The sequence below is a fragment of the Hordeum vulgare genome, chromosome 5H (assembly GCF_904849725.1).
Source record: "Hordeum vulgare subsp. vulgare chromosome 5H, MorexV3_pseudomolecules_assembly, whole genome shotgun sequence".
Classification (NCBI taxonomy): domain Eukaryota; kingdom Viridiplantae; phylum Streptophyta; class Magnoliopsida; order Poales; family Poaceae; genus Hordeum; species Hordeum vulgare.
Window position 1 is genome coordinate 507310243 of NC_058522.1, and position 72089 is coordinate 507382331.

At 45.3% G+C, this 72089-nt stretch overlaps 2 protein-coding genes across 9 annotated transcripts; both read left to right on the forward strand.

Moving 5' to 3' along the window:
* The first annotated feature begins 16928 nt into the window (after positions 1-16928).
* LOC123451754 (serine/threonine-protein kinase STY46-like) lies at positions 16929-24287 on the forward strand. The gene is made up of 16 exons (XM_045128285.1): positions 16929-17318; positions 17424-17538; positions 18439-18530; positions 18675-18794; positions 19010-19064; positions 19236-19346; positions 19433-19486; positions 19590-19765; positions 19846-19953; positions 20377-20450; positions 20530-20705; positions 21131-21226; positions 22897-22977; positions 23074-23127; positions 23666-23800; positions 23875-24287. Exons 1-16 carry the CDS (start codon positions 17053-17055, stop codon positions 23953-23955), a joined length of 1794 nt encoding a protein of 597 aa, XP_044984220.1. The 5' UTR covers positions 16929-17052; the 3' UTR covers positions 23956-24287.
* Positions 24288-24381: 94 nt separating this feature from the next.
* LOC123451752 (titin-like) lies at positions 24382-45031 on the forward strand. Of its 8 annotated transcripts, XM_045128276.1 has the most exons (21): positions 24382-24641; positions 25151-25399; positions 25522-25576; positions 30569-35617; positions 35726-35935; positions 36048-37286; positions 37401-37610; positions 37724-38602; positions 38715-38828; positions 38940-39224; positions 39337-39537; positions 39663-39833; positions 39906-40295; positions 40419-40565; positions 40708-41055; positions 41178-41255; positions 41398-41817; positions 41990-42190; positions 42469-43104; positions 43284-43484; positions 43766-45031. In XM_045128276.1, exons 2-21 carry the CDS (start codon positions 25241-25243, stop codon positions 44689-44691), a joined length of 11919 nt encoding a protein of 3972 aa, XP_044984211.1. In that variant the 5' UTR covers positions 24382-24641; positions 25151-25240; the 3' UTR covers positions 44692-45031. The 8 variants fall into 8 exon arrangements, with proteins under 8 accessions (XP_044984211.1, XP_044984210.1, XP_044984212.1 ...); XM_045128275.1 differs by having other exon boundaries at positions 39663-40295; XM_045128277.1 differs by having other exon boundaries at positions 39663-40295; positions 43374-43484.
* The last annotated feature ends 27058 nt before the right edge of the window (positions 45032-72089 follow it).

Here is a 72089-nt window from a genome sequence, read left to right on the forward strand (position 1 = left end):
TCACTGGGATTCCTATACGCAAGATATACTGCTAAGGTAAGGCAAGGCTAGCAGGACCTCCCGACGTGTCGACGACCCTGATAAGAGCCGCGTATCTCAGTCTCAGGACACGCCGGATGAGTCACACTACAGGTATACCAAACCTCAGGTTGCCCTGTGGTGGCCCCCTAGTCTGCCCAGTTTGGACCAACACTCATGAGGAGCACTGGCCCGGGTTGTTGATTAAAGATCCTCGGGGTAGCTACTCCCTATGCAGATTATTATTAAGTGATTAGCAAATTAACACCAATGTTGGGTCCTGCCGGACAAGCCTTAGCACTACGCGATTTATCAAGGGGGTCCCCATAACAACCCCGAACGTGTTAGGAGCGATCATTATGGAATCAAACACCGGTAACCGGTAACTAAGGCGGCAATAACGGAACAAAGCACGTGGCAAAAGGCTAGGTCTCCTATCATTTACCAAGTATATAGGTGCATTAATTAAATAACATAATTTAAGATAATGATATCAAGCTCATGTTATCACATAAGTCAAAGCACCTGCAACTAGCAACGCTAACATTAGTAGCTGAGCAAGGCCTACTTAGCCATACAAGTTATGCTGGGAAGGGATCAGTGTAATGGGCTCATGGCATTTGAAGAGGCAATTTAATTTCAGTGGTAGACAGCGAGCAATATGACAAGGAAACGAAACTAGCATAACAAGTCTAGAGATGGAATCAAGGTCATATCATCTTGCCTGTGATATCGTCAGCTTGGAATGGTTCTGGTTCGTCCTGCACGTACTCTCCTGACTCCACGTATTCGTTCTCCGATCCCGGTGCTACCCAACATAAGAATAACAGTCAATGAAAATCAGCACCACAAGATGCAACAATCACATGATGCATGAGATGAAAATTGAGCATGCACCACTATTGCTATCACTAGCACAAGCAAAATAAACTACTGCAAGTTTCTGGATAGAACTGTACACTAAGCTATTTTGACACGCATGAGGATGGCATGAACAGATGCGTCTCGTGAAAACGATGCAAAACCATATAAAGAACATTGCAAACGGAGCTGCGGATCAATGGGAATCAACGAAACGAGATATGAAGCTCTACGTAGAAGAATCAACACCACACCCACAATTGGCACAAATCTGGTATTCCCAGGTTGCCAAGACATATAACAACCCAACATGAATGGATTGGAGCAAGGAAGAACACCACAACATCAACTAAGCACACACAATGATCAAAGAGACTATACTACTCAATCTGCCATAATCTGCATCTTAGCTCTTTCTGAGCTACATGCAACATAGCTACAACCCTCTAACTATGACAAATAATATATGTGGCTGTAGCCAACCAAGAACACTACAAGCACCAGCAAGAATCACATCAAAAGGAATTAAACTCTAGAATATACAAGGCCACAAACTTTCCCAAAACCATCAGATCTCAGGGACTTTGTAAAAATTCCTGCACCTGACTTTCTGTCTTTGTTCTGAAGCTTTTTGACAGCAATCAAAACAAAACCTACTGGACTCCAAATGAGATGAAATTTTACATGGATATTCACAAACATATCAGGTCCAAAATCCTAGCACTGAACTAAGGCTAGTTCTCAACACAATGACCAGCACATCCTCATCTATAGGAGAAGAAAATGTTTCCAGAATTCCCAGACTTAGTGAAATGCCAGATTTCACTAGGCTGGACTTTTTCAGCCACATTCCCACTTTGTCTAGGCATAATTTGCATACAAATAACACCAAGTGATAAATGACACCACTATGGTGTAGAGCAAAAACCCCTACTTCTATCACACAAAAACACATGCCCTTGGGCTCCACCTATTCCATGGAAACCAAGATCAAACTTGCAACAAATCTAAATATGTCCACACCATAAAGTATCCCAATGGCAAAACTAACTTCACCACTCGATTCCTTGGGAGTTTCTACCCTAAAAACATATATAAAAATGTGGGCATCTACTTGGATCAAATGACCACAATTTAAGGGAGAGGGAACTACTCCAAATCATGCCTAGGGAATGGGCATCATTTCATGTAGTTCCTACTAAAACAACAACTACAAAGGTTGAGCTCATGTGCACAATGACAAAGTGACATGGGGGTTTGAACCCCATGTTTGTGTCATGCACATCAACTACTCAACCCCTACTACTAAGCCTCCCACACAAACAACATATCATGCCCTCTCACATATAGTCATGTGGAGGTGCAAGGCTTGCTTGCCAAGGTGGGATGCTACTCACACACACACCTAGACCACATCACCCGCAAGCACAACATGCTCAAGATCATCACCACACACTCACACATGTTAAACATAGCTTGCATCACATGGCAACCATGCACACATCATAACCCCCATAAGATGCACTTACACATGAAACTCTAGTGCATCACACACAACAAAATGCTATGCTTGCAAGCTCAAGATTATACTAGCATATGCACCTACATGCACTCCCTCTAGAGCACACACACACATCTACTTACACACACACACCCATATATGCTCTCAAATATATGCATGTTTACCTCCACATGCTATATCTACCATGCACATAACTATAACAAGGGGTAAAACCTACTGGTGTCCACATTTTTGGCAACACAACCTTGCTGCCCAAGCACCACAATTTACTAGCAAGGCAAAACAGCACAAGGCAAAAACAATAGCAAGAAAATAAAAATAGGATGCCCTGGGAATCGAACCCAGGACCTACTGGTCTACCACACCACCACACAACCACTGGCTAACACCTGTCACTCGATAGAACAGAGGGCTTATACAGGATAAGCCATCCCCTGCTGCTACTGCTGCACGAAAGAAAATAGACAGACAACAAAAGGGTTGAGGGGGGACTAGAACCCGCAACCTCACGAGAACAAACACGAGGCTCCAACCACTGCGCTACGAATCAAAGTCTGCTAACTAGGGGAACTATTTCAAGAAAACCCGTGCCTTCAGACTACTCTACACACGCACGCACGCCGGCGACAGGGAGGCGACGGTGCACTTCTCTGCTGCTGCTGCTACGCGACAGGGAGGCCGACGCCTGCTGCTGCTGCACGCCTGCTACCGGAGGTCTATCACGTACTGCTACTACTCGACGGCTACGCGGGGAGGGAGCCCTGCTACTCTGCAACGCCGAGACCACCACAACATCAACTACTCGATCTGCTGTTGCTGCTGCTCGGCAGCGACTCGCGACAGGGAAGAACGGCGTGCCCTGCTACTGCAGCTGCTATCACGAGGGGGAAGGACGCACCTCTGTGCGTAACAACCACAATGCTCGTCTACACGCACTGCACCACAACCGAGAACCTCTACTGCTCGTGATCTGTCACCACAGAGAAGTACGCGCACACGCTCTCGTCGGATTTGAGACGGAACCGAGGAGGAGAAGGAAAGGGAGGTTGCTCCTCACCTTGGGGAAGGAGGAACAGGTCCTGGGCGGAGGAGGAGGGCCCTGCCGGAGATGACGAAGAAGCTGGAGGCGTCCTGTTGCAGATCCGAAGCAGGGGAGGAAGTCCACCTAGTTCGCGGCGAAGACGTGGTCGGGGCCGTCGGTGCAGTCGTTCCCCCGGGCTCCTAGCACCGGGAATGGAGCGCGGGCACCTTCCCCGAGCCCCCGGACATGGCGGACGGCGCCGGAGACGACGACGATGGCGGGGTAGACGCGGCGAGGAGCTACTCTTCTCGGGATCCCTAACCTACAGAACCTTACCGTGGGGAAGAAGAGAATGGGATGGGGAGAAGATGGTGGCGCCGGCAGGAGGGATGGAGAGGAACCCTAGGCGATGGGGGGCACGGACGCCTAGGTTTTATGGGCCCCTCGACGTCTGTGCCAGACGGCGCTACTCTCTCTCACACACAGATACTGATGGAAGAAGGTGCGCGGGGGGGAACGGCGTCAGGCAGGAGAAGGAGGAGCGAGCTGGGCTGTCGCAGGGGAAACAGGGAGGAGAGGATGGGCCTCGGGAGGGAGAAGTGGCCCATCTGGCGCCTGGTAAGAGAAAGACTCCTGGGTTTTTTTCCATTTTAGAAACAACACCAGCAAAAATAATCTCCCACGGAAAACTATGGCAACAAAAATTAAAATAGAAATACCCCTGGTCATAAGGAATTATGACCTATTTGAAATAAGTAGAAACGAAATATTTGGAGCAATTTGATTAAATACAAAACAGCAATTTATTTACTGTTTTGGATTTATTGGAACCCTTTAAAAATAAGAAACAAAACAGCAAAACACATCTTGGCATCCTCCACAAAATACACTAATACATGGGCATTTTTAAAAGAGGGAAGGGAGAAGAGAATCTTGACCTAGGAGAAATAGAGAGGAGGGGAAGAGATGGTTTTAAAACCTAAGCATATACAATCACAAGCACACCCCACATAAACCATACACCACAAGCACATCATCACAAGGCATCACAAGGTGCAACCACAAGAGTACCACCACTACATGATATGCTTAGATCATAAGGCAACTTATTCCAGCCCACTAGGGGCTGGTTTATCTCTTCCCATAGCCCATGAGACCCCTTGGGGCGTGACACCCCTCCCGATGGTCCCCGGCACCCCTCCCGGCACTCCCGGTACACTACCGATGAGCCCGAAACTTTTCCGGTAATGCACGAAAACCTTCCGGTAACCAAATGAGGTCAACCTATATATCAATCTTCGTTTCCGGACCATTCCGGAAACCCTCGTGACGTCCGTGATCTCATCTGGGACTCCGAACAACATTCGGTAACCAACCATATAACTCAAATACGCATAAAACAACGTCGAACCTTAAGTGTGCAGACCCTGCGGGTTCGAGAACTATGTAGACATGACCCGAGAGACTCCTCGGTCAATATCCAATAGCGGTACCTGGATGCCCATATTGGATCCTACATATTCTACGAAGATCTTATCGTTTGAACCTCAGTGCCAAGGATTCATATAATCCCGTATGTCATTCCCTTTGTCCTTCGGTATGTTACTTGCCCGAGATTCGATCGTCAGTATCCGTATACCTATTTCAATCTCGTTTACTGGCAAGTCTCTTTACTCGTTCCGTAATACAAGATCCCGCAACTTACACTAAGTTACATTGCTTGCAAGGCTTGTGTGTGATGTTGTATTACCGAGTGGGCCCCGAGATACCTCTCCGTCACACGGAGTGACAAATCCCAATCTTGATCCATACTAACTCAACTAACACCTTCGGAGATACCTGTAGAGCATCTTTATAGTCACCCAGTTACGTTGCGACGTTTGATACACACAAAGCACTCCTCCGGTGTCAGTGAGTTATATGATCTCATGGTCATAGGAACAAATACTTGACACGCAGAAAACAGTAGCAACAAAATGACACGATCAACATGCTACGTCTATTAGTTTGGGTCTAGTCCATCACATGATTCTCCTAATGATGTGATCCCGTTATCAAGTGACAACACTTGCCTATGGCCAGGAAACCTTGACCATCTTTGATCAACGAGCTAGTCAACTAGAGGCTTACTAGGGACAGTGTTTTGTCTATGTATCCACACAAGTATTGTGTTTCCAATCAATACAATTATAGCATGGATAATAAACGATTATCATGAACTAAGAAATATAATAATAACTAATTTATTATTGCCTCTAGGGCATATTTCCAACATTACGTTGGGACATCTGATACACACAAGGTATTCTTCCGGTGCAAGCGAGTTATATGATCTCATGGTCATAGGAATAAATACTTGACACGTAAAAAACAATAGCAATAAAATGACACGATCAATATGTTACGTTCATAGTTTGGGTCTAGTCCATCACATGATCCTCCTAATGATGTGATCCAGTTATCAAGTGACAACACTTGCACATAGTCAGAAAACCTTGACTATCCTTGATCAACTGGCTAGCCAACTAGAGGCTTGCTAGGGACATTGTTTTGTCTATGTATCCACACGTGTATCTATGTTTTCATTCAATACAATTATAGCATGGATAATAAATGATTATCTTGTAACAGGAAATATAATAATAACTATTTTATTATTGCCTCTAGGGCATATTTCCAATAGTCTCCCACTTGCACTAGAGTCAATAATCTAGTCCTCACATCGCCATGCGATTTACATTGTAATAAATCTAACACCCATACAGTTCTGGTGTTGATCATGTTTTGCCCGTGGAAGAGGCTTAGTCAGCGGGTCTGCTACATTCAGATCCGTGTGCACTTTGCAAATATTCATGTCCTCTCCTTCGACGTAGTCACGGATGAGGTTGAAGCGTCGTTTGATGTGTGTGGTCTTTTTTTGAAACCTTGGTTCCTTTGCTAAAGCAATGGCATCAGTGTTCTCACATAACAGAGTTATTGGACTTAATGCGCTCGGCACAACTCCAAGATCCGTTATGAACTGCTTCATCCAGATACCCTCCTTAGCTGCCTCCGAGGCAGCCATGAACTCCGCTTCACAAGTAGAATCTGCTATGACGCTTTGCTTGGAACTGCACCAGCTTACCGCACCCCCATTAAGAATAAATATGTATCCGGTTTGAGACTTAGAGTCATCCAGATCAGTGTCAAAGCTTGAGTCGATGTAACCCTTTACGACGAGCTCTTCGTCACCTCCATAAACGAGAAACATTTCCTTAGTCCTTTTCAGGTACTTCATAATATTCTTGACCGTCGTCCAGTGATCCACTCCTGGATTACTCTGAAACCTGCATGCCATACTTATGGCCAAGCTGACATCTGGTCTAGTGCACAACATTGCATACATGATAGAACCTATGGTTGAAGCATAGAGGATGGAACTCATTTGGTCTCTATCTTCCGCAGTTGTTGGGCACTGAGTCTTACTCAATTTTTGTTGGGTAACGTAGCATAAATTCAAAATTTTCCTACGCCATATTCAGATCTTCCTATGGAGAGACCAGCAACGAGAGAGGGGTGAGTGCATCTTCATACCTTTGAAGATCGCTAAGCGGAAGCGTTACTAGAATGCGGTTGATGGAGTCGTACTCGCGGCGATTCAGATCGCGGTGTGATTCCGATCTAGTGCCGAACCACGGCACCTCCGCGTTCAACACACGTGCAGCCCGATGACGTCTCCCGCACCTTGATCCAGCAAGGAGGAGGGATAGGTTGGGGAAGATCTCCGGCAGCACGACGGCGTGGTGTCGATGGAGAGACGAGGTCTCCCGGCAGGGCTTCGCCAAGCACCGTGGGAGGAGGAGGAAGGAGGGGAGCAGGGCTGCGCCGAGGGGAAGAAGAAACGGTGTGCAAAACAGCCCCAAACCTCTCTCTATTTATAGGAGGAGGGGAGGGGGTGCCATACCTAGGGTTCCCACCCTAGGTGGTGCGGCAGCCCCCCCAGATGGGAGGTGCGGCGGCCAGGGCAGGGGGAGGGGTGGCGCACCCCTAGGTGGGCCTTAGGCCCACCAGTGCCTAGGGTTTCCCCCCTCTCCACCTCCTGCGCCTTGGGCCCCTTTGTGGGAGGCGCACCAGCCCACTTTGGGCTGGTTGCCCACCACCTTTTGGCCCATGCTACCTTTTGGGGCTGGTGGACCCCCGGGACCATTTCTGGTGGTCCCTCTGGTCCCGGTACGCTACCGGTGACGCCCGAAGCATTTCCAGTGTCCAAAACCATCCATCCTATATATCAATCTTTACCCCCGGACCATTCCGGAGCTCCTCATGACGTCCGGGATCTCATCCGGGACTCCGAACAACTTTCCGTAACCTCGTATAACATTTCCCTATAACCCTAGCGTCATCGAACCTTAAGTGTGTAGACCCTACGGGTTCGGGAAACATGCAGACATGACCGAGACGCTCTCCGTCCAATAACCATCAGCGGGATCTGGATACCCATGGTGGCTCCCACATGTTTCATGATGATCTCATCGGATGAACCACGATGTCAAGAATTCAATCAATCCCATATACAATTCCCTTTGTCTATCGGTATAGAACTTGCCCGAGATTCGACCATTGGTATACCTATACCTTGTTCACTCTCGTTACCGGTAAGTCTCTTTATTCGTTCCGTAGCACGCCATCTTGTGACTAACTCCTTAGTCACATTGAGTTCATGATGATGTTCTACCGAGTGGGCCCAGAGATACCTCTCCGTCACATGGAGTGGCAAATCCCGATCTCGATTCGTACCAACCCAAGAGACACTTTCAGAGGTACCCGTAGTGCACCTTTATAGTCACTCAGTTACATTGTGACGTTTGATACAACCAAAGCACTCCTGCGGTATCCGGGGGTTGCACAATCTCACGGTCGAAGGAAAAGACACTTGACATTTGAAAAGCTTTAGCATACGAACAATACTATCTAGTGCTATGCTTAGGATTGGGTCTTGTCCATCACATCATTCTCCCAATGATGTGATCCCGTTATCAATGTCATCTAATGCCCATGATCAGGAAACCATGATCATCTATTGATCAACGAGCTAGCCAACTAGAGGCTTGCTAGAGACACATTGTGATCTATTTATTCACACATGTATTACTGTTTCCTGTTAATACAATTATAGCATGAACAATAGACGATTATCATGAACAAGGAAATATGATAATAACCATTTTATTATTGCCTCTAGGGCATATTTCCAACAATTTCATACCTTGTAACACTGGCAAGAACCCTTTATTGGATTGTTCCATTTTGAACTTCTTCAAAACTTTATCAAGGTATGTGCTTTGTGAAAGTCCTATCAGGCGTCTCGGTCTATCCCTATAGATCTTAATGCCTAGAATGTAAGCAGCTTCTCCTATGTCAAAAAGCTTTTGTAACTAATCATGTAGGGGATTTTGGTCCTTCATAGAGAAACTTTTATTCAAGTAATCCTTTACGCTCTCCAAAAACTCCACATTGGTTCCAATCAGCAATATGTCATCCACATATAATATTAGAAACGCCACCGAGCTCCCACTCACTTTTTTTGTAAATACAAGATTCTCCAACCACTTGTATAAACCCAAATGCTTTGATCACCTCATCAAAATGCTTATTCCAACTCTGAGATGCTTGCACCAGTCCATAAATGGATCGCTGGAGCTTGCATACTTTGTTAGCATTCTTTGGATCGACAAAACCTTCGGGTTGCATCATATACAACTCTTCCTTTAGAAAACCATTAAGGAACGCCGTTTTGACATTCATCTGCCAGATTTCATAATAAAAAATGTAGCCATTGCTAACATGATTTGGACAAACTTAAGCATCGCTACCAGTGAGAACGTCTCATCGTAGTCAACTCCTTGAACTTGTGAAAAACCCTTTGCCACAAGTCAAGCTTTATAAACAGTCACATTACCGTCTGCGTCTGTCTTCTTCTTAAAGATCCATTTGTTCTGACTAGCCTTGCGACCTTCAGGTAATACTTCCAAAGTCCACACTTTGTTTTCATACATAGATCCTATCTCGGACTTCATGGCCTCCAGCCATTTGTTGGAATCCGGGCCCACCATTGCTTCTTCATAATTCCCAAGTTCATTGTTGTCTAACAACATGATTGATAAGACAGGATTACCGTACCACTCAGGAGTAGTACGTGATCTTGTCGACCTGCGAGGTCCGATAGGAACTTGATCCAAAGTTTCTTGATCATCATCATCAACTTCCTCCTCAACCGGCGTCGCTTCGACAGGGGTTTCCCCTTGCCCTGCAGCCATCGGAGGTTGCATACACGCGCGTGGGGATCGTTATCATTGGCCAAGACACTGCCTAGGAATCCATCCATCCCTAACCCAAGAGTACGAGCGGGTATGCTTTCTTCCTTTCCTTATTCCATGTTTGGGTTTTACAATTCATCCCTTTTGTGGGACTTCCTTCACTTTTAAAATGACACAAAGGTCTTAAAAGACACAATTACTTTTAATGAGTAATCTGATCATAAACACACAATTCATTCGGTCCCATGACGAAAATTACATAATAGGTCTGCGAAGTGATCATTGTATTGAAGATGAGAGAGAGAGATGTTGGAAATATGCCCTAGAGGCAATAATAATTAGTTATTATTATATTTCTTTGTTCATGATAATCGTTTATTATCCATGCTATAATTGTATTGATTGGAAACACAATACTTGTGTGGATACATAGACAAAACACTGTCCCTTGTAAGCCTCTAGTTGACTAGCTCGTTGATCAAAGATGGTCAAGGTTTTCTGGCCATAGGCAAGTGTTGTTACATGATAACGGGATCACATCATTAGGAGAATCATGTGATGGACTAGACCCAAACTAATAGACGTAGCATGTTGATCGTGTCATTTTGTTGCTACTGTTTTCTGCGTGTCAAGTATTTGTTCCTATGACCATGAGATCATATAACTCACTGACACCGGAGGAATGCTTTGTGTGTATCAAACGTCGCAACGTAACTGGGTGACTATAAAGATGCTCTACAGGTATCTCCGAAGGTGTTCGTTGAGTTAGTATGGATCACTGGGATTTGTCACTCCGTATGACGGAGAGGTATCTCGGGGCCCACTCGGTAATACAACATCACACACAAGCCTTGCAAGCAATGTGACTTAGTGTAAGTTGCGGGATCTTGTATTACGGAACGAGTAAAGAGACTTGCCAGTAAACGAGATTGAAATAGGTATGCGGATACTGACGATCGAATCTCAGGCAAGTAACATACCGAAGGACAAAGGGAATGACATACGGGATTATATGAATCCTTGGCACTGAGGTTCAACCGATAAAGATCTTCGGAATATGTAGGATCCAATATGGGCATCCAGGTCCCGCTATTGGATATTGACCGAGGAGTCCCTCGGGTCATGTCTACATAGTTCTTGAACCCGCAGGGTCTGCACACTTAAGGTTCGACAATGTTTTATGCGTATTTGAGTTATATGGTTGGTTACCGAATGTTGTTCGGAGTCCCGGATGGGATCACGGACGTCACGAGGGTTTCCGGAATGGTCCGGAGACGAAGATTGATATATAGGATGACCTCATTTGGTAACCGGAAAGTTTCCGGGCATTACTGGAAAAGTTTCGGGCTCATCGGTAGTGTACCCGGAGTGCCGGGAGGGGTGACGGGGACCATCGAGAGGGGTGTCACGCCCCAAGGGGTCTCATGGTCTATGGGAAGAGATAAACCAGCCCCTAGTGGGCTGTAATAAGTTCCCACTAAGGCCCATAAGGTTTGAGAAAGGAAAACACACAAGGTGGAAAGAGTTTCCAAGTGGGAAGGTGGAATCCTACTCCAAGTAGGATTGGAGTAGGACTCCTCCACCTCAATTTTCGGCCAAACCTTAAGGGTTTGAGGCTGCCTCCTCCCCTCCCTCCCTCCTATATATACTGAGGTATTAGGGCTGATTTGAGACAACTTTTCCCACGGCAGCCTGACCACATACCTCCACGGTTTTACCTCTAGATCACGTTTCTGCGGAGCTCGGGCGGAGCCCTGCTGAGATTAGATCACCATCAACCTCCGGAGCGCCGTCACGCTCCCGGAGAACTCATCTACCTCTCCGTCTCTCTTGCTGGATCAAGAAGGCCGAGATCATCGTCGAGCTGTACGTGTGCTGAACGCGGAGGTGCCGTCCGTTCGGCACTAGATCGGAGCGGATCGTGGGACGGATCGCGGGACGGTTCACGGGGCGGATCGAGGGACGTGAGGACGTTCCACTACATCAACCACGTTTCTTAACGCTTCTGCTGTGCGATCTACAAGGGTACGTAGATCGGAAATCCCCTCTCGTAGATGGACATCACCATGATAGGTCTTCGTGCGCGTAGGAAATTTTTTGTTTCCCATGCGACGTTCCCCAACAAGAGAGGTGTCCTCTACATTGAGAGAGAGAGAGAGAGAGAGCGAGCGAGAGAGAGAGAGAGAGAGGTGTCCTCTACATTATCCTAGTCGGTTGTCTATGAGGAAATCGAGTCTACGATGAATCTGGCATCTTGGATGGTACACGCCAAGTCTTCGGGAGCCTTCCATTGATATGTCATGGGACATTCAACTAAAACCTATAGATTGGTTGAAGAGGTATCAGAGACGATCGTAATCATTTGTTTGAATCATTTATATATGAAAATTCTATCCGACGGTGGTTTGGTGGGAGAGGGGTTGCAGACGAACCCCTTTTCATGACAATTTTAGTTATAAAAGAATATTAACGGTGGCAGTTTTGCCATCTCTCACAAAAACTATCATGTCGCTTTGAAGAAACCGTCACCCTCTCACAATTAAGAATATCAACGAAATCGTCCGTACATGCCAACCCCTCCTCGCGAATTTTCGATAGCTAAGGGGTCCTTTAGGCAGTCATTGGATTGTCGTTTTCAACCCTGTTACACGTGCAAAATATGCATACCATAATCCTCGTTTTTATTTTCTACAGAAAATCATACAGGATCAGTAAAATACAGTTGTAAAACTAATACGGGTGTATTAGAATACACCGATTCCAAGCAGCCCCTTATATATGCATTATAGTCTGTAGCAAAGCACAAACATTATACTAGTAGGTAGTTCCACATGCACATACTTTTTCATTGTTTTGACCATTTTCTATAATTTTAGCATGATTTGAACACTCCTAGATTTTATTTGACAATCTGATCCGTTTAGTAATGCCAAAAACCATGGCGTTTCTGTCCTATCTTGACACGTCAAACCAGCCAACATTTTTCTTCAAAACGCCAAGAGGCATGACATTTCTTCTTTGTGTAGAAACGCCATGGATGGGCATGGCGTTATTGGAAATGTCATGGTTCATGGGTTTCTACCCTGCCATGTAGGACGCTTGGCTAGGTCATGGTTCAATAGAAACACCAACCTTGCATGCGTTGTGTTGTGTAACAGAAACGTCATTGTTTGTGGCCTTGCTGAAAAATGTCAGATTGTAAAATAAAATCCGAGTAAGTTCATTTTTTGTGCTAAATTTTTCTGACAAAGTCAAGTTTGTGATTCTGGCCCGCATGCACGCTGGTCCCACGAGCACATGTCTTTCCGACATGGGACGTACGGGGAGGATGGGAGAAGAAAGAATACAGAAACGGGTAGGGATTCATTCATCAGGAACCAAATAGACCCGCGGCGCGGCGCGGCACGGTTCACGGGAGATGCGGCGCAACGCTCGTTGGTTCTCTCCTGCCCGTCGTCCTGTCCACCCACGCGCATCGAGATGGCCTTTTCCACGGCGCCGAGGTGTCGCCGCGTCAGAGGCCTCGTGTTTCCCTCCCCCGCTTTCCCGATGCGATCCCTCCTTCCACCAGCGACCCCCCGCCGCGCGGCGGTGGTTTCCGGCAAAGCAAAGCGAGGGGGGGGGGGGGGGGTCCCCGGACGTCATCGCACGGTGGTGATGGAGACGCCATGGCACTGGCACGGCGCCATCGACGGGGCCCCGTCGGCACGGGCGCCGGATCGTGGCCTCACGTGAACACAGCATATATCACGCACTATCAGCAGCGCCGGCTCACTGCTGCTGACAGTAACAGTAGCCGTAGCAAGTAGCATGGCAGGTGGTCGCTCGATCCGGCCCCTTCCCGGTTGCGTGGCTGAGAGACGGCGTGACCGGCGAATGAAGGAGGCCGGCGGCGGAGCGTGCGCCATGAGCCGGGAATCCTGGCGCGTCGCTGGCTGCCACAGTAATCTAGCTTCTCGTTGCGGTTGTGGGGTGTTCCAGTCGCTAGCTAGGATTGGTTCGACTCATCGACTCGTCTAATCCCCCGCGTATGGTCAATCGCAGGTCTTTGTTTGGTTTAGGCTAGGCTAGGCTAGCGTCAACTCCTCACCTCTCTTCCTCCAATAGGAGGACAAGGAACCTTTCTTTAGGTTTCTAAGGGTGTGTTTGGTTGGAGAACTAACTGTCATGGAATAGAATGGTTCCATTCCAGAGGAACGGGTCGGTTTCGTTCCTGTATTTGATACGAGCAAAAAAGTGGAACGAGATGGTTCCGTTCGAGTGTTTGGTTGGGAGGCATGGAATGAAAAATGGAAGGGAGAGGGCCGGCGGCGACGCAGCAGAGAGGAAGGGAGAGGGCCGGTGGCGACGCAGCAGAGAGGAAGGGAGAGGGCCGGCGGCGCGGCGCGACAGCAAAGAGGGAGGGAGAGGGCCGGCGGCGCAGCGCGGCAGAAGAGAGGGAGGGGGCCGAGGGCGCGGCGGCCCCGCGCGAGGGCGCGGGTGCGCCGCGACCCTGGCAGGCGCAGCGCGGGTGGGCGGCGGCCCCGGCGAGGGCGCGGGTGCGCGGCGGCCCCGGCAGGCGCAGCGCGGACGAGCGGCGACGAGCAGACGAGCCGTTCCGTGTGATTTCATCAATTTCGTGGTACTAGCACGTTTCGGATCTAAGTGAAATATTTCTTAAAATGTAATGAGTGGGTTCTGTTCCAGTTGATAAATCAAACGCAAGAACGAAGACTAGGAACGGGTCCGATCCGTGACATTCCAACCGATGACAGCAACCAAACACACCCTAATAGCTTAGCTAAACAGACATGGGTAGGAAGGAAGAGATGGAAGGAGATCCGCTGACCCAAGCAGATCGATCGGAATATTCTCCCCGATGCAGCAGCGTTCATCGGTTGACGGCGCGGTCGTCCTGCTCGATCGTGGTGGCTAGCGAACCAGCCAAACCCACTGAAAGCCTCTCCAACAGTAGAAGTACGCCCACCTGCGTTGCACCTGGTTCAGGTTGCGTCTCGTCGATAGGCTCAAGAGAAGAGATGGACCTTCCGGAATGCGGAGGCACTGTTCTGGAGTGCGCCTACGTAGTACTGAGGCTCAGAGCATATCCTGCTGAGAACTCGTCGATGTCCCAAAGCAAAGCATATCCGGAAATTCGATCACGGGAGGGGAGACCGAGCATGCACAGTCACTGCCAGTAGTACAAAAAAAAAACAAAACATTGCGAGCGAGGTCCACTCATAAAATAGTACCTACTCCCTCTTGCCAGTAGGAGGCACTACAACTACTGTACTAGTAGTGCTGGCGCTTTTTATTTTTTTTGCTGGCTAGGTGGGTAGATTAGCTTTGCGATGATGATGACGATGACATCCATCCAGCCATATCCAGCCATCCGATCCGTGCTGCTTCCAGTGGACGGGTTGGGATCCCGTCAGTCGGTGGGGTTGGGTGACCAGGCGCTGACAGATCCATCTTATCCGCGCTGCCAAATCCAAAAGCAGCCAGCAGCGGAGCGGCTACCGGCTGCCGCGCGTCGTCGGCGGCAGCAGCGCTGGCCTGGGAGCATATTCCCATCCCACGCCCCATCCGATCCTCCTCCACCTCCCCCCTTTGTTTACGATGAGGTTTCCGCTCGCTCCGTCGGCCCGTCGCGCCCGACCCACGATCCCGGGCTCCCCACTCGCACGAGGGGGGAGGATTCCGGACCGGGTGACGCTGCGCGGGCCCGACCTGTCCGTGGCCTGGCCGGTTTTCACACAGGGTGGTTCCGTGCGCTTCACCGGAGGTCCAGAGCACAACAGCTGAACGTGGGACCAACATGAGCACCACCACCCTGTGGTGTCTGACACGCCTGCTCGTCTGGCCAACGAGTTTGGGATGAGCCAGGAATTATAACACTTCTTTCCGTGCCCGTTTCCGCAAGGATCAGGGACGTCTCGGGCATAATCAGCCGAGGCGAAATTTGCCCCGTCACGGGCTGACGGTCTCTGCGAAACGTTAAGCCAGGAAGAAGAGATCTGCGTGAAAACTTAAAGCAGGACGGAAAAATACCCTTATTTCCACGGAACGTACTTACTCCACCGTTGGTAGCAGCTCCCCACGCGCTGCTAAGGCCATTTTTAAAACCATTCAGATTATATAATTCGGTTTTATAATCTATTATGTCTCCAGATAAGATAGATTATAGTGCAGTTTATAAAAACTAGATGGTCAGATTATTAAAAACTTATAATCTACTCTACCCCAACTAAAATCAGATTATGAATTACTAATGACCCATTACTTTTGAAAACTTGGAGATAATTACCTACTACCACCGCCATCGTCCTTCAAACATGCCCACCTAAATTATTACCTTTGCAGCTAAAAAACAGAGGACAAACATGTCATTGTACAATATAAAACCTGAATTACAGTTTATATAATCTGATCTCCAAACATGCTCACCTAGATTATTTTTATAAACCAGATTATATAATCTATCTTCATAATCCAGATCATTATAATCTATTGTGGTTCCAAACAGGGCCTAAACCGCGTGTTTAAGCGTTGCGTCCCACATTTTCATTCCGCTGTTTTTTTTGCACTATAGCAGAAGTATTCATTTTAATCACAGGCGATGATGATGCAAAGTCATACTCCTTCCTCGTCAAGACAATGTTTAGGGGTTCCGTCAGATTAAAGAAGAAGAAGAAAAAGAAAGAAGAGGACAATGTTTAGGGGGGCGGTTGCCTCATGCCTAAGCAACGAAACGACACAATAATCAAAGCTCAAACCGTCCCAACGTGGTACTACTGTCTATGGGCAGCTTGCTCCAAGTTTGCAGATATTCGTCCAAGATCCAACGAATAACCCTAACCCAATTCAGCTTCTGCTCCTACTCTATACTATAGACTAGACGTCCAAGGCAGGCACATCGAATGATTAAAATTGAATTAAATAAAAATGAGTCAGGAAAACAATATCCTACTCCCTCCTGCCACAGTGTGCTGTGCTCCACAATGGGCCGAAGTACCGATGCACCGCACCGCCCCAGACCAAAGCCGAATTGGCCACACCCAACCCCGTCCGTTTTTATTTCCCGAGCGACCGACCGAGCAGATGAATTTGACCCCCATTTCTTTTTTTTTTCTTTTTTCTCGGAAATAAAAGAAAAGGGCTCGCGCGGGGCAGCAGATAAACTCGCACGCACGTATATAAAACCACTGTGGCCACCCGCATCCACAAAATTCCCTCTCCCTCTCCCTCTTTCCATTTTCCTCCCCCCTTTTCTCCCTCTCTCTCCCGAGGGCGGCATCGATCGCGCACGATTTACCTCCCTCCTTCCGGAATCCGCGACCGAGATCGGGGCGGTAATGGCGGTGGAGGAGGTGGCCGAGAGCTGCGGCAGCCACGCGGCGGCGGGCGGAGGCGGCGGCGGAGGCGGGGCGGGGTCCTCGTCCCCGCCGGGCGCCGCGGGGTCGGGGTCGGTGGCGGGGGCGCAGTCGAGGAAGCAGCAGCAGCAGCACCACCACAAGCTGGAGGTCTACACCGAGGTGCTGGCACGCCTCCACGCCGCCGAGGAGCGCGCCCCCGGCTTCGACGACGAGCTCTGGAGCCACTTCAACCGCCTCCCCGCACGGTAACGCTCCTCCTCCCGGCGACGCGCGCCGGCAATTCGACCCATGCGTGCGGCGCGGCGGTACTGACGTTTCTCGATCTTGGCGTTTCGGGGTTTGCGCTGCAGCTACGCCATGGACGTGAACGTGGAGAGGGCGGAGGACGTGCTCACGCACAAGCGCCTCCTCGAGCTGGCCAGGGATCCCGCGCAGCGCCCGGCCTTCGCCGTGCGGGCCGTGCAGGTGAGCCGTTCGTCCCCCCGCCTCCGCGACGGCTTCTTCCACCCCCTCGTGCTCCTGCTCCTGCTAGTTTAGGAATGCGATTCGGAGCGCCACGGATGCAGCCGCTGTGGTCTGTAGATGGCTCGAAATTCGTCTGCACGGACTTGTATTATATGGCCTGACTTGTGTGCTCATCATCCCTGGTTGGCCTCGCTGGGTTGGGGGTTCAGTTTTCTGCACTTCAGATTTCCTTTTTATAATCGTTCCATCCCATCACTACTGAAGCTTAGTCAATGACACAAATTCTCGGTGGTAGCACGTCTTTTCATCGTCCAGAAAAATGGGGGCATTTTATATTTCTCTTAAACTGGATTGGTATTCTACCTAGGAATTGGCTCGCTGCCACTTAGTATTACCATTTCCGGATACAACAGTTGCTTATACTGTCAGCAGCACCAACCAATAAGAAGCCTTATGGGCATCCCATCACCGCTGTATTTGAGATTTGGTAGTTGCCACGTCAGGGGTTTTGAATGGTCTAAATGGTAACACTGCCAGGAAGTTTTTTCTTTTTGGGTATTTACTTGTGATTGATAGAGAATCAAACTGTTAAAATCTGTTGTACCATGAATATCATGTTCAAAGAGTAGATGTAGGGTGGGGTCCTAGAGCATTTTCAAAACGAGATAAAAAAAGCCTGAACGTCCCCTCTGACCGTGTAGCATATTTTGATTGATTTTAACCACTTACTTACTGACTGAAAGCTTAAGCTCTCCCATTATTAGCTGGCAGCGCTGATGCATTCTTTTATTTCCAAGTTGTGCATTTCTTCTTTTGAACTGCAAAAATATTTGCTAACTTGTAGTCAGCTGTAATACTTCTATGCTGTTCATTGTCCTTATTTGAGTCTTGATTCATTAGGTATCTCCAATTCTTGATGGGAATCAGACTGATGCTGATTCACACACTGCAGGGGAGGAAGTTGCTTCAAGGCTGTTGAATAGGCAACAAAGGTAACTGCATTTTCCCATCTGTTACTAAATATTTTTGCTGATTGGAAAATGACTATTATCTTTCTTATTGCCATGCATTGCAAAATATACCTCTACCAGTGGTTCAGTTTTCCTTCATTTCTAATATGTACAAGTTATGTTCAGCATTCACCCTCCTCCTGCCTTTGGTTCATCTACAAACCTTGACGCCCTTGCTCTTGAAGCCAGCAAGTCGCAAGGCCAAGATCAGGATAGCACATCGGATAATGTTCGATCTCTCTACAGGTAAGGCTTTGCTAGTTACCTTTGCCTCTGTTTTATCATCATACATTTTTTTTGAGCAAAGCCTCATACAATTATTCTTATTAAATAATTATGTCACTTGATAGTTAACATTATTACAGGTAGCTGAGAAATTCTAATTATTGCATTTTCGCGTTTTATAAGTGCTATTTTTTGTGCTGAGGACAATAATTTGCTTGTATTTGATTGCCATACAGACCCATGCATGAAATCACCTTCTCTACCATTGACAAACCAAAGCTTCTCAGCGAGGTAAACAAGGATCTATGTACATTTGTGGATTTTATTCGGGATATCTATCTGTATAATCCTAGATTTTTTAACAATATAATTCATCGTATCCAACTTGAATAAATACCAGTTCGCTGAATATGTGTGTTTCATCTATTTGTTTAGTGATGCCATGTTTTCTGATGCCCTCAGCTGACATGTCTGCTTGGTGAAATTGGTCTCAACATTCAAGAAGCACATGCGTTTTCGACAAATGATGGCTACTCACTCGACGTATTTGTTGTTGTTGGTTGGCATGCCGAGGTATGCCAGTACCTCATTTTGTCTTTGTACCTTTGATTTTGTGTTTTGTCGCTGTTTAACATTTAATGATCTGTTCATTTATTTAGGAAACAGTGGATTTAATAGAAGAATTAAAAAAAGAAATCATCAAGATTGAGGAGGTGAACCAGAGACAAAACATATACTTCATTGCAATTTAGTTGTTCTCCTGTTCACATGCTTGTTTTCTTCATGCTCATATTTTGCTTTGGCTTGATTGGGCAGACACAAGCATGGTCTACATCTCATTCATGGTCTTCTCCAGTTGAAAATATGCAGATCGTGGAGAACTCAACAGCCGATCATGTTGCTATACCTACAGATGGTGCTAGTGAATGGGAAATTGATATAAAACTACTCAATTTCGGCAATAAAGTAGCATCTGGATCATATGGTGATCTGTGAGTGTTCACTCCTGGCTATCATGAAAATTCATTTTGAGTTTTCGGGCAGTCATATAACTAACTCGTTCTCTTGCCAGCTTCCGGGGTACATATTGTAGTCAAGATGTAGCTATTAAAGTTCTCAAACCCGAGAGGGTAAATGTGGACATGCAGCGTGAATTTGCCCAGGAAGTTTATATTATGAGGTTTGTTACATCATATGCTCTGTTTTCCCAGTATACCTTGTAAGGCTTTTGCGCATAACCTGTGTTCCCCCCTCTGTGTATTTACGTCATCTCATTTTGTCCTGTTTCTTCTGTTATGCAATGAATATCATTCTTAAAAATGTTAAGTCTCGATCCCTCGGATGCTCCGGTCTTCACGTTTTCTCTGCTAAAATATTTACCTTTAGGATGCTAAGATGATAAAGATCTCGTGCTGCCATCTACCTGTCAACAGCTTATTCTCTCGGTTCTTTGCTTGCTTATTAGCTGATGTCTCACACTAAAAGTTATGTAACTACAACTACATGTTAGAAGTATCACCCTTATGGATCAGTTTCTTCCAGTAGTGCTTCTCTCTGTTTTCCATTTACCTTCTAAGTTTATGAAGTATACATTGGAATTCAGGAAGGTTCGTCACAAGAATGTTGTGCAATTTATTGGTGCATGCACTAAACCCCCCAGGCTATGCATAGTCACAGGTATGATTAAACAAAGGCCTATTTTCCTGTTGTGGCAGTAACAGCAAGGACTGAACCTGTATTTTCTTCACTTGTCCAGAATTTATGTCCGGTGGGAGTGTGTATGATTATCTCCATAAACATAAAGGTATCTTCAAGCTGCCGGCCTTAGTTGGAGTTGCAATGGATGTGTCAAAAGGCATGAGCTACTTGCACCAAAACAATATTATTCATCGGGATTTGAAAACCGCCAATCTTCTTATGGATGAAAACGGGGTAAGTATTGTCTAGTTTCAGTTATTCATGCATCCTTGGAAATGATGTTCCACAGATCTTAGCCCAAACTCGTAGGCATGCCTTTACCTTTTCAGATGTTCGTTACAAGAATAACAGGTGTTAAGTACCCCCCCTCCCCCCTCTTGCCCTCTCAAAAGAAGTTTTATCACAACAACAGAGATTCTCCTATAACACAATGTTTATCTATATTTTTGGCCTACCTAGCCAAATCTTGTTTCTGATTGATGAGTAGCTAGCCACTGGGAATGTTTTTGTTTTGAGGATGGCCACTGGGAATGGCGAACCTTCTTCTTGGTTGGGAGTACATGCGATGAATGTGTTACTGCAAGCCGTTTTTTCGTTTAGTGCATGATTTAGTAAGAAGAATTGGCTAAATTGCTCTAACTGATTGTTTCCTTCTACAGATGGTTAAGGTTGCTGATTTTGGCGTTGCACGTGTTAAAGTTCAGTCTGGAGTAATGACTGCAGAAACAGGGACATACCGTTGGATGGCCCCAGAGGTAATTTCTCTATCATTACTACGCTACCGTTATCACAACTTGGTTGTTATGTAATGCCAATGATAAGTACAAGCTGTTAAGAGCAGATACGTCCATTAGAGGTTGCAAGCCTGAATACCCAAGCCTGAGTTCAGATTGACAGGGTAGGAAACACCTGGCCACCAGCTTCTCATTGAAAAAGATAAAACCACAGGGTTCAACAGTTGTGAACTTGTGATCCAAAGCATTCTGGTGCACCAGTAACCTACCAATGTTTTAGTTACAACTCTTGTAATACAGCACCATTGCACCACCCCAAGGATGGCTACTTGTGGAAACAAAATAGAACTGCTATCCTCTAAAAAAACTGTTACCGGACCTATAAAAAAAACTGTTACCAGACCTACACAAGGCTGCTAGACATAATCTTCTTGGATATTTACCCATCAGATGGTAGTGTGTGGCAGTGTAGTAGCAGTTGCATTTGTTCTCATGTACTTCATCTCCAACTGCTGAAGCTTTCTTTTCTTCAGTACTACATGATTCAGGGTCTTTCTCTCATCTAGGCTCCAGTTCCCCATTGCTCTTGTCTAGTCGATTCAGTTTCAGAATTTGCCATATCGGCGTCAATGCCTTGAGAAGCTGCTGTAAGCCACCGCGAAAGCATCAATAAATTAGCACTTGATATTTTGCTAAAATGAAAATCATTCCTCATTTTCACATTAACCATAGTGTAGAAAGAATCATATTTGCATCTTCAATTTTAGTAATGACTGATCCATCATTTGGACATTGGTTCATCACTTCGAGTAGCCTCACGAATGAGACGAGGCACTGCTCAGAGTTCATTTTGATGGCCGTGCTTGACATGTGGACAGCATCATATTGCTCCATATACTTGATAGAAGCTCACCTAACATTCGGAATCGCCTCACGAATGAGATGAGGCACTGTTCCGAGTTCATTTCGATGGTCGTGCTTGACATGTGGACAACATCTTATTGCTCCATATACTTGATAGAAGCAAGGAGATTATTTTTGTTTCTTTATTTTTTTGAAACTAAAGGGAAGTTTCAATTTTAAACCTGTATTTAATTCCCCACAACAAAAAAGAATCCTGCACTTAATCTTTAGCCAGCAAATTATTATTGATCGACTGAGACAGTGTGCCATTGGGGAATACAATATTTTACAGAGTTGCATCCTCTGATTGTTTCCTCTTAACTTTTTGACTCAATAAATTCATCTACTCCCTCCGTTCCTAAATACAAGTCCTTTTAGAGATTCCACTATGGACTACATACGGCACAAAATGAATGAATATACACTCTAAAGTATGTCTATATACATCCGTATGTAGTTTATAATGAAATCTCTAAAGAGACTTATACTCCTACCGAAATATTTGCAGTTTTAGTAGGCTAAGTAGCCTACTAAAACTACAAATATTTCGGTACAGAGGGAGTATTTAGGAACGGAGGGAGTACCATTTTCTGTATGGTAGTAGTGCAGTGGTGGTGAATTTGAGAAATAGAGGTCATCAGTGTAATAATAATTTTATTGATATACTCCCTCCGTCCCAAAATAAGTGTCTCAAGTTTAGTATAATTTTATACTAAAGCTAGTACAAAGTTGAGACACTTATTTTGGGACGGAGGGAGTATGACCTTACAAATTTTTATCTGTTATAGGTTATAGAACACAAGCCCTATGACCACAAAGCCGATGTTTTTAGTTTTGGAATTTTGTTGTGGGAACTGCTCACTGGGAAGGTACTTGCACCACTCTTCTGCCACTGTTAGTTCATTATGTTAACTGCATTGTTTTAAAATGAGTTAGTAATTTGTTTATACGCCTATTACTTGCAGATTCCTTATGAGTACCTGACACCATTACAAGCAGCTGTAGGTGTGGTTCAGAAGGTAAAATTGCCTGTCATTTTTCCATGACCGTAGTTTTATTTGTTTATGTTTCAGACATGGATTCTTACTCAAACTTTCATGTCCACCACACAGTACCATGATAATAATCATTAGTATATCTTTTGGACTACTGTTATTTTCAGAGTGGATTCGTACTCAACTTATCATATCCACCACAGTACCATGATAATGATTGTACTGTATATGTTTTGGACTACTGCGCGCGGATAACGGAGCCTGTTTTGAGTTTCTCGTGTTCCATGAAATCACGGGATTTCAAGATATGATCAGTGTTAACATACTCTTAGGAAAGGTTTGCTGACGCACAAACAAAAACTGCAGAATGATATTTGGACATCAGTGCTTTGTTTACCACTTTGCCTGATCAAAGGCATTACAGTGAAACAGTAACATCCATCTAATCAGTTTTTATGAACGCTAACTGCCGATGAACACATTTACCTCCTAATGGGAAGATAAATGCAGAGATATAATTACATTATCCAATCTTATTAACGCGGCAAGCTTTGCTTGTCAGGGGTTGCGGCCTACAATACCAAAAAATGCGCATGCAAAGCTCACGGAGCTTCTTCAGAAGTGTTGGCAGCAGGACCCTGCTGAAAGGCCAGATTTCTCCGAAATATTAGAAGCTCTTAAGAAAATAGCAGAGGAGGTTTGTGACTGAGACTTCATACCGACTTACTTCAATGCATCGAGGTTTACATTCTTATCGAAGTGATGGTGCAGGTTGGAGATGAGCACGACGGAAAGCACAAGGACAAAAGCCTGGGTGGATTCTTTTCGTCTCTGAGGGGGCGAGGACACTAAGGTGGCACAGGTGTACATGATTTGCAATCCATTTGAACGGGCCGTGAACGAAGATCAGCGCCTGTTTGTCAGCATACCCAGTGCCAGTACATTGAGATGGATGCCTGCTGCAGTGAACTTGTCCGGATGGCAACTTTTCAGTTGTAGTTCCACTCATCGGCTACAGCCAATAGTTCTTTTTTGTCTGGTTATTTACTTCCGGGTTCTATTACATGTAACATAGGGAGAGAGTGCTCGTGGACTGTGTACATTATTTAATCTGATTCCTCTAACTGGCTGTAACTTGCACATGAAATAAGAAGCCTAGCTTAGGGCGTGCTGTGATTCTTTCACTTGCGAATTATCTCTTTACATCCTGTCTGCAGCTTGAATGTTAATGCATGGCTGGTTTTTCCCCAACAAAATTTCTGTCCCTCGAGAACGCCATCTCGGCATGATACTACCCTGATGTTCTTATCAGTTCGCGGCGTGTTTTTGTCTTCTGAAATGGGAAAGGCACATGCATGCCCAACTCTGCTCTGAACAAAGATGAGTTGGAGTTGTCTGCTCAATAGTGCCAATATTTCCGTTCCTTGTGATGCTCCGTACCCCGTGGCCCTAGTGATGCTAAACTTGCATCACTAGCTTACCTTTCTGCCCTCCTTTGATGAAAGGACCAAGAAATGAATAAAGTGGTGTTCTGGCAGGTGACAACGCTTAGCTTTTACTCTGTCTGCAGAGTCACTGTTTTTACCTAGTACTCCATGAATGAAGCGTACCTGTTTTACGCAGTTAGCTTGGATTAATATAAGCATTTGGTTATGGTTGTATTATCTCAAAATTGAACGTCTGCTTCTTTTTATGAACAATAACTTCTGGTGACCATGTAAAAAATAAATAAAACTAATGGTGGCATGATGTGTTGTTTGCACTCCCTGACTGTATTTGTCTGTGCAAATTCTCCCAAGGAACTAGTTTTCTAGATTTAGGATGTCACAGCAATTCCTTAAATGTCAAGTGTTAACAGGTTTTGAGGGGGAATTTGTTGTTGTAGAACATTATTAGATGGATAGATCCAAAGCCTGCCTTTTGCCTTTTCCTTTTCCCTCTGTTTCCTTCTTGCTCCTCCTCAATATTCACTCATTTTGGTCTGTTCTACTGAATCGATTCCCTTCTTTACTTTCCCACTTTAAGCATCTTCTCTTTGCTTGACCAGAGAGTCATGGAACCTATCATATTGGCCAGTGGATGAGTTAATACATATACTTCACCTCAGTTCAGCACTGGTAACCTAGGCTCGGCCACCATGGCAGGGCTTGGTACTGGAGCACCAATTGTGAAGGTGTACCATGAGAAGTCTATGATCTTACCGGACGTGTCAAGGGTGCTTGCATGCCTGTATGAGAAGGATATCGCCTTTGAGAGAGAGACATTCTCCTCTTACAAGAGCCTACTCAGACTTCAGGTTCGAGGTGTCTCTAGTTCTCGACTGTGCATGGAATTAAGTGTTCAAGAGCATAAGCAGTTTATCATTTTTGGCAAACAGTTCAATACCATCATTACATTTTCTTCATGTGCTCTCTACAGGCATCGAGCCATGTTCCAGTTCCATTCTATGATGGACCTAATAAATTCCTAGAAGGTAAGGTTTCGGATTTGTGAAATTCAATTACAATTACATTATGAGTCCTACATGTCTGGATTTCTTCAGTTAAATGATCTTACTAGTTAGCCTGTTACAAGGACATTTATTGGGCCTTAACTAGGAATCTGTATTAGAAACAAGTGAGACCCAGATAGTCTGGCAAAACTTGTATTATCTGCTAAAAACACACTAGTGTTTGTTGTCAATTTTTTTCTTGAGCCTTTCGGCATATGCAGGTTCCATTTTCACTCTCTCACGGACCCACCATACCGCATCTCCTTCATTTTGGAATGGTAGTTAATCAATGTAGTTAGTACTTCCCGTTTGTCCCTAATGACTCCCAGATAGTTTGTTCCAAAACAGCATAGTGAATTTTACGGACTTATGCCACACTCTGAAATAATTATGATCATGATTAACTTGCCATAAAAGCAGACTCCATTCCCGTTACTTGGGGATGACGTATCAGCTAAACACTACTCCCTCCGTCCTACAATATAAGACATTTTTTGCAAGCTAAAACTGCTTGAAAACGTCTTATATTGTAGGACGGAGGGAGTATTATTTTGTTTTGATGTTCCATCAGCTAAACACTACTCCCTCCGTCTCATATTAATTGACGCTCAAACGGATGTATCCAGACGTATTTCAGTGCTAGATACATCCGTTTGAGTGTCAACTAAAATGGCACGGAGTTAGTATTATTTTATTTTCATGCAATTTGTTCTTAGAAGCTAGATGACTGATTCTGTTTTTTACATTTTGTATGAATAATATTGTCCAGTGGAAAATTCTTCCATGGGAGATAAAATCCTAGGTTTGCCATAGTATTGTGTTGATTGTAAGGGAAAATAATCCTGCAATTAATAAATAAAATCTGTAGGATGAATATTGTCAGTGTTATATATTTGGTGTGTTAAATGTTAGGAAGTATTAGTATTAGTCTAGGAGTCCTCATTAGTCTATTAGTATTAGTCTAGGAGTCCTTATTAGTCTATGTTTACTTTCCTTGCACCTCAAGTCATATGTAATATATATATGCCCCTTGGGCCTTCAATATAGATAAGTTGCTTTTCTAACACGGTATTAGAGCCCTAGGTTTTTTTTCGCACGCGCAACTCGTGCTTGTTCCTCTTCCCATCACGGCCGCCGGCCTCTTTTCCCGTCACAGCCGCCGGCCCCTCCTCTCTGATCCGATCCAGCCGCCCCAGATCCCAGTGGTTTCAGGCAACGTCCCTGATCTCGCTTCTGCTGGAGGCCGACGCTACCTGCCACGATCCCGCTGCGGTGCTGGCTCCCGCTGCGGCCCAGCGGTTCCAGGCTGGACGCGACCCACCATCCTCCCGACGCGACCCGCTGTGGCCCCGATCCCGCTGCGGCCCAGCGATTCCTGGCTGGAGGCCGCCGCCTCCTCCCGACGCGATCCGCTGCGGCCCCGCTGCAGGTCGGACTCCACCAGCCGCGGTTGATTCTTGCTTCGATCCGGACTCCTCCGCTGCTTGGACTTGTTCCCGATTCGGTTTCCATCCGCTGGTCTTCTTCAAGTCGCCGGCTCTCCTGCTGCTCTCGTCCTGAGATCGACCCAGGGTCCTGCTTTCGTCGCTCCTGCTGCTGATTTCGCCAGAACCAGTGCTGCTCTCGTCCTCCCGTTGCAGCGCCCGCCAACCGCCGCCCTGATCCGTCCTAATCTCGATTGGATCCGGCTTGCTACTGCTGATTCCTAAAATAAAAAAAAATGTCTTCATCATCAGGCTACATTGTTGTTCCTCGTTGTTCGGTGATCTTCGATGGTACTAACTACATCGAGTTCACTGGCTTTATGCGCATTCACATGCGTGGCATCCGTCTCTGGGGTATTCTTTCTGGCGAGGTCTGCTGTCCGCCATGCCCGGTTCCTCCCGTGGCTCCCCCTCCACCGACCCCACCGGCTCTTCCTGCGAATGCTTCTCAGGCCGATGATGAGAAGGTTTTGGCTTATGAGGAGGCTCTTCAGACGTATCATGGTGCTCTGTCTGCTTACACCCAGTGGCTTGATGATGATGCTCGTGCTGCAGCTGTTCTCACTACTAGCGTTCTGCCTCAGTTTGCCTCTGAGTTTTTGGGCCTTCCTACTGCCTTTGAGATGTGGACTCGCCTTCGTCAGCGCTATGCGCCCTTTGGTGATGCCTTATACCTCTCCGTGGTTCGTCAGGAGCATGCTCTTCAGCAGGGTGACTCTACTGTTGATGACTTCTATGCACAAAGTTCTGCTATCTGGCGTCAGCTCGATTCTCTCCGTACCGCTGGTTGTCGTACTTGCCCCTGTTGCCAGGCTGTCCAGACCAACTTGGAGTTTCATCGCGTCTACGAGTTCCTGTCTCGACTCCGTAAGGAGTTTGAGCCTCGGCGTGCTCAGCTGTTTGCTCGTGGCCGTATTTCTCTCATGGAGGCGCTTTCTGAGATTCGTGCTGAGGAGACTCGCTTACGTGGTGCTGGTTTGCTGGAGGTTCCCTCGGTGCTCGCTGCTCGGGCTACTTTTACGCCCCCAGCTGCACTGACCCCTTCTCACTCGAGTGCTCCGCCGCTCTTGCCCACTCCTTCTGGAGGCTCAGGTCGCCCCCGTCCACATTGTGGCTACTGCAACAAAGATGGTCATATTGAGTCCCACTGCTACACGAAGCAGAACCACTTGCGCCAGGCGCAATCATCATCTACAGAGACTTCGTCATCTACCTCGACAGCTTCAGCCATCGCTTTGACTGAGCAGGACATTCTGCTACTTAAGCGTCTGCTCGCTACTTCAGGTTCTTCCTCGACGGGTACTGCTGGTATTCTGACTCAGGCTTCCCGCACTGAGCAACCATCTTCTACACAGTCAGGACCGTCTCATGCACACTCTGGTTGGCATTGGCCTTCGCCGCCATGATATTATTATTTTTCTCTTCCGCTGCCATCATCCCTAATCTAGTGCTTTCTAGTTTTCTATATTTTCCGCTGCGTCCACCAAATCCGTTCATATTTTGTGTTTTCTCATGTCATGCGAGTCCACCATACCTTAGTCCGTCAGCCTTCTTCCGGTCCTGATCCTTTCTATGCAACTTTTGTGGCCTACTTGCCCTTGTTGTTTTTCTATAGGATTTTCTGGACTTCTTTTGCATTGTCAATCTACGTCCATCGTGCCTTATCCGCCGAGCTTCTTTCGCCGACGGTCGTCGTGGACTATGATTTTCTGCACAATGCTTTATTATCTTGATGTGCCATCTTCTTTTGACAACCCATCTTCTCTTGATACTTATCTTGTATCTTAAAGTGATGAGGTGTCTACCTCTGATGTGCCATCTCTTCGTTCTCTTCTTCGGCGACTCGACAAGTTTTGAAGACTCTTCATGCTACGACGACACTCTCAAGACGCGGATTTGGATTATCATTGTTTTTCAGTATTACACTTCTTCAAATGCAATGCTATTGCATACGCTTTGCATTTGAGGGGGGGGGGGGGGGTTAGGAAGTATTAGTATTAGTCTAGGAGTCCTCATTAGTCTATTAGTATTAGTCTAGGAGTCCTTATTAGTCTATGTTTACTTTCCTTGCACCTCAAGTCATATGTAATATATATATGCCCCTTGGGCCTTCAATATAGATAAGTTGCTTTCCTGACATTAAATAACAAAATCGAGCATTAGAACACTATGTAATCCCTCCCATATATTGGACGAATCCACACTGAAAAAACCCATCAACAACTTGAGATGAAAATGTTATGTGGGGCTGGGTAAGAGCTTCCTTCCATCATAAATCATGTAAATGTTCAAGTCTGTGTATGTCAGTGCTTGTCAGGAGCTCATTTTGAAATTGCAACCTTGTAAGCTTTCCTTAAATGGCTTTTTACAGTGAACAGTAATGTTTATTGGTGAAATTTTCAGTCTTTCTTCTTTGTGTTGGGTAAGTTTAATGAATGTGTAAAGACAATGATGTTTCTTCATGTGTAGATGAACTTCGATCATATGATTATTTTAGCTGTATAGACAATGATATTTGATTAAGCTATGTTGTGCATTTATGACTAAGCTATGGTGTCCTTTTTTGACTGATTAAGCTGGAAACTGTAAGCGTTTCAGTCAAGATGGGATTTTTTTCCCCTTCAAACTTGCCAACCATGAAAATATATATGATGAATTGTGCCTGAAGAACGTTGGCTTTAGTACATGTTGCCATGCCCAGGACAGTGAGCGGGTTTTAACCAAAAGAACAAATATTTTTTCTCATGTTGTGTTTTTTTATCACGACAACAATCTCTTGTCCTAGACACGTTTGAAGGCACTCAAGCAATATATTCTAAATTATGTACCAGCATAAGTATATAAGAAAATAGAAGAGTAATTAAATGTTCCAACAGAGGTATAATTATGTAAAGATGTGATACGAAGTACATAAGCTGAAATTTGCTACTTACAATATAGTTTCTTTCGGCAGTTGATTTAATAATTGTCGTATTACTCCCTCCGACCCAAAATAACTGTCTTAACTTTGTACTAGCTCTAGTACAAAGTTGTACTAAGGTTAAGACACTTATTTTGGGACGGAGGGAGTACTATATTTCTTATTAACACTAGGCGACAATTTTGGTGTGCTAATAGGTATAGAACTGTAGTGGGCTGAATATAAAACCAGTACACTTTGACACTGAAGAAGATCATGTTGTGACCCAAGGAGCCTGGCAGTTCCTGAGAGCACATACTTTCCATTAACAGAGGGGATGCAACATGATCCAAGATGAACTGCTCCTCATACTTGTTTCTCGTAGTAGGTGGCACATAAAGGAGAACTGATGTCTATTTTATCAGTAGCAAGAAATTTTTATCTAATTTTAACTGCTCTCGGCGTTCATGCTTTATCCTAGATTTTCTTATATTCCACTCTTCTGATACTTTTCTGTGCTATTGAAAAGAAGTCTTTGTGAAAATGATTATTGGTTTATGCTTATTCAAAATTGTTTGTCTTTAATTCCAGAATCAAGAGAAATCTGCCACCATATAGCAGAGACTTATGAAGATCACGGATATCCATTTCTCCTTGGGAAGGATTCCCTTGAGAGGGCTTCCATCGAGGAATGGCTCCACCACGAAGAGCATAATTTCAACCCTCCGAGCAGATCCTTGTTCTGCCACTTGGCCTTTCCCGTTGATGAAGAAGATGATGATATAGACTTGCAGACGAGAAAGCTGGAAGATGTTCTGGAAGTTTATGAGCAAAGGCTTGGTGACAGTGAATTCCTTGCTGGCAACAAGTTCACTCTTGCCGACCTTGTACACCTGCCAAACTCCTACCACATCACAAATTCTGAAAAGTTTCTGTACCTATATGATTCAAGGAAGAATGTGCAGAGGTGGTGGCATGAAATTTCTAGCCGGGGTTCTTGGCAGAAGGTGCTGAAGGTTATGCATGAGGTGGAGCAGCAGAACAAACAGGAGGAACTTGACAAGCAGCAGCAGCACAAACAGGAGGAACTTGAGAAGCAGCAACGCCGTCAGTGGCGGAGACAGCATCCTCCAACCAGCAGACCCCAGTTCCGTCTAGACTCCTGGGAGCAACCCAGCACAAAACCTCACACGATATTTGTTCGCCCCCCTGCTAATATCATCGCAACATCTCCCACAGCTCCTCAAGCAGAGGAGCCTCATCCTACAGAAACTTCCCCTGATGAAACACCAGTCTCCTCAAGCCTAAGTATCCCTACTACTCATAAACCTTCAGATGTCCGAAGCAAACACACTACCATTTCTACTACACATGAAGAAACTCCACCAGCCTCCGTCCAAAGTACTCCTAGAATTCCTGAAAAATCTGCTACTCCTAGAATTCCTGAAAAATCTGCTATTCCTGTCGAAAGAAGAATCAACTTTTTTACCCCAGCTACCTCTCCTACCAAGCCCTCAAGAACTGGCGGTGATAAGCCCAGAATTGGAGATGCCTCACTAACTTCTGAAGCCACTGAAGTAGACCTCCCTACTAAATCCAAGCCAAGTTCGTCCAGAAAAGCACCTAATAATCTTCATGTGTTTGATTACTATGAGGCAAGCAGACATACTGATGAAGCAGAACCTTATACTGGATCCACCTCACCTAAACCTTCAGAAATGCTGGACGAGATATCTGAAACTGATAGACCCAGCAATGCCATTGATCATGCTGAAACCAGTCCAAGATCAGCTAAAGAAGATCCTGACCTACTCAGTGCATCAGGTTTATGGACCGACAACACAGCCCCCAATGCTGATACTCAGGATAAGAAATCAGTCCGATACACTGAGCTTACTCCACAAAGACCTGTTGGAAGTATTTCTAGCAGAGCTACTGACCAGAGAGTTACATACACATCTCCTGGGAAGCCCCGTCCAAGTGAAGCTCATCAGAAACTGCAGTCTGAGCAGTGGCATGCTGCTACAGCTGGTTTCAGTAACCGAAAGGGAGAAGCTGATGATTTAATGCCTCCTACTCAACAAGCAAAAGCTAGCAAAGATGTCTCATCACAAGATTCAGAACAAGCCAGCACTCGTCCTCTTGCACAAGAACCAGCGAGCATGGATGGGCAACTGGCTCAAGGACCGGAAAGGCCCCCTTATGCACGGAAGCAAGCTGAGGAAGCAAGAAGGTTCCCTGCTGACCGCACAGAAGATGCTTCTCTCCCCAAACGTGCACGAGATGACACTCAGGCTATTCCATTATATGATGATGATACCAACCAGGAAGCCAAAGAAACTGCGTCTGCACCAAGGCGAACAAGAGCTCAAGATCCATACGATACCTCTGAAGGAACATCATCTAGATCACAACATGTCAATGCTCCACATGATGCTGTTCCTCCGCCCAAGCGAGCAACATCTGAAGGCCCTTATGGACGAAAGGATGTTGTGGAAGCAAGGAGGTTCCCTGCTGACCGCAGGAAAGATGATCCTCCCCCGAAGCGTGTACAAGATGACACTAAAGCTATTCCATTATATGACGATGATGATACCAACCAGGAAGCCAGAGAAACTGCATCTGCACCAAGGCGAACAAGAGCTCAAGATCCATATGATACCTCTGAAGGAACATCATCTAGATCACAACATGTCAATGCTCCACATGATGCTGTTCCTCCGTCCAAGCGAGCAACATCTGAAGGCCCTTATGCACGAAAGGATGTTGTGGAAGCAAGGAGGTTCCCTGCTGACCGCAGGAAAGATGATCCTCCCCCGAAGCGTGTACGAGATGACACTAAAGCTATTCCATTACATGACGATGATGATACCAACCAGGAAGCCAGAGAAACTGCATCTGCACCAAGACGAACAAGAGCTCAAGATCCATATGATACATTTGAAGGAACATCATCTAGATCACAACCTGTCAATGCTCCACATGATGCTGTTCCTCCGCCCAAGCGGGCAACATCTGAAGACCTTTATGCACAAAAGGATGTTATGGAAGCAAGAAAGTTCCCTGCTGACCGCAGAAAAGATGCTCCTGTCCCGAAGCGTGTACGAGATGACACTCAAGCTATTCCATTATATGATGATGATGATGGTACCAAGCAGGAAGCCAGAGAAACTGCATCTGCACCAAGGCGAACAAGAGCTCAAGATTCATATGATACATCTGAAGGAAAGTCATCTAGATGGCAATCTGTCAATGCTCCACATGATGCTGTTTCTCCGCCCAAGCAAGCAACATCTGAAGGCCCTTATGCGCAAAAGGATGTTGTGGAAGCAAGAAAGTTCCCTGCTGACCGCAGAAAAGATGCTCCTCTCCCGAAGCATGTACAAGATGAAACTGAAGCTATTCCATTATATGATGATGATGATGATGGTAGCAACCAGGAAGCCAGAGAAACTGCATTTGCACCAAGGCAAACAAGAGCTCAAGATCCATATGATACACCTGAGGGGACATCATCTAGATCACAACCTGTCAATGCTCCACATGATGCTGTTCCTCCGCCCAAGCGAGCAACATCTGAAGGCCCTTATGCACAAAAGGATGTTGTGGAAGCAAGAAAGTTCCCTGCTGACCGCAGAAAAGATGCTCCTCTCCCGAGGCGTGTGCGAGATGATATTCAAGCTATTCCATTATATGACGATGATGATACCAACCAGGAAGCCAAGCAAGCTAAGCATGCTCATCAGAAACTGCAGTCTGAGCAGTGGCATGCTGCTACAACTGGTTTGAGTAACCTAAAGGGAGAAACTGATGATTTAATGCCTCCTACCCAACAAGCAAATCCTAGCAAAGATGTGCAACATATCTCATCACAAGATGCAGAACAAGCGAACCCTCGTCCTCTTGCACAAGAACCAGTAGGCATGGATGGACAACTGGTGCAAGGACCAGAAAGGACAGCTCAAACACCCCACACTGATCAGAGGACAGATGTTTCTTCCAGGCTTTGGCAACAAGTTGTTGATGTTCAAGGAATTGCTGAGGACAGAACATCATCTGATCATGAAGGTGCTGTAAGCCCCCCTTATGCACGCAAGGATGCTGTGGAAGCAAGAATTGTCCCTGCTGATCGCAGAAAAGATGCTTCTTTCCCAAAGCATGCACCAGATGCTAGGGATGTCTTTAGAGAGTCAAAGGTTGCTGATTCCACACCATTGCAAAAGAGATACCCTGATGCCAAAGACGCCGCCAAGAAATCAAAAGTTACCTTTGAAGAAACAAAAAATTATGATTCTCCATCATCACAAGGGCAACCTTTGGATTCTCAGAGAGCTGATGCCCCATCATGGAAGAAAGAAGCAACTGAAGATCCTCGTGCAGCTTCACTAGTCAAAAAGAGACACTCCAATGTTGAAGACACCCCCAAACAATCTAGGGATAATGATTTTAAGCCAAGGCAAATTGTGGGTCAAGATGTTCAAGGCACCTACAAAGAAACAAGGACTTGGCAAGCTGCAACCACTCCAACAGAGGGTGGTCCCAGTGTGACACCACCATCTAAAAGGAGGTCTCCAAGTGATGAAGACACCATCAAACAACCTGGGGGCACTGCTCCAGCACCTAGGCGGACAACTTCCCATGATGCTAATGTCACATTTCAAGATTCAAAGCCTGCTGATTCCATGTCATCTAGGGAGCAGCCTTTGAGATCAAGACAAGAGGTTGAAGATTCTCTTAAAGGAGACATTGTTGATGACCGAAAAGGAGCACCACCTCTGTTGGGCCAAGAACCAAGTTCCCAAGTCCAACGTGCCACAGAACTGTCACAGGAAGCAGGTCCTGATGGAGAACTGTCCACCATTGATCAATGGCGGCGCACATCTGTGCCATTACAAGGTGGTGATGTGCTGGGTGGGTCTATCATTGATCAAAAGCCAACGCCAATGAGTGAACAATCAATACCCAGTGCTCGGGGTGCCAATGAGATGGTCAAAAAAGAGCAAAGAATGGTACCACCTGCACGAACAGGAGCACAAACGCCTGATGTTCAGCGTGCTCCGTCATCATTCTCAGGAGCTGACATGGCTGAAAGAGATGGAGAGCCGGTACAAATGCAAGCACCTACCCAGCATACTCGTCCTACTTCAGTGCCTGCTAGAAGAGAAATTCCTGATGCTCGGGACACTAGTGATCAAGAGTTTACTAACAAATCTGATGCCCAAAGATGGAATGCCTTGAAAGCTAAGCATGATTTGGCCATGACCAGTGAAGATGTTCGGGATGACAGTCCATCACCTCATGATGCTACTGTTGACAACAAGACAGCATTGCCTGCTAGTGAAGCACAAGGTTCAGACACTTGGCCCGGTTCAACAGCAACCCCCGTAAATGCTCAACCTACCAGTGATGACGCACGTGTCGGAAGATTTTTACGTGATCAAGGGGCACAACCACCTGAATCAACTCAAGCACAAACCCATTTTGATGCTCCACATGACTCTGTATCAACCCCAGATGTACCTCGTGACACCTTGGACAAAACCAAATCTGCCAAACCAACTTCAACTGAAGGTATGACACCTACAGCTGCAGCGCCAACTTCGAAGGCCCAACTTGCTAAACAGAAATTAGCTCCATCAGGTGACTAGTTACTAACTATTGATTAAAATATGAACCTTCTAATTGACGAAGGGAGGATTAGGAACATGAAAATATGTCAAAGCTAATTGTCCGCTTCATGAATTTCAGATAAAAAATTAGCTCGTGCTGTGCCTGAATCAAGTAAAGAAGATACTAGTTTTTCTGCTCCTGAGAAATCACAAACAATTTTTCGTCAAGAAGCGAGACCATCTGCAGCAATCAAAAAACAAGTTCCATCCTCAGATGCCCACCATGATACCAGGAAAATCCAGCATGCCACCCTTGCTAATTTTCCCCCTGATGATTCACCAATACCAGGTAACTGGATTCTATTTCAAGTTGAAAAACCGTACACCTTCTAGCATCCTAAAGCTGCCTTTCTCAAAACTAAATATCCTGCTACTTATTGACATCTCTTCTTGCATTTTAGATCAAGATTCTATTCAGTCTGCACAACAATCTTCCTCATCTGAGACTAGCAAAGAAGAGACTACCGTTGCTGCAGGTGGACCGACATTGCCAACAACCATCGGTAAAGAAACACAAGGTTCTCGACGCCCTACCAAGGCGGAGAGAAGACCTTCTGTTTATCAGGAGGACCGTCTGGTTGCCGAAGACAGCCATGAGCAACCGCAAACCCTCCCAACTGTTGGCAAAGCAGATGGCTCTACACCAAAGCGTCAACAAGATCCTGAAGAGAAATCAAGTACTCCAGCGCCACCCCGAGCAAGAGTTCGTGAAAGTCGTCCTACTGAAGAGCCATTTAAAGGGGACATTGTTGATGACCGAAAAGGAGCACCACCTCCATTGGGCCAAGAACCAAGTTCCCAAGTCCAACGTGCCACAGAACTGTCACAGGAAGCAGGTCCTGATGGAGAACTGTCCACCATTGATCAATGGCGGCGCACATCTGTGCCATTACAGGGTGATGATGTGCTGGGTGGGTCTACCATTGATCAAAAGCCAACACCAATGAGTGCACAATCAATACCCAGTGCTCGGGGCGCCAATGAGATGGTCAAAAAAGAGCAAAGAATGGTACCACCTGCACGAACAGGAGCACAAACACCCAATATTCAGCATGCTCCGTCATCATTCTCAGGAGATGACATGGCTGAAAGAGATGGAGAGCCGGTACAAATGCAAGCACCTAGTCAGCATGCTCGTCCTACTTCAGTGCCTGCTAGAAGAGCAATTCCTGATGCTCGGGACACTAGTGATCAAGAGTTTACTAACAAATCTGATGCACAAAGATGGAATGCCTTGAAAGCTAAGCATGATTTGGCCATGACCAGTGAAGATGTTCGGGATGACAGTCCATCACCTCATGATGCTACTGTTGACAACAAGACAGCATTGCCTGCTAGTGGAGCACAAGGTTCAGACACTTGGCCCGGTTCAACAGCATCCCCCGTAAATGCTCAACCTACCCGTGATGACGCACGTGTCGGAAGATTTTCACGTGATCAAGGGGCACAACCACCTGAATCAACTCAAGCACAAACCCATTTTGATGCTCCACATGACTCTGTATCAACCCCAGATGTACCTCGTGACACCTTGGACAAAATCAAATCTGCCAAACCAACTTCAACTGAAGGTATGACACCTACAGCTGCAGCGCCAACTTCGAAGGCCCAACTTGCTAAACAGAAATTTGCTCCATCAGGTGACTAGTTACTCTTAAGTATTGATTAAAATGTGAACCTTATAATTTACCAAGGGGGATTAGGATCATGAAAATGTTGTCAAAGCTAATTGTTGTACGCTTCATGAATTTCAGATAAAAAACTAGCTCGTGCTGCGCCTGAATCAAGTGAAGAAGATACTAGTTTTTCTGCTCCTGAGAAACCACAAACAATTTTTCGTCAAGAAGCAAGGCCATCTGCAGCAATCACAAAACAAGTTCCATCCTCAGATGCCCACCATGATACCAGGAAAATCCAGCATGTCACCCTTGCTAATTCCCCCCCTGATGATTCACCAATACCAGGTAACTAGATTCTCTTTCAAGTTAAAAAAACAGTACATCTTCTAGCATACTAAAGCTTCCTTTCTCAAAACTAAATATCCTGCTACTTACTGACATCTCTTCTTGCGTTTTAGATCAAGATTCAATTCTTTCTGCGCAACAATCTTCCTCATCTGAGACTAGCAAAGAAGAGACTATCGTTGCTGCAGCTGGACCGACATTGCCAACAACCGTCGGTAAAGACACACAAGGTTCTCGACACCCTATCAAGGCAGAGAGAACACCTTCTGTTTATCAGGAGGACCGTCTGGTTGCCCAAGACAGCCATGAGCAACCGCAAACCCTCCCAACTGTTGGCAAAGCTGATGGCTCTACCCCTCCAGCTCCATCCAGAGCAAGAGTTCTTGACGGTCATCCTACTGAAGAGCCATTTAAAGGGGACTTTGTTGATGACCGAAAAGGAGCACTACCTCTATTGGGCCAAGAACCAACTTCCCAAGTCCAACGTGCCACAGAACTGTCACGGGAAGCAGCTCCTGATGGAGAACTGTCCACCATTGATCAATGGCAGCGCACATCTGTGCCATTACAAGGTGATGATGTGCTGGGTGGGTCTACCATTGATCAAAAGCCAGCACCAATGAATCAACGACCGATACCCGGTGCTCGGGGTGCCAGTGAGGCGGTAGAAAAAGAGCAAAGAATGGCACCGCCTGCACGAACACCCAATGTTCTAAGCGCTCCATCATCATTCTCAGCAGCCGACACAGCTGAGAGAGATGGAGAACTAGTACAAATGCAAGCACCAACTCTGCATGCTCAAGAGGCACAACCACCTGAATCAACTCAAGCACAATCACCTTTTGATGCTCCACATGACTCTGTATCAACCCGAGATGTACCTACTGACACCTTGGACAAAACCAATGTTTCCAAACCAATTTCAACTGAAGGCAAGGTACCAGCGCCAACTTCGAAGGCCCAGCTTGCTGAAGAGAAATTTGCTCCATCAGGTGACTAGTTTGTCTTAAGTATTGACTAAAATGTGAACCTTCTAGGTCACCGAAGGAGGATTAGGAACATGAAAAGATCATCAAAGTTAATTGTTTGCTTCATGAATTTCAGATAAAAAATTAGCTCATGCTGCACGACCAACTTCAACTGAAGGCATGGCACCTACAGCTGGACCAGCGCCAACTTCACGGGCCCAACTCTCTGAACAGAAATTTACTCCATCAGGTGACTAGTTACTCTTAAGTATTGGCTAAAATGCAAACCTTCTAACAGACCAAGGGAGGATTAGAAACATGAAAGATTGTCAAAGCTAATTGTTTGCTTCATGAATTTCAGATAAAAAACCTGAGAAACCACAGACAATTTTTCGTCAAGAAGTGAGACCATCTACGCCGATCACAAAACAAGTTCCATCCCCAGATGCCCATCATGATACTAGGAAAATCCAGCAAGTCACCCTTGATAATTTTCCCACTGATGATTCATCAATGCCACAATCCCCTGAACCAGGCACAAAGGACTCTCCAGCCTCAAATACCCAAATTGCTAAAGCTGATGGTTATGTTCGTCCAACCAGGGATAGCGAAGTATTTCCTGCTATAAAGAAATCTGCCCCACCAGGTAACCAGATTCTCTTTTAAGTTGTTAAACAGTACACCTTCTAGCATCCTAAAGCTACCTTTCTCAAAACTAAATATCTTGCTACTTACTGACATCGCTTCTTGCATTTTAGATCAAGATTCAATTCAGTCTGCAAAACAACCTTCCCCAGCTGAGACCAATAAAGAAGAGACTATCGTTGCTGCAGCTGAACCGACATTGCCAATAATTGTCGGTAAAGAGACACAAGGTATGAGAGGCGCTCCAACCTTGGATTATGAGCCCAGTGAAGAAAAACGTGCTGATATTCCAGAACAGAAATTCAGCCACTCAGGTTAGTTATCTCAGTGTGACTATGCAGGCCTATAGATGATTATATGCAGAGAAGCTTACTGAAAATACCAAAGTTACCCCTGCATAACTTTCTTGCTACTACTAACGCTGCCACTTGCTTTCCAGATCAGGATTCAGTTCGTCCCACGCAATCAAGATCCTCTGCTGAGCCTATGGATAGAGAGCTTAGTTATCCAAGCTCTGTGAAACCACTTTCCTCAGCCACACCTGACCAGACAAAGGACTCACAACCAACTATTGGTCAACAAGCGCCTGCATCAGAATATCCATCCTCAGGTACCCACCATACTTCAGGGAAATTTCAGGAAGTTGCTCCTGTTGACCACCATATTGTTGAATCAATTCCAGGCGAAGGACAAGTTTACCGCACCGGACCTGATTTTGAGCTATCTGAAGGCCCAGTCCCTGATCCACGTAGTGCCATAGGTGAAAAGGCTACGAGACCTCCATCTAGCCAAGCACAAAGTTCAGACTCAAAACCTGATCCCACACAAAACAGTGCTGATGAGCCTTCCACAAGATCTTTACCCAATCAAGTAGCAAAAGAACATGCAGAAACCCAAGCAACACTGCCTCTCGTGCGTCCACATGACACCGAATCCACCCAAGATGTAACTTCTGACACCTTAGGGAAAGCCAAGTCACTGAAACCATCCTCTATAGGTCAAGAAGCTACAGGTTCAGCATTAACTCCTGACACTCATCTTGGTAGTGCACCAGGGGAAGTAGCTCGCCCAGGTAATGGTTTTCTTTACTGTGGAAAAACAGTGCACCCTCTAGCAAATGTGTAACTGATTTAGCACAAGAAAGCTTTATAAAAAAACGACAGCTCTGACAATTTTTTCCCTTTTGGAATTTCAGATGAAGATTCAGCTAACCCTGGACAGAAGTCTTCCTCGAGTGAGCGACAGAAAGAACAGTCTACTGTTGCTGCACCCAATCAAGCCAAGGCGTCACAAGCAACTAGTGAAGTAGTAACCTCTGTTGATCAAAGCATGGCTCCATCAGGCAATTATCCTTTCTTTTGTTTGGAAAAATAGTGTACCTTCCAGCACACGTACTATTGAACAAGAACTTTCCTCAAAACTAACAGTCTCGCCATAATTGTACCGTTTCTCAGCAGTACTCAGTTCTTCCTTCTGTTTTGCAGAACTACTTCCCCTGGAGTCTACAGTTGCTGAAGCTGAAGAAAGCAAAGTATCTCGACCAGTCATCGCGCAGCAAGACATTAGGCATGAACCGGACATTTCAGAAACAGTGCTTGATGAGGATCACAACAAGGAAGCAGTTTCGAGGGAAGAACAAGACCAACATGCTTCTGAGCCACGTGAAGGACCACCTCCTGATGTGCGTGGCGCCTTTGTCGACAAAAAAACAGCTCCCTCTTCTAGTCAAGCACAACATCCAGATGCAAAACGTGGTTTGCTACCTTCTAGTGTTGATCTTGAAAACAAAACCACTCCACCTTCTAGTCAAGCACAAAGTTCAGATGTAAAAGGTGATTTTCTACCATCAAGTGTGATTATGCAGGCCTATAGATGCAGAAAAACTTATTGAAAATACCAAAGTTACCCATGTATAATTTTATTGCTACTACTAACACTGCCACTTGCGTTTCAGATCAGGATTCAGCTCGTTCTACGCAATCGAGTTCCTCTGCTGAGGCCATGGATAAAGAGCTTAACTCCCCTTTGTCAGGTAATTAAGTTCTTTACTCTGATGTGTGTGGAAAAAGAATAGCAATTCTGGCAAGCTATACTTGATTGTGTTTAACACGATTTCTTTAAAAAATGATTAAATAACTGGTCTGACAGTAATAAGGCTGTTCCATGCATTTCAGCTCAAGATATAGCTCGTTCTGCACAAAGGCCTTTCTTTGTTCAGCCAACAAAAGAAAATGGTATTGTTGCTGCATCCGATCAAACTAACGAGGCACGGCCTATAAGTGATCAACGAGGAATAACTCCTACTCCAGACAAACAAAGAATTCCTGATCTGGGTGGTGGTGTTGATAAAAAGATGTCACCTCAATCTAGCCAAGCACAAAACTCAGACATTAGGCCTGATTCAGCACCAATTGGTGGCGATGTTCATCGTACTAGTGGCGATGAACCAGCCACACGTGATTCACAGGCACAACCTCCTGCAGGAACTCAGAATGTACCTGCTAATTTCATGGAAAAGACCAAGTCATCAAGACCACCCTCCACTGATCAAGAACCTATGGTTAGTCCAGCACCAGCTCCAGATGCTCCGCAAGGTACAGCACTGCATGAAGCAACCATTTCTGAACACAAATTATTAAATTTACTGCACTAATTAATCTATTCTTTTCATGCAACTTTTACTCGACAATTTTATGTCAAGCATTTTTTGTGCTATAGAAATTAATCATCTTTACACTGTTAACACTGATCATTGATGTACTGCAGATCAAGATTCAAATCGCTCTTCACTGTTTTCTCCCTCTGTTGTATCAAGGAAAGATGTTGCTAACGCTGATCAAACCAATGTATCACAAGCAGGCCTGCGAGAGCCCCCGAGTTCAAATGCTAAACTTCCTTCAGAGGAAATACAGGAATCTAGCCCCGATGCTTATCTCACCAAGTCAGAGAAACCACTTCCTATGAAAGGTAAAACAATAATGCCCTAGACTTATTCAGTATACAGAATTTTATTTTAGCTGATGATGTTGCATCTAAAAACTCTTACGAGATCATGCTGAACAACACTAAGGACAATGTAGAAGCTTGCTAGAGTATTAACGAGTGATCCCTGCTCATTAAACCTGTAAAAATTCAGGCATAAACAATATAAAATGCATTTGTTCCTTCATTTTTAATGTTAGGACAAAAGTGTGTACTTACACAACTAACGGTTGTGAGACATTGTTCTCAAATTATGTGTACAGATCCAGTTTGGCCTCCACGTGAAGCTTCCTTTGATTTATCGAGAGGTGGAAAGCCCACTATGATCAACGGTGATCAGGCCAGCACAATATCAGATGTCAGTCCCTCAGCCAGCGAAGAAGTTGGTCAATCTGAAAATAGTGCAGTTAAAGGACCACTCCCTGCAGAGTTAGTACCATCATTTCCTCAGGAGAACCTTGAAAAACCGTCACCTGAAGAAAAATGGAACCAGCAGCAGCAAACAGACCAATCCAGCAGTAGATCATCTAAAGATAACAACATTGAAGCCAGTGGAACTAGAAATCCTAGCACCTCAATAATACCTAGAGATATAGAACCTTCACCACTCAAGGAAAGAATGCAGGCAGTTGAAGGATCTAGAAACCAACAACAGTCTGACCAAGCTGTCTTTCAATCAACACAGGATAACAAAACACAAACTAAAGAAACTGAGGCCCGAGACACAGCATCTGACCAGCCTGAAGTGATTAGGCCTGATTCAGCACCAACCAGTGGTGATGCTCCTCGTACAAGTGGTGATGGGCCAGCCACAAGTTCGTTACCAAGACCACCCTTCACTGATCAAGAACTTGTGACACCTCTGATTAGCCCAACACCAGCTCCAGATGCTCCGCAAGGTACCACAACATGTGCAGCACCCACTGCTAAACAAAATTTACTCAACTAACTAATCAATCTTTTTTGTATGGGCAATGTATGCACCTTTTTGCTGGACCATTTTAGATCAGGCAATTTTTGCACACCATGAATTAACCATTGTTCCACTGTTAACACTACTCATTGATGCACTTTGTAGATGAAGATTCAACTCAGTCTCCTAAGTTGCCTCCTGTTGTATCAAAAAGAGTTATTGCTAACACTGATCAAACCGATGTATCGCCAACAGGCTTGAGAGAGACCGCAAGTTCAGTTGCTACGCCTCCTTCAGCGAAAATACAAGAATTTAGCCCTGATGCTTCTCTCACCAAGTCAGCAAAACCACTTCTTCCTATGACAGGTAGAACAGTTACCATATATTCATTCATTATAGAGACTTTTGTTTTAGTAGCTCATAAAGTTGCTGATAAAAAACTCTTGAGAAATTAGGCTGAACAACACCAAATGAAAATGTAGGAATTCAGTTCAGACTCCAAACGACTTATCCATGATCATTGAACTTACGCCAGTTCAGAAATAAACCATCTCTATTGTGTCTTCATAATTCGTGCATAATGTTATGACAGAAGTCTCTACTTGCACAACGAACGGTTATGAAAACCCCTCGTCCTTAAATTATAGGTACATATCCAGTTCAGCCTCCACATGAAGCTTCGGTTGATTTGTCAAGTGATGGGAAGCCCACTATGATCAAAGGTGACCAGGCGAACACAATATCAAATGTCAACCTCTCAGCCAGCCAAGCAGTTGGCCAGTCTGAAAATAGTGCAGTTAAAGGACCACCCTCTGATGGTTCAGTATCATCATCACCTCAAAAGAGCCTTGAAAGGACATCACCTGAAGAAAAACCGAAGCAGCAGCGCCAATCCAGCACTAGACCATCTAAAGATGACAGCATAGAAGCCAGTGAAACTACAAGCCCGAACATCTTAACAACATCTGGAGATATACAACCATCACCTCTCAACCAACCGTCACCTATGAAGGAAAACATTCAGGCAGCTGAGGGATTCAGAAACCAACAACAGGCTGACCAAGATGTTTTACAACCAAGACAGGACAACAGAAAGCGAATTGAAGAAACTGAGGCACAAGACACTTCAACTGACTATCCCGAAGACACCAATGGAGCATCTCAAAGGGCTGCTTTGGAACAAGAGAAGGGAGAAAATGTCGGGAGGGTTCAGCGGCAGAGCAATGACACAAACAATAGCTATGAACCAACTAAAGATGCTCCAAGTATCATCCAGGCAGACAATGAATCTGAGAGCAGCTCAAGAACTCCTGAAGAACCCAAGCAACAACTACAGCGGGAAGGCAAAACTCAAGGTGGCGAAACCAAGGCGCCAGCCTCCGAAACAGGGCAGCCTGAAGAAAGCCCAAGCAAGAAGGGTATCACTAGTCAATCTCAGTCAGAGACCTCGGACAAACTGGAAGACCAAACCTCCTCTGCTACCCGGAACAGAGGCACAAACCCCGGCAAATTGGACGGGGCAAGTGATGACACTAAGTCCGCCGACACAGACGATAATAATCCATCGTCATGAATCACACCGGCATGGCTCCTCAACCAACACATGATGCTGGAGTGCATCGCAGAAGAAATATCAATGGATAAGTTTCTTTTTCTGGCTCTGTTTTGTTCAGATAATAAGGCCTGCCCTCTTGTCATCCTCGAATGGGGCCATTATCATGTATCTTTGTCTGCTCTTTTTGTTGCAAACTGGCGGCTTGTTTGCTCATGAAAGTGACTGTATTCTGTATAATTTATATTTTTGTAATTCTGGGACTGCGGCCGGCAGCGTTGTTCTTTGCAACCACCTTCTTCCATTGTGACCAATTCCAGTTACATATTCAAGATGATTCTCAGCAGTTGCTGATTTTTAAGTGTATAGATGTTGATGTAAGCAATGATCCTTGGTCAAACCCAATTCTCGTATGATCAACTGTTATTGGGTTCTCTTACCAAATTCACACACGAGGGCGGATGCGAAGACCAGTTTTACAGTCCCTGTTGTATCATGAATTTGATCCGTGTGTAATGTGTCTCAATTGAGCAATGAGCTTTGTTACTCGCATTGCCTGATGCGTTCAACCTTTTCATTGGAGATATTTCTCACAGGTTTCAATTTTTTTTTTTTTTGCTAGATAGTAGTAATTTTTGGAGCCTCATGATTTGTATATTTACAGTATTCGAACGTTGTTACAGACACCGCATGAAAAACTAGGTGGAGGCGTTAGGCCCTGCTTGGAATGTCTGTGAAATTTTACAACTGTAAATGATTACATCTGGATATTACTGTACACCAGTAAAATACAACCGAACAAATTTCCGCCTGTAATCCACCGCCGCGTTTCAATCCGGTTGTATGTGTTGAAACACTTTGCCCAACGGCTCCAGCTCCTGGCCCTAACTTGCTCCGCAAGTCAGCATGCATGCAGCGATAGCTTGGCTCCTACGCCGGCTCCCGCATGCGATGCCACGCCTAACGCACGCCTTCCACGCCTGCACGCATAGGAGAGGATAGCTATCGCTAACCGACGTGCCGCATTGCCTGGCGACTCCAGCTTCTGACTAGCTCTAGCGTTTCTTCTGTTAGACACTGATGATCTATCCCTCTATATATATACCCATGGATTGGATTGAATAAAATGTGCATATCAAAATATCTCTCTCTCAAATCTTACAGTATGAATAGACATGGCTCCCAGATTACAACACCCAAACGGCCCCGGTGTGTCTTTCCAAACGGCCCCGGTTGTAAAAATCCGGAGTATCATCCAACGTCGACTGAAGAAATGCAAAAGGCATCCAAAGGATGAGGAGGTGCAGAGGAGACTGGGAGCATGGTGCGAATCTGGCCGCTTGGAGTAGGAGGATGTCAGGAACTTCTCTGCAGCAATTACTAGAACTTACAGGAGCCGTCGATCTTCAATCCTCCGGCTCTCGCCTGCGCATACCGATTCGTCAAGTGGAAGCCACCCCAGCCGTGGATCTTCCATCCAACGGCTGCCGTCCATGTAACGGATAGTTACTGTTCTTTTATCGCGAGCCTGCAGCTCCGGTTTAGGCTGCGCATGCCAACTAGGCAATTTTGATGAAGTGGCATAGAATTAAATGAAGAAAGATAGGGTTGAGTATCGTATCATGATACCATATCATATTAAATGTTGTGCTACTATGTGTCTTGCATGACAATAAAAGATGCAATAAAAGAACCTATGATACTAACAGAGGTAATAGCACCGCATGTCCTATAACTTGTGTGGTATGTGATGGTTTAGTCCTAGAACTTGCAAAAGTGGACTGCGTAGTCCTAGAACTTGCGCAACAGGTGCAAGTTTAGTCCTGTGCCAATCAAACGACGCCACATGGAGCCAGCATGGCGGTGGCAGTCAACATTGGCGTTTTTGCACTTCCCCCTGCCGTTCATCGAAAAACCCGCAGTACACCTCGGCTCAATTAATCTGATAGTACTGCGGGTTGATTTCGGTGAACGGCAGGGGGGAAAGTGCAAAAACACAAATGTTGGCTGCCACCGCCAAGCTGTCTCCATGTGGCGTCGTTTGATTGGCCAAGGACTAAACTTGCACTCGCTGCGCAAGTTCTAGGACTACTCAGTCCACTTTTGCAAGTTCTAGGACTAAACCATCACATACCACGCAAGTTCTAGGATCTGCGGTGCTATTACCTCATACTAACATATGATACTATGCATTACGGATGCGGTATCATAGACTAGTATCATATGCATGATACTAGTATATGATACTACCCATTACAACCAGCCTCATGTCGCTATCTTCTCTTTTACTTTCTGTAATTATATAGAGAGAGCCCTGGGATAGGAGAGACTTATCTAGATGTAATTGGGCTTTGCCCTTCTCGCCGTCGTGTTCCTACTGGCACAAACCCTAGTTCCTATTTCTTCAATTACTACTGAAATCGGACCACCATAGTTGAGTGAAATTCGGCTGTGTGCTTGAGTTCATACCTTGAACACTGATAGAATTGCTAGGTCCTGTCAATTGGTATCTAGAGCCAGTACGTCCTCGGAGGCGAGTTCGGAGCCCAGATTGGATCTGGGGCTTGTTCTGGCAGCGATGAGCAGCGTGGTGGCGTTTGGCGGCGGTAGACTGCTCGGAAGCCGGAGTGGATTGTTTAGTGGTTGCTGAAGGAAACTCCTTCAGGCCTTGTTTGGTACTAGTGTTTTTGAGGAGATTGGTGGGGATAATTCCCCAAGGGATTGGGTGAAACTCCAACCTTCACCCAATCCCTTCAACTCCCCATTTATCCCCAATACACTAGGTAGGGGTAGTGTATTGGGTATTGAGAAAAATGCACTATAATTTGGGGATTTGAGGATAAATGTGGGGATGAAACATGTCAAATACACTAGAACCAAATGATGTTATGGGATGTGTGGGGATTGAGGGGTTTGACCGGGATAATCCCGACAAATTTCCTGAAATACACTAGTACCAAACAAGGCCTCAGTGTTAAATCACACCCAACCCTCCCTCGAGTGCTTCTCTTCATCAGCAACGGCAACACTCAGATCGGCGGCAGCAATTCGAGGGGTAAGCAAGCTGCATCCCTCCCTCCTTCCCCATGGCCAAGACACATGAACACTCGAGCTCGAGTCACTCCAACTCGACATCAAGACGCTACGACAGAACAAAGAAGATGACAAGAAAGAATTTTACGAGTTCACTGAGTCAGTCAACAAGAATTTTGCCAGCATCGACTGCAACTTCAAGCGAATTCAGGCTAGCCTGAAAAAGATGACAGGGGATGATGGAATTGAGGAAGAAGATGCAGATTATACGCCACAGTCTGGCCACGACAGTTCCATTCCTCCTGGGCGGCCCAAGCAACTGCCAGCGGCAACTCTAAATGATCGACAGGGAGGTCAAGCTACAGGTTGTGGAGTTCTGATGGATAAAGCTTTAGGGAGAGAACTAAATTTGGATGGCACCCCCAAAGGCCCATATAGGCATTCCAACCATAGCACCAACAGAGCAGAGAAAGCCACACCACAAGGCCAGCTGCTTGTAAATGTGATAACTTTGCCAGCAGTGGAAGAGCTACACGATGAACATCATAGAACAAGAGTCCATACCATTGAAGCTAGAAGAAGCATTCTCAGTGTTAAACCTGCTAAGCTCAATATCTCTGAATTCGATGGCACCGATGCAGACTCTTGTATACAGAACATAGAGCAGTTCTTTGAGTCCTCAAGAACACCTCTGGACCAAAGAACGGAAATTGCAGTGTTCTAAGTAAAAGGAGAAGCTATTCAGTGGTGGAGAGGACTAGATACTGTTGAAATTAGTAGTGAGCCTTAGGCCCATAAGAGAATTTCAGAAATCTCCAAGGGCCCATGTAGGTGGTGGCATGACAAGGTGTGTGGGAAGTTTAGTCCCACCCCGTTAGTGGAGAAGAAGTTGAACCCCTTTTTAAGGTGCTCTCTTCTACATGCTATTGAAGAGTGAGAAGAGAAGATGCCCTCGCGCACTCCTCCTCCGCCGCCCGCCTCGCCATTAGCTCATACCTACGCGCTTATTTTTGCCGGTCAGAAACGGAGAATGGTTTCAGTGACTTGATTTTGATTCTTTTTGTGCGGAACACGACATTATTCATGAAAGGACGCCTCCCTATTCACCCCAGTCAAACGGGGTTGTCGAACGGAAAAATCGTACTCTAACTGATTTGGTTAACGCCATGTTAGATACATCGGGTTTATCCAAGGCATGGTGGGGGAAGGCTATATTGACCGTGTGTCATGTCCTGAATAAGGTACCCACAAAAGATAATGAGGTCACTCCCTATGAGGAGAGGAGTGGTCGAAGAGAAGGACGACGCTCTTGTACTTACGTACTTGGGGCTGCTTGGTGAAAGTCAATGTGCCGATTCCCAAGAAGCGTAAGCTTGGACCAAAGACTGTGGACTGTGTTAATTTGGGATATGCTAAGAATAGCGTAGGCTGTAGATTTTTAGTAGTGAAATCTGAGGTACCTGACGTGAAGGTCGGTACAATAATGAAGTCGAGGGATGCTACATTCTTTGAGGATATATTTCCCATGGGAGATATGCAAAGCACTTCTAGACAGGAATCTGAGATAACTCCCGAGCCTGCCATTACTATGGAATATTATGAACAAACACATGATGATAATCCTGAGGAGGATGACGAGGAAACCCTTGGTAGGGGCAAGAGACAAAGGACTGCAAAGACCTTTGGTGATGACTTCTTCGTATACCTCGTGGATGATAATCCCACTTCTATTTTAGAAGCATATGCTTCTCGAGATGCTGATTACTGGAAAGCTGCGGTCCGTAGCGAGATGGATTCCATCATGGCTAATGGGACATGGGAAATTACTGATTGTCCCTATGGTTGCAAACCATTGGGGTGCAAGTGGGTGTTCAAAAGGAAGCTTAGGCCCGATGGTACGATTGAAAAGTACAAGGCTAGGCTTGTGGCCAAGGGCTATGCCCAGAAAGAAGAAGAAGATTTCTTCGATACTTATTCACCTGTGGCTAGACTGACCACCATTCGAGTACTACTCTCATTGGCGGCCTCACATGGTCTTCTCGTTCATCAAATGGATGTTAAGACGGCTTTCCTGAATGGAGAGCTAAATGAGGAAATCTATATGCAACAGCCAGATGGCTTTGTGATAGAAGGTCAGGAAGGAAAGGTGTGTAAGTTGTTGAAATGTTTATATGGTCTGAGACAAGCACCTAAGCAATGGCATGAGAAGTTTAATACAACTCTGACATCTGTTTGGCTTCGTTGTTAATGAAGCTAACAAATGTATACTATCGCCATGGTGGGGGCGAAGGAGTTATATTGTGCTTGTATGTTGATGACATACTGATATTTGGAACCAACCTCAAAGTAATTGAGGAGGTTAAGTCTTTTCTGTAGATGAAGGACCTTGGGGTGGCTGATGTTATCTTGAACATCAAGCTTTTGAGAGATGATGAGGGTGGGATTACACTTCTGCAATCCCACTATGTTGAGAAGATTTTGAGTCGCTTTGGATATTCAGACTGCAAAATTTCTCAAACACCATATGATCCTAGTGTGCTGATTCGAAAGTTCAAAGGCACAACTATAGATCAACTGAGATTCTCTCAAATTATCGGTTCACTTATGTACTTAGCTAGTGCAACGAGGCCTGACATCGCGTTTGCTGTGAGCAAACTTAGCCGGTTTGTTGCAAACCCGGGCGATGTTCATTGGCGTGCTGTTGAAAGAATTATGCGCTACTTGAAAGGTACTGTCAACCACGGACTTCACTATACGGGATACCCATCGATACTTGAAGGGTATAGTGATGCGAATTGGATCTCTGACGCTGATGAGATGAAGGCCACTACTGGGTATATGTTTACTCTTGGGGGTGGTGCTATTTCCTGGAAGTCTTGCAAGCAAACGATCTTAATGAGATCGATAATGGAAGCAAAATTAACAGCATTAGATACATCTGGTGTCGAAGCAGAATTTCTTCGAGATCTTTGGATGGACTTACCTGTGGTTGTTGAGAAGCCGGTTCCGGCTATCCTTATGAACTGCGATAATCAAACAGTTATTGTCAAAGTGAAGAGATTAAAGGATAATATGAAGTCCAACAAACATATAAGAATGAGATTGAAGTCTGTCAGACGTTTGAGAAACTCTGGAGTGATAGCGTTGGCTTACATCCAAACGGCTAAGAATCTGGCAGATCCCTTTACTAAAGGGCTATCACGTGTTGTGATAGATAGTGCATCGAGGGAGATGGGTATGAGACCCACATGAGTTGCCATGGCAGTAACCCAACCTATATGATCGGAGATCCCGTGAAGTAGGACCTGGAAAAACAAGCCAGTGGTGAACTGAGGAGAGTAGCTTTACTAACCCACTCCGTTGGAGACGCAATACTCTGGGATACTGTCTTAATGTGTTCTAAAGCTTATGTGTAAGCAAGATGCTGTCCTACAGAGCGATCTTTGGAGGAACACACCTATATGATCCTGACTGCTAGTCACAGTCTATGAGATTGGGGTGATCTCTAGTAAACTCATGAATAGGCCAGGAGTGTGACTTATGTGCTCCACCCGAGGGGTCAGCCTTCGGTAGCCTAGTACTAGTAAGACTTGTGGTGAAGCTTCTTTACGCCAAACTAACAATTCAAGGCATAGTCCATTGTTCAGTTGTAAAGGGGTGTAGCTACTTGTTCTAGGTGAAGCCCAACCTTAACAGGTCTTCACTGAAATGCTGGTATATTAAAACAGTGATTGGAACGAGGGAACACGATGTGCCCTTGAGATCTGGTGGGGGATTGTTGAAATTAGTAGTGGGCCTTAGGCCCATAAGAGAATTTCAGAAATCTCCAAGGGCCCATGTAGGTGGTGGCATGACAAGGTGGTGGTGGGAAGTTTAGTCCCACCCCGCTAGTGGAGAAGAAGTTGGACCCCTTTATAAGGGGCTCTCTTCTACATGCCATTGGAGAGTGAGAAGAGAAGATGCCCTCGCGCACTCCTCCTCCGCTGCCCGCCTCGCCGCGCCTCGTCACGACGCGAAGCGGGTTGCGGGAATGAGCCGAGCCGAGCTCATACCTACGCGCTTATTTTTGCCGATCAGAAATGGAGAATACGTAACGGATGCGCCACGATCTGAGACGTCGGATCATGGGCTGTTACCGACTCGGACGTGGGTTCAGCCCACGTCTCTCCACCCGGCCGCCTATATAAGCAGGGCTAACGCCAACCCTAGACATCATGAGAATCAGATCGCATCTGCCTCACGCCCTCGTTCCTTTGCTGCTGCTGCCGCCGGCGACTCCATCCTATTCACCGCATACACGATCGACGGGAGAGCAGGCCTCGAAACCCCGCCTCTCCGCTTCCTGTACGGGAGAGGGGCGATTAGGTTTTTGGGGAGCGATCACGCGACTGCTCGCCTCCGCCCGTCTGCTTCGTGTACATCCACGTCATCCTCGTCATCGCCATGGCTGAACCGTCCGAGGCCGATCGTCTCGCCCTTGAAGCTGAGAAGAAGAGGGCAGAGGATGCTACCGCTGCATCCGTGTCAACATCGCTGCTACAGCCAACTGACCTACTGGAGGGTATAGCTCGTTTATCCCACTCCTGTTCGTTTCAATCCTAGCAATACTACTGGCATGCATAGATGTATCAACTATATGCGTAGTATGTGCTAGATTAGTTCATGATCAGTATGTCATTAGTCTAGTCAATGCCATGCTAGTTATTATTTCGTGGATTAATATACTCGGAAAATTGCCTATTTACTCAACGGATACATTGTTAGTAACACACCCTAGCACAGGTTTTGTTCTTACATAACAGAAAGATTTGTTGTGAGTTCTATTTGTGAGAATGTCAAATCCTTCCACAGTCTCACACAGTCAAGCACTATTGCCCAGTACATCTCTGAATTTGAGCACCCGATGAACTTAATGAGGAGAGATAACCCTGCAGTTCCTCATAACTATTACTTGCACAATTTCATCTCTCGTCTCAATCCTTACATCCAAAGCCACCTGGTGTGTTTTGAGCCTGCCACCATCCAGAAAGCTATGTGGTTTGCAAGGAGGATTGAAAAGTCGTGTCCCCTTGTTGCTGTTCCCAAACCTTTTCATCCCGCCTACAAAAAGCAGGACCACCCTGAGATGGCCAAACTTGTGGCAAGTAACACCTCATCCACAACCATTGTAATACAACAGGCCAGAGAAAAGGTAATATGCTACAAATGCAGAGAACCATGGTTTCCCAGGCACAAGCAAGTTTGCAAACTATCCCAAAAATCTCAAATTCATGCTTTACACGAACAAAACAATCCAACACCTGATGTTATCTACATACTAGATGCTGAAGATACAAAGTCTGACAAAGAAGCATAACACTTGGATGGTCAAGAGTTGTTTCTGTCTATGCATGCTGCTACTCGCATCCCTGATTCCAAAACAAAACAAACATTCTCTTTACAAGTGCACGTTGGGGATACTGTTGCCCTAGCCCTGGTTGACAGTGGAAGCACTACCACCTTCTTGTCTCCAAAACTAGCCCTACAGGCCAAGTGCACAATAACACCTATCCCAAAGGTCCAAGTCACAGTTGCTAATGGAGGGAAGCTTGATAGTGATTTTTCTTGCAAAAACACCATCTACAAAATTCAGGGAAAGGAGTTTGTGTCTGACGTCAGGATTTTGAAGCTCACTGGGTATGATAGATCTTGGGAGCTGGCTGGATGTACACCCACAGTCCAATAACATTTGACCTACAAAAAAGAGAGTTGACAGTCGAGAGTAATCTAGGACAACCTATACCATTTGTGGATGAGTGGTTACCCAACACGCCATGCACCCCTGTACTACAGGATATGGAACACATCCTAGACAACATGCTCTCTGGAGCTCTAATGTGGATGCAATCTGTTCATCCAAAGCAAGATATCACATCAGAAGAGAAACCTGAAATTTCTAAACTTGTGGACAAGTTCCAGGATATCTTCCAAGAACTTGTGGGCCTTCCTCCCACAAGAGAGTTTGACCATGCGATTCACTTGGAACCTGGAGCTCCAGTGATTAATTAGAGGTGCTACAGAATGCCACACCATAAAAAAATGCACTGGAAGAAATCATTAAGGAGCTCATTGACAAAGGAATTGCCAGGGTGAGCAACAACCCATACTCCTCCCGTACAATACTAGTTAAAAGAAAGATTTGACATGGATACTCTCTGTGGACTATAGAAGATTGAATGCTTACACAATCAAAAACAAATATCCCATACCAATCATTGAAGATTTATTGGATGAGTTGCATGGAGCTTGAATATTTACTAAGATTGATCTTAGAAGTGGAAACCACCAGATCGGAATGAAAGAATCAGATGTTGAGAAAACTTCTTTTAGCACACATATGGGCTTGTTTGAATTCTTGGTGATGCCATTTGGAGTGACCAATGGACCACCTTCATTCCAACAACTAATTAATACTGTGCTAGGGCTCTCCTAAGACACCGTGTGCTAGTTTTCTTTGATGACATTCTCATCTTCAGCAAATCCTATGAGGAGCCCCTAGAACATCTCAGACAAGTGTTTACTACATTAAGGGAACACCAATTGTATGCCAAGATCTCTAAATGCACCTTTTCCCAATCAAAGGTGGAATACATAGGCTATGTGATTACTGATCAAGGAGTCTCCACTGATCCTGCAAAGATTACAACTATTGACTAGTGTCTAGCCCCTACAAACACCACAAAGTTAAGAAGCTTTATGGGATTAACTAGATACTACAAAAGGTTCACCAGAAACTATGGAATCATCTGTAAACCCTTGTTTGAAGCCCTGGAGAAAGAGGGATTTAAATGGGAAGAAGAACAACAATAAGCATTCCAACAACTCAAGGAGACCATGACACAAGCTCGTGTCCTGGCTATGCCAGATTTCTCCAGCCCATTTGTTTTGGAGGCAGATGCTTATGGGTATGGGATAGGAGCAGTTCTTATGCAGAAAAGACAACCTACTGCATTCCTAAGCAAGGCTATAGGCCCTAAAGCTGCTGGCTGGTCTACTTATGATAAAGAAGCTTTCGCCATAACTGAAGCAATTAAAAAGTGGAAACACTATTTTGCTTCCTCTTCTATCATCATTAGAACTGATCAACAAGCTCTCAAACATATCGAGGAGCAGAAACTGATAGAAGTAATACAACATAAATTACTGATCAAGTTACCGGGGTACAAATTCAAAGTGGAGTACAAAAAGGGAAAAGAAAATAGAGTGTCAGATTCCCTCTCCAGAGTGCAACATTCCATTAGAGCTTTTCTCTCTAGTACCGTGGTACCAGCTTGGATAACACAAGTGGTAAAAGCTACACTAATGATCCTAAATGCTCTTCCTTAGCTTCCTAGCTAGCAATTGCTCCACTCGGAAATCCACCCTATACCCTCACTAATGGAGTGATCAAATATAAAGGAAAAATCCTTGTTGGATCAACCACTAGACTTAGACAATCCCTACTCACTGCTTTCCACACCTCAGACTTGAGAGGACATTCAGGAGAAAAAGCAAGCTACCACAGACTCAAAAAATTCTTCACATGGCCAGGAATGAGACAAGAAGTAAAATATTTTGTGCAACAATGCACCGTGTGTCAACTGGACGAAGCTCATCATTTTTCTTCACCTGGATTACTCCAACCCCTCCATGTGCCTGATTTTGCTTGGACAACTATCATCATCGATTTTGTGGAAGGATTGCCAGTCTCAAACCAAAAAGATCTGATTCTGGTAGTAGTGGACATATTTACCAAGTATGCTCACTTCATAGCACTGAAACATCCTATCACGGTGTATACAGTGGCACAAGCTTTCACTAATAATGTATTCAAACTCCATGGATTACCCACTTTAAAAGTCACTAAAAGGGACAAGATCTTTACCAGTCACCTATGACAAAAGCTCTTCACCAACATGGGAGTTAAACTACACTTCAGTACCTCATACCACCCCAAACTGATGGGCAAATTGAAAGGGTCAATCGGTGCCTTGAAAATTATCTCAGATGCATGGCCTTCCACCAACCTACCAAATGGAACAACTGGCTCTCCATGGCAGAGTGGTGGTACAACACCAGCTTCCACACTGCCCTGCAAATGACCCCTTTTCAAGCATTGTATGCCAAACCACCCCTCTCATTTCTGAACTCCTACTTCCACCAGCAGAGGGAGAAGTGTTGGGGAACGTAGTAATAATTCAAAAAAATCCTACGTGTCACCAGGATCAATCTAGGAGATGCTAGCAACGAGAGAGAGAGAGAGGGAGTGCATCTTCATAACGTTGAAGATCGCTAAGCGGAATCGTTACAAAGAACGTGGTTGATGGAGTCATACTCGCAGCGATTCAAATCGCGGAAGATCCGATCCAAGCACCGAAAGAACGGCGCCTCCACGTTCAACACACGTACATCCCGGGGATGTCTCCTCCTTCTTGATCCAGCAAGGGGGAAGGAGAAGTTGAGGGGAGAGCTCCGGCAGCACGATGGTGTGGTGGCGGTGGAGCTCGTGATTCTCCGGTAGGGCTTCACCAAGCACTACGGAGGAGGAGGTGTAGGGGGTAGGGCTGCGCCAGGGGGAGAGGCTTCAGGTGGTGTGCAACCCTCTCAACTCCATCTATTTATAGGGGGAAGAGGACAGGAGGCCGGCCACCCTAGATCCCTCTAGAGGGGGCGGCGGTGGCCAAGGGGGGATGCTTGCCTCCCAAGTTGGTGGGAGGTGCCCCCACGCCCTAGGGTTCCCAGCCGTAGGCGCCTTGGGCCCTTGGGTGGTGCGCACTGATACGTCTCGAACGTATCTATAATTTTTGATGGTTTCACGCTATTATCTTGTCTTCTTTGGTTGTTTTATGTATCTTTTTATATCTTTTTGGGACTAACTTATTAATTCAGTGCCAAGTGCCAGTTCCTATTTTTTCCGTGTTTTTGACTCTTTTGAGATCTGATTTTGGAACGGAGTCCAAACGGAAGAAAAACCCCGAAATGATTTTTTCCCGAACGGAAGAAGACCAGGGGGCTTTTGGGCCAAGCTAGGTGGGCTCCAGGGAGCCCACAAGCCCCCACTCCGCCACCAGGGGGGAGGCGGCGGTGGGCAGGCTTGTGGCCTCCCTGGCCGCCCCCTGACCTAGGTGTTTGGCCTATAAATTCCCAAATATTCTGCAAAAAATCACGGGAGCCTCGAAAATACTTTCCCGCCACCGCAAGCTTCCGTTTCCGCGAGATCTCATCTGGAGACCCTTCCTCGCGCCCTGCCGGAGGGGACTTTGGAGTTGGAGGGCTTCATCATCATCATCATCGCCCCTTGAATGACTCGTGAGTAGTTCACTTCACACCTACGGGTCTATAGTTAGTAGCTAGATGGCTTCTTCTCTCTCTTGGATCTTCAATACAAAGTTCTCCATGATCTTCATGGAGATCTATCCGATGTAATCTTCTTTGGCGGTGTGTTTGTCGAGATCCGATGAATTGTGGATTTGTGATTAGATTATCTATGATATATATTTGAGTCTTTGCTGATTTGTTATATGCATGATTTGATATCCTTGTAAGTCTCTCCGAGTCTTGGGTTTTGTTTGGCCAACTAGATCTATGATTCTTGCAATGGGAGAAGTGCTTGGTTTTGGGTTCTACCATGTGGTGACCTTTCCAAGTGACAGTAGGGGCAACAAGGCACACATCAAGTAGTTGCCATCGAGGGTAAAAAGATGGGGTTTTTATCATTAGTTTGAGATTATCCCTCTACATCATGTCATCTTGCTTAAGGCGTTACTCTGTTCTCATGGACTTAATACACTAGATGCATGCTGGATAGCGGTCGACGTGTGGAGTAATAGTAGTAGATGCAGAAAGTATCGGTCTACTTGTTTCGGAAGTGATGCCTATAGAAATAATCATTGCATAGATATCGTCACGACTTTGTGCGGTTCTATCGATTGCTCGATAGTAATTTGTTCACCCACCGTCTACTTGCTTTCATGAGAGAAGCCACTAGTAAACACTACGACCCCCGGGTCTATTCACATCCATCGTTTACACCTCCGCTTTTACTTTGCTTTGTTACTTTGTTGCTTTTAGTTCTCACTTGGCAAACAATCTATAAGGGATTGACAACCCCTTCATAGCGTTGGGTGCAAGATTTTGTGTTTGTGCAGGATCTTGAGATACTCTTCCACCGGATTGATACCTTGGTTCTCAAACTGAGGGAAATACTTACCATCGCTGTGGTACATCACCCTTTCCGCTTCGAGGGAACACCAACGCAAGGCTCCAAGGCCACGGGGGAATTCCTTTGCACACTTGCCTAGGAAGTCCCTTAAGGCGTAGTCGTAGCTAAAGGATTCCTGGTGCCGTCGACACAACTATTTCCTGGCGCCGTTGCAAGGGATACACAGCAAACATCAGAAGTATTTCTGGCGCCGTTGCCGGGGAGGAGAAATCAAGATCTATCCAAGTAGGTCTCACAAACTCTTCTCTTGCATTTACTTTTGTTGCCAGTTTCCTCTCGTTTTCCTCTCCCCCACTTCACATTTGCCGGTTTCATTCGCCTTTCTCCTTCGCCGTTTTCTTTTGCCCTTTCCGTTTTCCTTTGCCGTTTTCTTGCTTGCTTGTGTGCTTGTTTGGTTGTTGAAGTCATCATGTGTGAAAACACCAAACTTTGCGATTTCTCGAGCACTAATAATAATGATTTTATTAGTACTCCGATTGCTCCCGCCACTAGTGCGAAATCGTATGAAATCAACGCAACTTTGTTGAATCTTGTTATGAAAGAGCAATTCTCTGGCCTTCCTAGTGAAGATGCCGCATCCCATCTCAATACCTTCATTGAGCTTTGCGATATGCAAAAGAAAAGAGATGTGGATAATGACGTGATTAAGTTGAAACTTTTTCCTTTCTCGTTGCGAGATCGCGCAAAAACTTGGTTTTCTTCTTTGCCTAAAAATAGTATCGATTCTTGGGATAAGTGCAAAGATGCTTACATATCCAAGTATTTTCCGCCGGCTAAGATCATCTCCTTACGTAACGATATCATGAATTTCAAGCAACTTGATCATGAACACGTTGCATAATCTTGGGAGAGGATGAAGCTTATGATTAGAAATTGTCCCGCTCATGGCTTGAGTTTGTGGATGATTATACAAATCTTTTACGCTGGCTTGAATTTCGCTTCTCGCAATATCTTGGACTCCGCCTCAGGTGGGACGTTCATGGAAATCACGTTAGGAGACGCTACAAAACTCATAGACAATATCATGATCAACTACTCTCAGTGGCACACTGAAAGGTCGCCTGCTAGCAAAAAGGTGCACGCTATAGAAGAAATTAACTCGCTTAGTGCTAAGATGGACGAGTTGATGAATTTGGTTGCTAGTAGAAACGCCACCGTAGATCCTAATGACATGCCACTATCTTCTTTGATTGAGAGTAGCAACGCTAGTTTGGACGTGAATTTTGTTGGTAGGAACAATTTTGGCAACAACAATGCTTTTAGAGGAAACTATGTTCCTAGGCCTTTTCCTAGTAACTCCTCTAACAATTATGGCAATTCCTACGACAACATTTATGGAAATCACAACAAATTACCCTCTGATCTAGAGAGTAATATCAAAGAGTTCATCAACTCTCAAAAGATTTTCAATGCGTCCATAGAGGAAAAACTACTCAAAATAGACGATTTGGCTAAGAGCGTTGATAGGATGTCTTGTGATATTGATGCTTTGAAAGTTAGATGCGCTCCTCCCAAGATCAACTTGGATGAAACTTTGAAAGCTATGCGTATCTCCATGAATGAGAGCAAAGAAAGAACCGCCCAAATTCGCGCTAGACATGAATGGTTTAAAAGGGTGCGTTCTAGTGATGCAAATCACGAAGATCTTAAAGTGCTTGGTGTGTCTCCTCTTGAATCTTTGTTTTCGCGTGTCAAACCTACTTATGGAGGGGCTGGATATGAATCCACTTTGGTTGAAAAACGCCCCAATGATTCGGAGTCCACCTATCTTGATGATAAAGGTGTGGAGAGTGGAGTAGAAGAAGTCAAAATTTTGGGTAGTAATGAATTCCCACTTTGGATTTCAAGGAATTCAATTATGATAATTGCTCCTTGTTTGAATGCATTTCTTTGATGCAATCCATTACAAACTCTCCACATGCTTATAGCCAAAGCAAAGCCTTCACCGCGCATATCATAGATGCTATGATGAAATCTCTTGAAGAGAAGCTCGAACTAGAAGTCTCTATACCTAGAAAACTTCATGATAAGTGGGAACCTACTATCAAAATCAAGATAAAAAACTATGAGTGCAATGCTTTGTGTGATTTGGGTGCTAGTGTTTCCGCGATTCCAAAGTCTTTATGTGATATTCTTAGTTTTCGTGAGATTGAAGAGTGTTCTCTTAATTTGCATCTTGCGGATTCTACTGTCAAGAAACCCATGGGGAGGATCGATGATGTTCTTATTGTTGCAAATAAGAACTATGTACCCGTGGATTTCATTGTACTTGACATAAATTGCAATCCTTCATGTCCCATTATTCTTGGTAGACCTTTCCTAAGGACTATTGGTGCTATCATCGATATGAAGGAAGGGAATACTAGATTTCAATTTCCTTTAAAGAAGGGCATGGAGCACTTTCCTAGAAAGAAAATAAGATTGCCTTACGAATCTATGATGAGGGCTACCTATGGTTTGAGCACCAAAGATGACTATACGTGATTCCATCACTTTCGCCTAGCTAAGGGCGTTAAACAAAAGCGCTTGTTGGGAGGCAACCCAACGAATCTATCCTTTTCCTTTCTGTTTTGTGTTTTCCACACTTTCATAATTCTGTCATGATTGTGTTTTTTGTGTTTCTTTTTGCGTTTGTGCCAAGCAAAACCGTTATGATTAGTCTTGGGGATGATCGTTTGGTCACGCTCGAAAAGACACAAACTTTCTGCTCACGAAAAGAATTGTCATTTTTTTTCTCTAAGAGATTTTGAGTTGATTCTTTTTATGATGATTGCTACGCAAATTCTACAGACTTTCGTAATTTTTCAGAATTTGTGAAGTACCAGAGGTATACGAAACATACAGATTGCTACAGACTGGTCTGCTGTTAACAGATTCTGTTTTTGTTGTGTTGGTTGCTTATTTTGATGAAACTATGGATAGTATCGGGGGGTATTAGCCATGGAAGATTGAAAGTACAGTAACCCAACATCAGCACAAGTAGAATTTAAGTTTGCTACAGTACCTAAGGAAGGGGTGGTTTGCTTTTTTGTACTAATGTTATCACGAGTTTCTGTTTAAGTTTCGTGTTGTGAAGTTTTCAAGTTTTGGGTGAAGTTCTTATGGACAAAGAGATAAAGAGTGGCAAGAGCTCAAGATTGGGGATGGCCAAGGCACCCCAAGAGATTCAAGGATGCCGTAAAGGCCTAAGCTTGGGGATGCCCCGGGAAGGCATCCCCTCTCTCGTCTTCAATCCATCGGTAATGTTACTTGGGGCTATATTTTTATTCACCACATGTTATGTGTTTTTTGCTTGGAGCGTCTTGTATCGTAGGAGTCTTTTATTTTTGTTGTGTCACAATCATCCTTGCTGCACACCTAGAGAGAGAGACATGCACTCACCGTGATTTTGTCGAGCTTCACTTATATCTTTTGGTAGACAATTCAGCTCACATGTGCTTCACTTATATCTCTTGAGCTAGATACTTTTTCTCTATGTGCTTCACTTATATATTTTAGAGCACAACGGTGCGTGGCTTGGTAGTTGATCTATGCTTTGAAAGTAGTCTCAAAAGGGGTAGTTATCCAAAGGGATATGAAAACTTCCACCTTCATGTGCATTGAATAGTTAGAGAAGTTTGATTCATCTCAATTAGTTTTGAGTTGTGGTTGTGGTAATATTGAAGTCATGCTAGTAAGGTGTTGTGGATCTAGAAATACTTGTGTTGAAGTTAGTGATTCCCGTAGCATGCACGTATGGTGAACCGCTATGTGATGAAATCTGAGCATGATTAGTATATTGATTGTCATCCTTTGCGTGACGGTCGGGATCGCACGATGGTTTATACCTACCAACCCTTCCCCTAGGAGTATGCATTGAATGCTTTGTTTCGATTACTAATAAAACTTTTGCAACAAGTATATGAGTTCTTCATGACTAATGTTGAGTCCATGGTTTAGATGCACCTTCACCTTCCACCATCACTATCTTCTTAGTGCCGTGCAACTTTCGCCGGTACACAAAACCCACCATTAGCCTCCCTCAAAACAGCCAGCATACCTACCTACTATGGCTTTTTCAAAGTCATTCCGAGATATATTGCCATGCAACTACCACCATGACATGTGCCACCACGTCTACATTGCCATTGCATGATCGTAAGATAGCTAGCATGATGTTTCCATTGATGTTTATGCCATGCTAGATCATTGCCACGGTACACTACCGAAGGCATTCCATATAGAGTCATCGTTACTCTAAGTTTTGAGTTGAAAGTGTGATGATCATCATTAATGGAGCATTATCCCATGTGAGGAAATAAAAGAGGCCAAAGAAGCCCATAAAAAAAAGAGGCCAAAGAGCCCACCAAATAAAAAAAAATGAGACAAAAAGAGAGAATGGACAATGCTACCACCTTTTCCACACTTGTGCATATTAAGCACCATGATCTTCATGTTTGAGAGTCTCTCATTTTGTCACCACTATATAGATAGTGGGAATTTTTCATTATATAACTTGGCTTGTATATTCCAACGATAGGCTTCCTCAAAAATTGCCTTAGGTCTTCGTGAGCAAGCAAGTTGTATGCACACCCACTAGTTCTCTTTAAGAGCTTTCACATACTCGTAGCTGTAGTGCATCATTTGTATGGAAATCCCTACTCATTCACATTGATATCTATTGATGAGCATCTCCAGAGCTCATTGATATGCCTAGTTAATGTGACTATCTTCTCCTTTTTTGTCTTGCAAGCTCCACTACATTCCACACGATCTATAGTGCTATAACCATGGCTCACGCTCATGTATTGCATGAGAGTTGAAAATGTTTGAGAAAGTAAAGGTGTGAAACAATTACTTGGCCAATACCAGGGTTGTGCATGATTTAAATTCGTTGTGCAATGATGATAGAGCATAGCCAGACTATATGCTTTTGTAGGGATAACTTTCTTTTGGCCTTGTTATTTTGAAAGTTCATGATTACTTTGCTAGTTTGCTTGAATTATTATTGTTTCCACGTCAATAGCAAACTATTGATTTGAATCTAATGGATCTGAACATTCACGTCACATAAGAGGAATTACAAAGGACACCAATGCTAGGTAGCATGAAAGCATCAAAAAATTCATTCTTATCACTTCCCTACTCGAGGACGAGCAGGAGTTAAGCTTGGGGATGCTTGATACGTCTCAAACGTATCTATAATTTTTGATGGTTTCACGCTGTTATCTTGTCTTCTTTGGTTGTTTTATGTATCTTTTTATATCTTTTTGGGACTAACTTATTAATTCAGTGCCAAGTGCCAGTTCCTGTTTTTTCCGTGTTTTTGACTCTTTTCAAATCTGATTTTGGAACGGAGTCCAAACGGAAGAAAAACCCCGAAATGATTTTTTCCCGAACGGAAGAGGACCAGGGGGCTTTTGGGCCAAGCCAGGTGGGCTCCAGGGAGCCCACAAGCCCCCACTCCGCCACCAGGGGGAGGCGGCGGTGGGCAGGCTTGTGGCCTCCCTGGCCGCCCCCTGACCTAGGTCTTTGGCCTATAAATTCCCAAATATTCCGCAAAAAATCAGGGGAATCTTGAAAATACTTTTCCGCCGCCGCAAGCTTCCGTTTCCGCGAGATCTCATCTGGAGACCATTCCCGGCGCCCTGCCGGAGGGGACTTTGGAGTTGGAGGGCTTCTTCATCATCATCATCGCCCCTCCAATGAGTCGTGAGTAGTTCACTTCAGACCTACGGGTCCGTAGTTAGTAGCTAGATGACTTCTTCTCTCTCTTGGATCTTCAATACAAAGTTCTCCATGATCTTCATGGAGATCTATCCGATGTAACCTTCTTTGGCGGTGTGTTTGTCGAGATCCGATGAATTGTGGATTTGTGATCAGATTATCTATGATATATATTTGAGTCTTTGCTGATTTCTTATATGCATGATTTGATATCCTGGTAAGTCTCTCCGAGTCTTGGGTTTTGTTTGGCCAACTAGATCTATGATTCTTGCAATGGGAGAAGTGCTTGGTTTTGGGTTCTACCATGTGGTGACCTGTCCCAGTGACAGTAGGGACAGCAAGGCACACATCAAGTAGTTGCCATCAAGGGTAAATAGATGGGGTTTTTATCATTGGTTTGAGATTATCCCTCTACATCATGTCATCTTGCTTAAGGCGTTACTCTGTTCTCATGGACTTAATACACTAAATGCATGCTGGATAGCGGTCGACGTGTGGAGTAATAGTAGTAGATGCAGAAAGTATCGGTCTACTTGTTTCGGACGTGATGCCTATAGAAATAATCATTGCATAGATATCGTCACGACTTTGCGCGGTTCTATCAATTGCTCGACAGTAATTTGTTCACCCACCGTCTACTTGTTTTCATGAGAGAAGCCACTAGTAAACACTACGGCCCCGGGTCTATTCACATCCATTGTTTACTCCTCCGCTTTTACTTTGCTTTCTTACTTTGTTGCTTTCAGTTCTCACTTGGCAAACAATGTATAAGGGATTGACAACCCCTTCATAGCATTGGGTGCAAGCTTTTGTGTTTGTGCAAGATCTTGAGATACTCTTCCGCCGGATTGATACATTGGTTCTCAAACTGAGGGAAATACTTACCGTCGCTGTGCTACATCACCCTTTCCGCTTCGAGGGAACACCAACGCAAGGCTCCATGGCCACGGGGGAAATCCTTTGCATACTTTTCTAGGAAGTCCCTTAAGGCGTAGCTGTAGCTGAAGGATTCCTGGTGCCGTCGACACAACTATTTCCTGGAGCCGTTGCAAGGGATACACAACAAACATCACGCACCAGTCCACCAGGGAGCTGGTTCCTACCCACCTTCATCCCACGTGGCCCTCCGGGAAAGGTGGCCCCTCCCGATGGACCCCCAAAACCCTTTCATTGGTCCCGGTACAATACCGATAAACCCGGAAACCTTTCCGGTGACCGAAACTGGACTTCCCATATATAAATCTTCACCTTCGGACTATTCTGGTACTCTTCGTGACGTCTGAGATCTCATCCGGGACTCCGAACAACTTTCAATAACCAGATACAATTCCCATTACAACTCTAGTGTCACCGAACCTTAAGTGTGTAGACCCTACGGGTTCGGGAACCATGCATACATGACCGAGACACCTCTCCGGCCAATAACCAATAGTGGGATCTGGATACTCCCATATGTCCCACGACGATCTCATCGGATGAACCACGATGTCGGGGATTCATTTAATCCCATAAACAATTCCCTTTGTCCATCGGTATGTTACTTGCCCGAGATTCGATCGTCGGTATACCTATACCTTGTCCAATCTCGTTACCAACAAGTCTCTTTACTCGTTCCGTAACACATGATCCCGTGACTAACTCCTTAGTCACATTGAGCTCATTATGATGATGTATTACCAAGTGGGCCCAGAGATACCTCTCCATCACACGGAGTGACAAATCCCAGTCTCGATTCGTACCAACCCAACAGACACTTTAGGAGATACATGTAGTGCACCTTTATAGTCACCCAGTTACGTTGTGACGTTTGATACACCGAAAGCATTCCTACAGTATCTGGGAGTTGCACAATCTCATGGTCAAAGGAAATGATACTTGACATTATGAAATCTCTAGCAGACGAACTACACGATCTTGTGCTATGTTTAGGATTGGGTCTTGTCCATCACATCGTTCTCCTAATGATGTGATCCCGTTATCAACGACATCCAATGTCCATGGTCAGGAAACCATGACCATCTATTGATCAACGAGCTAGTCAACTAGAGGCTCACTAGGTGGAAAGGACGTGGATGTCGCCTAGAGGGGGGGTGAATAGGCGCTTTAAAATAGTTAAGGTTTAGGCTTGAACAAATGCGGAATAAAACTAATGTTTAATATGTCAAGCACAAAACCTACAAACAACTAGGCTCACCTATGTGCACCAACAACTTATGCTAAGCAAGATAAACAACTAAGTGATAGCAAGGTATATTACAATAAACAATATGTCTATCACAAAGTAAAGTGCATAAGTAAAGGGTTCGGGTAAGAGATAACCGAGGCACGGGGAGACGATGATGTATCCCGAAGTTCACACCCTTGCGGATGCTAATCTCTGTTAGAGCGGTGTGGAGGCACAATGCTCCCCAAGATGCCACTAAGGCCACCGTAATCTCCTCACGCCCTCGCACAATGCAAGATGCCGTGATTCCACTAAGGGACCCTTGAGGGCGGTCACCGAACCCGTACAAATGGCAACCCTTGGGGGCGGTCACCGAACCCGTACACGTGGCAACCCTTGGGGGCGGTCACCGAACCCGTACACATGGCAACCCTTGGGGGCGGTTACCGGTACCCGTACAAATTGCTCGGGGCAATCTCCACAACCTAATTGGAGACCCTGACACTTCCCAGAGCTTCACACCACAATGATTGAGCTCCGAGACACCACCAAACTTCTAGGACGCCAAAGCATCCACGAAGAACAATATCAAGGGTACTAAGTACCAAAGGTAGTAAGCTTCTCAACTTCTCACTTCCACATATCACCGTGGAGAACTCAAACCGATGCAACTAATGCAATGGCAAGAACACACGAAGTGGTCAAGTCCCTCACACTCAAATCCCTCCACAACAACGAAAGCTATGGAGAAATATGAGAGGAAGAACAAGGAGCTCCCAAAGAACTCCAAGATCAAGATCCAAGGGGTTCCCCTCACATAGAGGAGAAAGTGATTGGTGGAGATGTGGATCTAGATCTCCTCTCTCTATTCCCTCAAGAACAAGAAAGAATCATTGGAGGGATTGAGAGTAAGCAAGCTCTAAGAATGTCAACAATGGAGGTAGAACAAGAGCTCAACAGATGGATAAGGCCAAGGGGGAAGAAGACCCCCTTTATATAGTGGGGGAAAGAATCAGACCGTTACCCCCACTCTCTGCCCGAGCTCCAGCGGTACTACCGCTGGCTGCAACGGTACTATCGCTGGCACTCCGGCGGTACTACCGCCAGCTAGCGGTACTACCGCTGGCCCCAGCGGTACTACCGCTGGGCCCCTGGTAGTGCAACGGCACTACCACCGCCAAGAAAGTCTTCGCAAAAAGGTCCGTCCACGAACAACCGCTAGGCAGGCGGTACTAAGCTCCTGGAGCGGTACTACCGCTGACCAGGGGCGGTACTACCGCCAGCCAGCGGTACTACCGCTAGGGCCAGCGGTACTACCGCCAACTCTAGCGGTACCACCGCTAGGTCCAGCGGTACTACCGCTCGCCACTGAAACAGCCATAACTTTCGCAAACGAGCTCCGAATCGAGCAAACCCAAGCTTGTTGGATTCAGGACGACAAGGGCTATCCAAACCGCAAACCCTCCCAACTGTTGGCAAAGCTGATGTCTCTACCCCTCCAGCTCCATCCAGAGCAAGAGTTCTTGACGGTCATCCTACTGAAAAGCCATTTAAAGGGGACTTTGTTGATGACCGAAAAGGAACACTACCTCTATTGGGCCAAGAACCAACTTCCCAAGTCCAACGTGCCACAGAACTGTCACGGGAAGCAGCTCCTGATGGAGAACTGTCCACCATTGATCAATGGCAGCGCACATCTGTGCCATTACAAGGTGATGATGTGCTGGGTGGGTCTACTATTGATCAAAAGCCAGCACCAATGAATCAACGACCGATACACGTTGCTCGGGGTGCCAGTGAGGCGGTAGAAAAAGAGCAAAGAATGGCACCGCCTGCACGAACACCCAATGTTCTAAGCGCTCCATCATCATTCTCAGCAGCGACACAGCTGAGAGAGATGGAGAACTAGTACAAATGCAAGCACCAACTCTGCATGCTCAAGAGGCACAACCACCTGAATCAACTCAAGCACAATCACCTTTTGATGCTCCACATGACTCTGTATCAACCCGAGATGTACCTACTGACACCTTGGACAAAACCAATGTTTCCAAACCAATTTCAACTGAAGGCAAGGTACCAGCGCCAACTTCGAAGGCCCAGCTTGTTGAAGAGAAATTTGCTCCATCAGGTGACTAGTTTGTCTTAAGTATTGACTAAAATGTGAACCTTCTAGGTCACCGAAGGAGTATTAGGAACATGAAAAGATCATCAAAGTTAATTGTTTGCTTCATGAATTTCAGATAAAAAATTAGCTCATGCTGCACGACCAACTTCAACTGAAGGCATGGCACCTACAGCTGGACCAGCGCCAACTTCACGGGCCAAACTCTGTGAACATAAATTTACTCCATCAGGTGACTAGTTACTCTTAAGTATTGGCTAAAATGCAAACCTTCTAACAGACCAAGGGGGGATTAGAAACATGAAAGATTGTCAAAGCTAATTGTTTGCTTCATGAATTTCAGATAAAAAACCTGAGAAACCACAGACAATTTTTCGTCAAGAAGTGAGACCATCTACGCCGATCACAAAACAAGTTCCATCCCGAGATGCCCATCATGATACTAGGAAAATCCAGCAAGTCACCCTTGATAATTTTCCCACTGATGATTCATCAATGCAACAATCCCCTGAACCAGGCACAAAGGACTCTCCAGCCTCAAATACCCAAATTGCTAAAGCTGATGGTTATGTTCGTCCAACCAGGGATAGCGAGGTATTTCCTGCTATAAAGAAATCTGCCCCACTAGGTAACCAGATTCTCTTTTAAGTTGTTAAACAGTACACCTTCTAGCATCCTAAAGGTCCGTCCATGAACAACCGCTAGGCAGGCGGTACTAAGCTCCTGGAGCGGTACTACCGCTGACCAGGGGCGGTACTACCGCCAGCCAGCGGTACTACCGCTAGGGCCAGCGGTACTACCGCCAACTCTAGCGGTACCACCGCTAGGTCCAGCGGTACTACCGCTCGCCACTGAAACAGCCATAACTTTCGCATACGAGCTCCGAATCGAGCAAACTCAAGCTTGTTGGATTCAGGACGACAAGGGCTATCCAAACCGCAAACCCTCCCAACTGTTGGCAAAGCTGATGGCTCTACCCCTCCAGCTCCATCCAGAGCAAGAGTTCTTGACGGTCATCCTACTGAAAAGCCATTTAAAGGGGACTTTGTTGATGACCGAAAAGGAGCACTACCTCTATTGGGCTAAGAACCAACTTCCCAAGTCCAACGTGCCATAGAACTGTCACGGGAAGCAGCTCCTGATGGAGAACTGTCCACCATTGATCAATGGCAGCGCACATCTGTGCCATTACAAGGTGATGATGTGCTGGGTGGGTCTACCATTGATCAAAAGCCAGCACCAATGAATCAACGACCGATACCCGGTGCTCGGGGTGCCAGTGAGGCGGTAGAAAAAGAGCAAAGAATGGCACCGCCTGCACGAACACCCAATGTTCTAAGCGCTCCATCATCATTCTCAGCAGCCGACACAGCTGAGAGAGATGGAGAACTAGTACAAATGCAAGCACCAACTCTGCATGCTCAAGAGGCACAACCACCTGAATCAACTCAAGCACAATCACCTTTTGATGCTCCACATGACTCTGTATCAACCCGAGATGTACCTACTGACACCTTGGACAAAACCAATGTTTCCAAACCAATTTCAACTGAAGGCAAGGTACTAGTGCCAACTTCGAAGGCCCAGCTTGCTGAAGAGAAATTTGCTCCATCAGGTGACTAGTTTGTCTTAAGTATTGACTAAAATGTGAACCTTCTAGGTCACCGAAGGAGTACTAGGAACATGAAAAGATCATCAAAGTTAATTGTTTGCTTCATGAATTTCAGATAAAAAATTAGCTCATGCTGCATGACCAACTTCAACTGAAGGCATGGCACCTACAGCTGGACCAACGCCAACTTCACGGGCCCAACTCTCTGAACAGAAATTTACTCCATCAGGTGACTAGTTACTCTTAAGTATTGGCTAAAATGCAAACCTTCTAACAGACCAAGGGAGGATTAGAAACATGAAAGATTGTCAAAGCTAATTGTTTGCTTCATGAATTTCAGATAAAAAACCTGAGAAACCACAAACAATTTGTCGTCAAGAAGTGAGACCATCTACGCCGATCACAAAACAAGTTCCATCCCCAGATGCCCATCATGATACTAGGAAAATCCAGCAAGTCACCCTTGATAATTTTCCCACTGATGATTCATCAATGCCACAATCCCCTGAACCAGGCACAAAGGACTCTCCAGCCTCAAATACCCAAATTGCTAAAGCTGATGGTTATGTTCGTCCAACCAGGGATAGCGAAGTATTTCCTGCTATAAAGAAGTCTGCCCCACCAGGTAACCAGATTCTCTTTTAAGTTGTTAAACAGTACACCTTCTAGCATCCTAAAGGTCCGTCCACGAACAACCGCTAGGCAGGCGGTACTAAGCTCCTGGAGCGGTACTACCGCTGACCAGGGGCGGTACTACCGCCAGCCAGCGGTACTACCGCTAGGGCCAGCGGTACTACCGCCAACTCTAGCGGTACCACCGCTAGGTCCAGCGGTACTACCGATCGCCACTGAAACAACCATAACTTTCGCATACGAGCTCCGAATCGAGCAAACCCAAGCTTGTTGGATTCAGGACGTCAAGGGCTATCCAAACCGCAAACCCTCCCAACTGTTGGCAAAAACTCCTCTATGAATGAAGAACCAGCAAAAACTCCAACATCGAAAACATCATAGTAGATGCATATGGACTCCGTTTTCGATGAACTCGAGCTTGTCACGAAGATGACCATAAGCTCTAAAACTCACAAAGAGAAACACCAAACAAGAACCAAGAAGTATGATGCAAGGATGCAAATGGTTTGAGCTCTCAACGAATGATACGATCAAGCTACTCACTTGAGAGCCCCCTTGATAGTACAACAATCTATCCTAAACAGAAAACCTATCAAGGGCAAACCTATACCTTCCACCTCGTCCTCTTGAGCTAGATGATGATGATCTTGGCTTCCTCAAGATGGACCACCTTTCTTGATTGTGTTGGCTTGATGAAGACTAGTTGATTGCTCCCCCATACTCACTATGGGTGAGCCACTCTTCAGCATATCTTCACAAGTCCATTGCCACCACAATGGACGGCAAGCTTCAAGCATGATATCTTCATGCTGATCCACTTGAACTTGCACATCGTAATCTTGATGACAATCACAACTTGACGTCATACTTCATGGGTTGTATGAGATCTTCCCTTTGACGCAAGCCCATGGAAACACACCTAACCCCCACATAGAACTCTCACGAAGACCATGGGTTAGTACACAAATACGTAATGGACAATGCTTACCATACCATGGGATCACTTGATCCCTCTCGGTACATCTTGTACGCTTTGTGTGTTGATCATCTTGATTTGCTCATGGGTTGTATGAGATATTCCCTTTGACGCAAGCCCTTGGAAACACACCTAACCCCCACATAGAACTCTCACGAAGACCATGGGTTAATACACAAATACGTAATGGACAATGCTTACCATACCATGGGATCACTTGATCCCTCTCGGTACATCTTGTACGCTTTGTGTGTTGATCATCTTGATTTGCTCATGGGTTGTATGAGATCTTCCCTTTGACGCAAGCCCATGGAAAGACACCTAACCCCCACAAAGAACTCTCACAAAGACCATGGGTTAGTACACAAATACGTAATGGACACTGCTTACCATACCATGGGATCACTTGATCCCTCTCGGTACATCTTGTACACTTTGTGTGTTGATCATCTTGATTTACTCTTTGTCTGAGATCTTGATCAACCATGTGTCTCTATGACCATTCTTTGGATAATACCTTGAATACCATCTTGGTCATCATATAAACTCCTTGAACCCAACAGATGGACTTCAAGAAGTGCCTATGGACAAATCCTATAAATGTAACTTAAGGCAACCATTAGTCCATAGGAATTGTCATCAATTACCAAAACCACATATGGAGATATATGCTCTAACACTAGGGACATGGTGTAGTCTATGTATTCACCCATGTATTATGTTTTCCGGTTAATACAATTATAACATGAACAATAGACAATTATCAAGAACAAGGTAATATAATAACAACCATTTTATTATTGCCTCTAGGGCATATTTCCAACAGTATCCCACTTGCACTGGAGTCAATATCTAGTTACATTGTGATGAATCGAACACCCATAGAGTTCTGGTGCTGATCATGTTTTGCTCGTGGAAGAGGTTTAGTCA

Bases quoted from the DNA above. Each gene is read 5' to 3' on its own strand.
- LOC123451754 (XM_045128285.1), top strand. From the start codon at position 17,053: ATGGCGGTGGAGGAGGTGGCCGAGAGCTGCGGCAGCCACGCGGCGGCG. The intron at 19,065-19,235 runs GTAAACAAGGAT...TGATGCCCTCAG, and splicing joins AACCAAAGCTTCTCAGCGAG to CTGACATGTCTGCTTGGTGA. The intron at 20,706-21,130 runs GTAAGTATTGTC...TTCCTTCTACAG, and splicing joins TTCTTATGGATGAAAACGGG to ATGGTTAAGGTTGCTGATTT.
- LOC123451752 (XM_045128275.1), top strand. From the start codon at position 25,241: ATGGCAGGGCTTGGTACTGGAGCACCAATTGTGAAGGTGTACCATGAG. The intron at 39,538-39,662 runs GTTAGTTATCTC...CTTGCTTTCCAG, and splicing joins ACAGAAATTCAGCCACTCAG to ATCAGGATTCAGTTCGTCCC. The intron at 41,056-41,177 runs GTGATTTTCTAC...CTTGCGTTTCAG, and splicing joins ACAAAGTTCAGATGTAAAAG to ATCAGGATTCAGCTCGTTCT.